We start from the raw sequence: 72089 nt of genomic DNA on the forward strand, positions 1-72089 counted from the left end.
GGTGCCAATAACGGCCTCGCGACTTGCAAGCCCGTTATTAGCACCCTGGTCCCTTAGCGGGACCCGTAAGGGACGTGTGGTCGGACCACATGTTCCTTACGGTCCCTGCCAAGGGACGTGGAATAGGGCATTAAGGGATTACCGGCACCGGTCTCCTTACCGGTGCCCAGTATCCCTTACCGCCCACCTTGTAATGACCCCCAATGTCTTTTTTGCTTGCATCAACATACCTTAAGGGAAGGGCTTGGGCCACCTGTCCCATGTGTTTTAGCAAATCTTACAATTGCGTTACTCAACATTAGTTAAACGTGATTTTTCTGATTGATTACCCCAGGTACAATTACTTCCAAAGCAATACTAAAATAGCCACACAGGGATATTTGTTCTGCTGTCCTACCATCCATAGACAGTGCTAGCTTGGGTTCCCTTTTTCATCTAGGGCGAAACACCATTGACTTTGTCCTATCAGGATTAATCGCTGTGAAGATGTCCTTACAAAAGCCAGGAAATACGTTCAATTGCCTTTTTAGGACGCTTGCTGTCAGTGAAAATAAAGTGGCATTGTCAACAAAGAGAAGAGTAGGTATCTTATATTTGTCTAATGTGGGCACATCAGTTTGTCCTTGAACAACACCGTCTATTAGACGGTTGACAGATAAACATAAGAGTGTAGGGGGTAGGAGGTCCTGGCACAGCCTTTTATACAACCTTGTGCACTGGAAAATAATCAGTTCACCCTGCAAACTCCAATGTATTGCTAACTCATTATTTTTTTACAGAGTCATTAGGGCACTCAGCAGCCAGACTGTAATGCACATATTTCCCAGTATTTCCCATAATATCACCACACTGTTCAACAGAACACAGCCCTCAAATTGACAATGAGGTTGTACAGACAGATGACTCTCAATTTGACATGTTTTTGTGTTAAAATAAATAATTTTAGGCACTAGTGTAGCATGTTCATGCACGTCTGAAAACCACCTCACAGGTGACTTATGTTCTCATGCTTTGTGACCCATTTGTTCAAGTGACCTAGTAGAACCATGGCATAGATTTCTCCTGCCGCATCTAGTAGTGAGAGTCGTTTATACATTGCAATTTCATCTCTCCTACCTTTCTTGTACATCAGCATGATCTACGCTTTAGCCATAGGTTCTGGAGCCACAGAGGGGATTGCACAAAAATTAACAACTGATAGAAAAAATATATACATGTATTAGGCTTATTCTTGTAACCCTCAATAGGAATTGTATCCACTCCAGGAGCCTTACCGATATTCTGTTTTAAATTAGCTATGTGAATTTCCTCCATAGTGAAAGATTGGCAATCTAGAGTGTTTGCTCATCGAACCAAATAATCAAAACAATAAAGGTCTTGATTCTTCATAAAGGTTTTGTACCATCTCCCCTCATTATTGCAACCATGGACCATGGTACAAAAAAAGGTAGCAGGCACCCCTCTCTTGAAAGAACACGGCATGATAACCTGTTCATTGGTTTGTAACCACTTTGAGAGTTTGAAGCCATCTGCTTTTTTCTCACTGTACCTTCCACAGATGGGAAATATCCATTTGCATATATGTTCTAATGTGCCCACAGGAATGAATTTCCAAAAATATGAACTGTTCCCATCTGCTAAGGTGTCCATAATTAATTGACATTTTCCTTCAACATGATTTCACTTTTTCACTAAAATGAGTTCTTCTAAGCAGTGTAATGTTACCTCTATTATTCTAATCCACATTTTTTAGGCCCTTAGGCAATTCTTGTTTTGCACCCTGACACTTCTTGTCAAACCACCCTATTCATTCATTCTTTTCCACCAGTCTACTAGGTTTTGTGACCAGGGGATACATAGCTTTAGTAACGTTGGTACACGCTCTTGCAGTTTTGTGATTTGATAATTGGTGTTACTGAAAACTATGTCAACTATAGGGAGAATTGCAGTATATACTGCAGACACATTTCTCTCCATATCTATATTCTCCCATTTAATAGCTTTTCTCGAGCAGCCTTAAATATTTACAACATTATTTCTCGGCTTATGATACTTTTCTTTGTCTTGGATGCTGACTTGTGAAGTAATTCCTTTGTCAGCGGTCCAGGATCGATCTCATATCACTCAAAAACTGAAAAATGTCTGATTGTATGCCGACAGATTAATTGAATACAATTGCTATGTGATTGTTCACGTCCGGAGACACAAGTAGAAGCACTCGGGCTATCCTCTGTCATTCAAACATTGCCTGCTCTCTTAATTCAAGGGTTGTACATAATTCAAGTTACTTTCCCAGCGTATTTATTAAGGCCTAGTTTTCAGATCTGAAATCTCCCAGACATTGTCTTCATCATCCATGATACTGATTATGCCTGCTATGGGTTTGTATTGGAGATTGAAATCGCCTACTAAAAGGAGATGTCATGAGTGTACATCATGTTCATCCTGGTACCTTATTAGGTCTTTATATACATGTATTAACAGTATTTTCTCTCAATCAATAAGTAACATCTTTCAAATCTCTAGAGCTCCTTTTATTCTCTCTAATACTAACAATGAGCAAGGAGTCTATCTATAACAGGAGGCCTCCATTCAGTCTGCCTGTTGCTCCCTTAGCTGCAGGAATGCAGTTGGATACATAACCCTGTGTACATACAGGATATAATATCTATGTTTCTTGGAAGCAGGTTATACGATACCTCCTAATGAATTGCACCAAATATTATCTGCTAGATTGTTTGCTCATCCAGCAATATTCCAGGAAAGTGAGTAGACCCGAATAGTTGCTTTTTCCATTGGACAACCACATGAGATTGTTAAATCCAGGTTACCTCCATTGGGAGAGTGCCAGAAAACACCTTGTAACCTGTCAGTTCCAACAGGGATCCTTAACCCAGGGTTTATAGCTATGTTTTCCCTTGTGGCAGTCACAATATAATTCATCATACTACTTATAACTGAGGCTGTACCAACTGAATTATCAAACACCATGTCCTTTGCTATTGTGGACACTTCAGTAATTGAAAGTGGGAATCCTTTGCATTCATTTTGGAGACCTGAAGTGGGTAGTCCTACACTTAGTTGCCAGTCAGCCTTGTGCAAGTTAGATATTCCTTGTGTAAGTTAGACTAATATCCTCTAACCTTTAATATCCCCTAACAATATTCAGCAGCAATTCAGTTCATGACTTTTATATAAACTTGGTGCAGATCGATAAACTGAATGTGCAAGGCATTTGGGCTGTGCAAGGTGAGCTTCGAAATGCAATAAATCAAATGTGCAGAATCAAGGCTGCTCTGTGTTTGAATGAAGATGTGACAAGTCAGAATTGTGGAATTTGAAATCTGTTTTGCTCAGAAATAGTTTATTCTTTAAATGACTTTCAGAGCAGGAAAACACACAGAGATGTAGCTATTTAAATCCATTGTTACAGCCGGGATCACGGTCAAAGGTGGCAGGCAGAACACGTGTTTCTTTGGAACTTTCCAAAGGGAGGTGGTTATTGATGAGCACATGATGTCACTATCAGAGGCAGGCTGTGCTTACATTTTCTTTAAGGGAACATTCATTAGGGGGCAGATCTCGGAGGTTAGTTTAAAATTTTGTGCAGTGGGCAGTTTTACATGGCCTGTTCCAGATGCTAGGATTAACTCTCTGTTAATCCTAGCATCTGAAGGGAAGCCACTATTGTACCAAATCCCCAAATCCATGTGAGGGAAGACGCAGCGAACAGCTAGTGTCGTAATAAAAAGACTGGCTTGAGATAATGCGGATGGCTGAATTTGCATATAATAATACAGTGAATTTGTCACGTGGGTACTCTACATTGTATATATGTATGTGTGTATGTATTTTGAGTCATGCAGTGTGGAAACCAAGGCCACAAGGCATCTGGGCACTATTGAAAACAGGAATGCCGAAAGTCCTCAACCACAGATTTAAACAAAAAGGAATGCTTCTTAAAGCCATATGAAAAGAGAGGAGGTACGGCAGCTCCCAAAGCTGGAATGGAAGAGAATTCCATAGTTCCTGGGCCAAAACTGAGAAAGAGCGACCACCAATATGAGCCCTATAAAATCTGGGAACAGTGAACAAAACTTGAGTGCAAAGCTCTTGAGGGAGAGTAAAGTAAGAGTTTGTGTTCCAGAAAGTGTGGGCCAGAGTGTTGGACAGCTTGATGCACAATGCAGAGAATCTTAAATTCAATGTGCTGCTTAACCGCAAGACAGTGAAGCTGATAAGGTAAAGGCAGTGTGTGAGTAAGCTTCCGAGCATCCAGTCCAAGGTGACCTGCAGGATTTTGCAATATCTGGATATAATGTAATAAAAACTCTGGCTGCCCAAGGAAAAATACGATTACAGTAGTCAAGTGACCCAATGATTGAGGCCATAACCACTCATGAACGGCGATGTGAGGAAAAGAAAGGTAGAAACTTTTTTAAAGTTTGAGTTTGAGCAACAATGCATTGCAAACACAAACCATCTGTGCCTCTCTGGAACCAGACGATTGTAGTTTAAAACCCAATCTTTTTACTGCACCACATACTACAGGGTAAGGGCCCAAAGAATCAGGCCAGAAGTCAGAGTTACAGAAGTTGTTATCCGCCTTTGGGTCAATCATCATAATATTTGTCTTTTCTCTTTTTAGCTTCAGCCAGGTTCCCAACATCCAGTCCCCAACAGAAGCCAAGCATGATGTTAGTTTGCTCTGAGGTTCAGATTCAGGGGCGTTCAGTCAGAAAATCAGCTGGGTGTCATCGGCGTAGGTATAAAATTGTACACCATGAGCTGAGATTAAATCAGCAAGACGGCGAGGATAGACATAAAAAAGGAAAGGTTAGATAGAGGACCCCTGGGGGACACCACGTGTAACAAGCATGGGTGCTGACTTAAATGGAAAAAAAGAGATTGCTGGGTGTGAACTGATAGAAGAGAAACAAGAAAGAGGAGATGCAGTGATGCCAGCTATCCCTAACGTTAAAGAGGATTCTCCTGCTTATCAGAATAGAACTCAAGGAAAACACTCTAATAAAAGGAATCTATCCCTCACACGTATACATACATTAAACTCATAAGGGTTGAAGGTGGCAAAACAGAAACAACACATATTCTCAACAAAATCCAGATAACTATACATCCTTGTAGCCTAGGTTGTATCCCCTTCCCTGGGTTCAAAGCAGTATTTGCAATCAAAGTTCAAAAAAATAAAGTTCCTTTTGGATAGCCAAGTTCTATTCATAAAGTTCTTGGCACTTGACAGAGTTCCCACAACATGCAAAGAAAACTCTTTACCTTCAAACTGGGAGTCTATATTTCAATATCACTTCTCCTTCTTAGAAAACAAGCAATTAAACAATTTGGCTTGATTCATAACACTGTTTTTGTCAGGATGTTTTTTTACCATAGTTCATCAAACACAATAGTGGCCTTGCCACTTTCTTTCCTTCACAACCTTCAACCACACTATAGTACTTCATTGTCTTCTTCATGGTCCACTAACCTGCCTGGACTACTACTAACAACCCCTGTCCTGGTGTACTTCCCTGCCAGGACAAACATTCCTAACTCTACTACAAGTACTCTATAGTAAGGTTTGCTTCACACTTTCAGAAAAGTTATTTTACTTTCAACAACATTATGATTCACAACTTCATCTGTGAAGACGCAATACACTTTGGTGATGTTTGTTTCACTGATTTCTTTGCCCATGGCAATGCAGGTTATGTTCCTCTTCTCCTTGATGCATCTTACAAGGAAGATTTTTCTGCTGTCACTCTTTATCTCTCACTTTCACATCAAACAACTGCTGAATATGTCTCTTTATCACAATTGCCTTTCTTTGGCTTAGGCAATGCTTGTTGATGAGTGACTTTACTATGGCCTCTTTCTCACTCTAGGAATAATTATTACAATCTCTCTGCATTATTGTCCTCTGGTTATATTTCCAATGCGGGTTACATGTGTGCCAGAGCGTTGTCCCTTCTTTACTTTGGCAATCGTTTTTTATAGGCTTTCTTCAGTGTTACCCCCTTTGGCAATGCAAGTTGTTATCTTGCTACAATATTGCCCCTTTTCATCTGGGCAATAATAGTTGTAACCTTGCTTTCCTTTAAAGTGAGTATATCGCCCACGTAACTTTCTTACATTAGTTCAATATTCAAAATAGTCACTAGCAGTCGGCATTCGACAATGGAGTGTTCTGGGGTTGCATAATAAAGGCAATTTCACCATTCTCTTCACACGCTTCCGTTCAAACTGCTGCCATTGGTTCTTCTGTGGACTTCTGACCTCCTGACAGCCTCAGTCGCATTCCTGTGGCCCGCATCACATGGGAAAGGAGCATGCCTTTCTCCTCTTGCACTCAGATGTTCGCCAGTCACCGGGATCAGGCACATAAAAATGAGAGCTTCTCTCTCCCATGCGACAATCTGTCAGATTACCACTTCGCACTGTGCGACCTCTTCAGTTCAGGGTTGTCACACTGAAGACTCTCTCAGTACCGGACTCCGCTTCTAAATCAGGAGCGGCTCCGGCATCTTCAGTTTTCTGCCTCTGCTGTTGCAACTGCAACTGCAGCTTCCAACTCCTGTTGCTGCTTCAGCTGAGGATGGGCATTACATTGTAAATAGTCCCGCTCAGATGTGCGTCATCATAACCAGTAGACTGCTTATTGTTGTTTGGTGCCTCTGACACGCTCTTCTTCGTCCCAGTATTTAGGTCATTGTGGGACTTAAATCTCCCTCTCTCTCTCAAGGCGCTGGTAGGTTGAACGCCCTCAGGGAGAATAGAGAGAGTCAAAAGGTGCGTGTGAGCACCGGATATGTGTGCAGCTAGTGTGGCATTTGTGTGATAGCTGCTTCTTAGCGGTAGGTGTGGTGGTAGAGAGATCAAGAGTATGTGTTCATTCAGGCAGGTCGTTATCCAGACCGATTCTGGCTGCGTTAGGCCTGAGGAGAACGCCTAGGCTGGAGGGTGTGTAACCAGGAGTGTTTAGTTAGGGTGTATGAGGCAAATGATGGTATGAGAACAGCTATAACGAATGATGTCATAGTATCGCTGTGTTCTAGTTGAGTGGTGGTGTAAAGAAGAGAGTAAGCGTAGAGATGTGATATGGTGGTTTACCTTAGGTGCTTGAGATCGAGCCCACTCCAATAGCTCCATGTACTCCTTCCGTTCCATGTACTGCAACTGTTCTATGCATTATGACCGTTTCAAGCACTCAAAACCGTTCCTTTCAATGCTCTTTCAAATGCTCCACGCACTCCAAACCATTCCATGTAAGTCACACCATTCTATGCACTCCAATCCATTCCATGCACTCCAATCCGTTCCATGCACTCTAATCCGTTCCATGTACTCCAAGCCATTTATGCACTCCAACCATTTTATGCACTCCAACCATTTTATGCACTGCTCCTTTCATTCGTTCTACCCACGTTATCCTTTCTCCATGCATCATCCATCCACATACGTCATCTTCACACGTTCCATCCACTTCACTGTTTCCACCCATTTCACACGTTCCACTAACTTCACCGGTTCCACCCACTTCACCGGTTCCACCCACTTCACTGGTTCCAAATACATCACCCGTTCATCCACCTACTTCATCCGTTCTACCATTTCACCCATTCCACCCACTTCACCCATTCTACACCCATTCATCCGTTCCATCCACATACTTCAACCGTTCCATCCACATGCTTCACCCGTTCCTTCCACATACTTCACCCGTTCCATCCACATACTTCAGCCATTCCATCCGCATACTTCTCCCGTTCCATTCACATACTTCACGCGTTCCATCCACCTACTTCACCTTTTCCATCTACATACTTCACCCTTTCCGTCCACATATTTCATCCGTTCCACCCAGTTCATCCGTTCCACCCAGTTCATCCGTTCCAACCAGTTCATCCGTTCCACTCACATACTTCACCTGTTCCAACCCCATACTTCCTCTGTTCCAATCACATTTTTCACTTGATCCATCCACTTCACCCATTTCATCCACATACTTCAATCATTCTATTCAATAAATTTGACCCATTTTGTCCACATACTTCACCCGTTCCTTCCTCATACTTTACCCGTCTCGTCCATATACATCACCCGTTCTTCCAGATCCATCCTCCATTCCTACCACCCACTTCACCCGTTTCTTCCCCTTACTACACCTGTTTCTTCCAACTACTTCACCCGTTTCTTCCAACCACTTCACCCGTTCCATCCACATACATCACCCGTTTGCTCCACACTTGACACCCACTACGCACTCTACACCCGCTCCGCACTCTACACCCGCTCCTTGCTCCGCATTCTACACCCGCTCCGCACTCTACACCCGCTCCGCACTCTACACCCGCTCCGCACCCGCACCATACCCTACATCAGCTCAACACACAACATCGGCTCAACACCACCGCACTCTACATCTGCTCAACACCCTAAATCTGCTCAACACCCTACATCTGCTCAACACCATCACGCCCTACATCCACTCAACACCCTAAATCTGCTCAACACCCTACATCTGCTCCACTCTATTATCCACTCACACCCTACATCCGCACCACAACCTACATCCGCACCACACTCTTACCTGCTCCGCGCTCTCATCCGCTCCATGCCCTCATTCATTCTGCGCTCTCATCCGCTCTATGCTCTCATCCGCTATACGCTCTCATCTGCTCTACGCACTCATCGGCTCTACGCACTCATTCGCTCTACACATTCATCCGCTCCACGCACTCATACGCTCAATGCACTCATCCGCTCTACGCGCTTCATCCACTCCACTGACTTCATCCGCTCCACTCACTTCGTTCATTCATCCTGCATTATCGGTTCAGCCCATGTCACTTATTGCACACACTCGATCCGTTCCGTGCTCTCCATCTGTCCCATGCATTACACCGGTCTCATGTACTTGAATCATCTATAGGGAAATTAGAGTGAGAGTCCTACCATTTACCCTGACCTGAGCCCCCCCTCATGTGATCCTCCCGCAGAACACCGCCCTCATGGTCAGGATCAGGAAGCGACTGCCATTCCCTGGCCACATGTGAATTGTCCCAGGCCAGGGTTCTTGGATAATCACACCTGATATCTTATTCCATACGTTCAAGAAGGACGGCATGGTCATTCGTATCGAATACCACAGACTGGTCACGTAAAATAACAACTCCAACCTAACCATGGTACTGAAGCACGGCCATTTCATCAAGGACAGAAATCATCACATATTTGGTTTTTCTAAGAGACCTGTAAACCACCTTCAATGTGTGGGGATGGGAATTTAGCTATAGGAAACGTGAGTGCTGTGGAGTGACAATCAATTCCATTAGCTTGGTCACCATTGGTAGAAGGAAGATACCTAGACAGAACATAGGGGTCAAGATGGGATTTCTTAAGCAAAGCTGTTACTAATGCATGATTTAAAGTTTCTGGGATAAGACCACTTGTGAAAGAGTGGTGCATAGCCTCAGTAAGCAAAGGAATAACATTACACTGAGAAGACTGACAACGATATAGGGGAATGCGATCCAAAGGAGAGGAAGATTTGAGTTTCTTTAAAGCTGAGGCCACTATATCATCTAGGATAGGATCAAATTGAAAACATGTGTTGTCCTCAGACATAATCCCATGACTTAAGTCCAAGGATGGAGTGGGAACAGTTACTCCAGTGGAGGAGATTTGATGTCGTATTTTGCAAATTATGTCTACAGAAAAAATAAATAATGGCATTGTAAGTTGACTTTGAGCACACATGGTCCATATGGGAAGGGGGGTGGGGTGCTGAGAACTCCCTAGAAACCCTAAAAAGCTCACTATTGCCTGTACATCTTCCACCCCAACTATACTGCTCTGGAGTATCCAGCAAAGTCCACTGCTCCATTAGTACAGGACCGTCATGGACATCTTGGGCAAGTCTGGCAGAAAGCCTGGGCCAACTTAATACTTGCAAAAGGAAGATATAAACACTATGCAGACCAAAAAAGGAGTGTAGCCCCAGAATACCAGGTTGGGCATAAATATGTCTTGCCACAAAAAAGCTATGGTAAAAAGGAGACATGAAGTTCCTTCCAGAACCATCAAGGACAACATCGCCTCTCTTGCCCCAGCCTTGGCTGACCTCTGCAACCATTCCTTTGCCACTTGCTCCTTCCCACAGCCCCATAAGCATTATCGTGTACACCCTCTCCTAAAAACACTGTCTGCTGACCCTTCCTGCCCGGCTAAGTATCGTTCTCTCTCTATCACCCCTTTGCTGGGCAAACTCATGGAGAAGCTGATCATCCCCCAATTTACCCTCCACTTTGAAATTTCAGGCTTCCTACAAGACCAACAGTCCAGTTTCAGCGCTTCCAGAGGCATGTAAACTGCTCTCTTGAACACCCGGGAAGACCTACTTTTAAATCTGGACTGAAACACTCCCTCTATTCTGATCCGCCTCAATCTTTCTTCCGCCTTTGACACAGTCAATCACTCCATCCTCATAAATCGTCTCCATGATACCCTTGGCATCACGGGCCGGGCACTGTTGAGGCTGACATCCTTCCTTTAAAACACACCCTCCCAAGTGCAAATGGGTCCTTTTCCCTCCCCCTCCTCACTCTCTACCTGTGGCGTCCGTCAGTGCTATATCCTATATCCTATCACCAAGGCTCTTCAAAAAATACCTAGCCCCTCTGGCCCATTTCATCTCCACCTTCACCCCTCTTTTCCAGTGTTATGCAGACGACACAGAGCTCACCTTTAAGCTGCCATCCTCTTCCTCCTCCCACTCTTCTCTCATACCTGAATGCTATTCAGGCATGGTGATCTGCCAATGATCTCTGCCTTCATCCCAGTAAGACAGAGATCCTTCCCACTGAGATAACTACTCCTTGGCCCCTCCCCCCCAATCTCTTGCCACCCTCCCAGGGCCCTCTCCCCTCACCCACCTTTGAGGCAAAAAACCTTAGGATCATCTTTGAATACTCTTTGTCTTTCTCTACTCACATCACAGACCTTGCCAAGAAGTCTAACTTTCAGCTCCACCTCCTCAGAGGTGTTCCTTTCCTCACCTCATCCAGAAGCTCAATGTCTCCAGAGCCCTGGTTCTCTCCAGGCAGGACTATTGCAACAGCCTATTGCAACAGCCTCTTCTTCAATCTCCCTCTTTCCTCCCTTCACCCACTTCAATAAATACAGAATAGGACTATAAGACTTATCCTTGGCCTTAAGCCCTGAGACCACATCTCTCCAGCCCTAAAATCTATACACTGGCTCCCAGTGGCTGCAAGGTACAAATTCAGGACCCTTTGCATCATCCACAAGGCTGTCTGGGGCCTGTGACCTCTCTACATCCAGCTTTCCCTCCCTAAATAACTCCCTGCTAGAGTCCTTCGGTCCTCTGGCTCCAACGCTCTGCAAGTCAATTGTTTCTCCAAGCATGTGGATGGGTGGTAAATCCCTTTTTTCCTTGGCTGGTTCGTCTCTCTGGAACAGCCTCCCTGCCCCCTCAGACTTGAGCCTGATCTTCTTAAGTTCCAGAAACTCCTCAAGATCCCCCCCCCCTCGTGTGCTAACATTCTCTCTGCCGCTGAGACCTGCCACTGAGACTGGGGCATGGTCCCTTCAGAGTCACACAGGGGCCAGACCACCCCCACACTACATGACCCCCCAGCATACCTTACAGCACTTGCCCGGGGGCACCCTTCCACAGACTACCTCTAACCTGGTCCACCCTGTCACTGCATGTACTCTCCCTCCCCCTCTCCTTCCCCAGGCACTTGCCTTCTTGGCCCCCCCAGCACTTGCTCACCCCTTCCCTTGTACACCCCACTCCTGCACTGCCCCCCCCTGCAAGTACTACCTTGTCTTGCACTAGCACGGTAGGATTGTAACAGGGCCAATATGACCGTTCTGTTGTTCCACTTCTTTCCTATGCCCCTCCCAACTTTTCTTGTGGCACCTGGAAACACTTGTGTATAGGCACCATATAAATATCCAATAAATACATTCCCAAATACCTTGGGCCTTACACCATATTAAATCAAGTGGGTCCTACCGCACTGAAGCTTGCATTACCACCACAGCTTAGGATTCCTCCAGTATTTTACATGTCCCTACTAAAACCTGTACATCAAGATCTCGGGAAGTCTGTGCAATCACCAGGGCCTACCGAGATAGAGGGGGCTTTGGAATATGAAGCCTGTGCAATACTACACTCTAAGATCAGTAGGAGAAAGCTCTATTATCTAGAGGACTAGAAAGTCTACAGGCCGATGAGAGGTTTTGGGAATGCGAAAATGGGGTCCATGCTCCTTGCCTTATACACAAATTCCTCATCCAGCATCCTAACAAGCCTGGTGGTTGGGGAGGTCCATTGGGGGAGCAGGGGGGGTGTGAGGGTACTGTCAGGAGTGGACACTATAGCGGATACCATAGGAGGGATAGATCCCATCAGGTTCTTACTTTACACCCCATATTGCACAGGTGGCATGCTCCCCATAACAGTCATGGGCACAGACATACATACTTGCTAACCCTACCGATTTAGGCGGTAGGATACCGCTTTTTAAGAGTCCTACCGCCTACCGACTTTCGTGGCTGCACTACAGATTTCAGGCCTGTGCCTGAGGCCCCAGAGCACGGGGCGTGACGGCCCATCTCAGATTTTGATTGATGACAGAGGCGTGCGCCTGGCCAGGCGCACGCCTCTGTCATTAATTAAAATCTGAGATGGGATGTCACGTGACTCCGGCTGTGCCCTGCGCACCAAGGCTTGGTAGTGTCTGCCTGCAGGTCAAGTGCCGTGTCCCTTCGGGCAGTGCCGGTGCCTCAGCTAAATTCACTGTCAGTCTGGACCACTCTCTGGTAAGTTCACACTTTTAAACTGTTTGTGTGTCAGCGCCGTCTTCATTGCAAATGCACCAAGAACAGTCCCCGTGGGTAGGGGGGCAGGGACTCATATCTGGGTACGCCCTCTCTCTCTTTAGCAAAGAGGATGGGGAGGAAGGTGCTGTATGAATGGGATTGGCTGAGGTCGCTTGGGATGGCCCAGCCGTTCATGAATGGTCTCCCATCCATTCTTTTTTTGGTCAAATGTCCCCACGCAAGTGCCATGCAGCCATCACACACGATGCTACAGGCAAAACAGTCTTAACACAATAATCAAACAACTTGTATTGTAAATAACGAAAAAAGGTACGCTGGTGTCACGAATATCCCGTTAGCCTGAAGGAAAGTATGAATTACAGATAATGCACCTGATTCATGGAATTGTTTACATGGCGCAGTGTGCGGTGACTTTTCACTTGTGCAAAGTCACTTTGCACTGGACTTTGCACTGGCAACAAAACACCCTGCTTCGTGGAACAGTGTGAATTGTCTTTTTAGCGTGCAAAGTCACTTTGCACAGCAAAACCACACTTTGCACTGTTCCATGAATAAGGCTGGAGCAGTGCAAAGTGTATTTTTTGCAGTGGAAAGTGACTTTGCACGGTAAAAAGACACGTTGCACTTTTCGAGGAATCAGTGTGTTTGTTTGCAGTGAAAAGGCACTTTGCACAAGTTAAAAGTCACATTGCACTGTGCAAAAAATCCCATGAATCAGGACCTAAGGGCACTGTTTGGACACTGACTTGCTCACACACGATGGAACCAGCCATGTCAAACCTTCACTTGTTATGTGCACATGTCCATGTGCTGTGCATGTGCACGCGTGTCTATGTATTGCTCATAGATGAAGCGCAACCGAACGTGTGTGTGTGTGTTTATAGTACATACCGCCCTAAGGGCCTAATCTGCAAAGCATTTTTCAATGGGATTTTCGCATTGAAAAGTGTGTTGTGAATCATATATATGTGTTCCTACATAAATTTACATTTCTTCTTCTTGGTGGGTTTGTAATTTATTAAACCCTTTACAAGTTAATATAAGGGCGTCTGGCAGGGTCCTGATATACCCAGGAGGGTACACATATAAATATCAAATAATCAGGATGAGAGATCCTACAAGAAATTGTGTGGTTCTGAACATATAAATTTATTTCAAGAACACACATTTCTTGCAAGACGAATTCTTAATTATTTTACACAACTTTCGATGAGCACGAAAGCGAATGACAACGGACAGGTGTGATTATATACAGTGGAAATAAAAGGTAAGTATCAACCTCTATGATGTAGAGGTAAACGCTCCACATAGGGGCACAGTCCCATATGACAGTAGGATAGACCTACAGTTGAACAAAGTGCACCCAGGATGGAAAATGGTCCAGGGCGTAGTTAACACAGGATGTACACAACAATATCTACAGAGCATACACAAAGAGGGTTTTTTTTCAGTTGTGTCACGGGAGATCGACACAGGAGTGTTTCGGCCATGGAGGGCTGGATTGAAGCCTGTCTGAGTTTTGGCCTTCATCAGGATTGACACCGGATGTGGTGCTGTCCGTAGTATCTGCTGGTGTAATAGCAGTGGTGATGCTGTGTGTAGACAATCCTTAATTAGTTGCTGGATTGTGGGTGCAAATGCACTCTGAGTAAGCCGCGGGTTCCTGATGGCTGGATTTGTCTCAGGATCCCGGGGGCTGGATGAGTGCCTGGATAGGTCCCATGATCGCGATCAGAGGGGTGCGTGCGTCACCGTGGGATCCACAGCATGGACTAGTTGCTGTCACAGCTGAAAAAACCCCCTCTTAGTGTATGTTCTGTAGATATTGTTGTGTACACCCTGTGTTAACTACACCCTAGACCATTTTCCATCCTGGGTGCACTTTGTTCAACTGTAGGTCCATCCTACTGTCATGTGTGACTGTGCCCCTATGTGGAGCGTTTACCTCTACATCATAGAGGTTGATACTTACCTTGTATTTCCACTGTTTATAATCACACCTGTCCATAGTCATTCGCTTTCGTGCTTATCGAATGTTGTGTAAAATAATTAAGAATTCCTCTTCCAAGAAATGTGTGTTCTTGAAATAAATGTATATGTTCAGAACCACACAGTTGCTTGTAGGATCTCTCATCCTGATTATATGATATTTAAACCCTTTACATACATTTAAAAAAAATCAAATTACTATCACTGGAAAACACAAAAAGTGCACTTCCGCAAGAGTGACTTCTGAGAAAGAGGGCCAGCTTCACAAAGCGTTTTTTCAGTGAGAATTTCATATGCAACTTCTTGCAGCAAGACTGCTCCTAACTCGACATGTGCAAAACCCTCAACGCCCCATCTTTCCCGGCTCTGAACAATCAAGGGGAACAACGAAAATGTGGTAACCCCAATAGAACCCTTGAGAAGCCCCCTGCCCCATTCAGACCCTGAAGAGGCACGCTCGGATCCACGGGTGCTCCGTGGATAGAGCCTGGGCCCGCACGCGGCGCATTTTTCACTGAGTGTTGCTGACTGGACAGGCCTAAAATATGTGCTCCAAAAAGTCTCTTTATTGCACTAAACACTGTAAACGGTATACACCCGCCGCCTGCCACTGTTTGAAATGAATTGCAGTGAATATACACAAGTGGTACACGACACACATACTTGCCAACATTATGTGACCAAAAAATGTAGGATTTTTTTAAGTTTCAAAAATAATAATTCCCATTACAATGACATCACAGGAAAATACAAAACATACATTGGCACCATTGAAGCATTCTAAAGTACAAAACACATCAAGCAGCACAACATGGAAAGATGTTGACATTTTTAAAATGTATAATTCTGAATGGTAACTTACCACCAAATTCAATTACCTAACTTCACAGAAGGTAATGACGCAGAGCTGGTAGGCAACGTTTGCCACTGCTCTGTAGCAGCAGTCCAGGCAGTATATATTTATTGCAAGTTGAACACTGATACCCCCTGAGTGTGATAGGCAGACGCTGTGTGATGGTGTTATACTATTCCACTTGTCTTGACTGATGGTTCACCCAAGGGTTGTCTCGGCAAGAGTGCAAGACAGAGTCAAGTAGCTGTCAGGTCAGTGGATTGGTCTGAGCCTAATCAAAGTAATGACCTACAAGTCCACTGTATAAACAGACTAATTAATGTGATGCATGCTTTGTCCTGGAGCCTGCCTTAGAGTCACACAAATCATTGACATACCTCTGTGCAGGTCTCAATTATACTCTTAAATGGAAAATGTCAGGCATGCGTTAGCTGTCAATCAGCTGTTATGCTCCATGCAGCCTCAGCCAATTGCATCCTTGCACCCGGTATTGCCCGTCCCTGAAGTGCAGCTCATTAAAATTTAAATTTTACGGTCTGTGTTGCGCTTTGCGCTTTCCATGACGTCTTGCCCGTTATAAAATACCAGTCATTTTGGGCTCTCTACGCAAGCGCAGCACAGACTGAAAGTGGACCCCCGCACAGCTTAATTTTATTAAATAGGCCTCCGTGTGTCTGTGAGTGCATGCAGGAACGCAAGCTGCACGTAAAATGCGGTGGCCACAACATCATTATGGTGTCTGTTTGACACCATCACACTAGGTGGCGACATCTGTGTGGCCCACGTCTACGGAAGGAAAAATAATAGAGAGCGTAAGTCCTGCTTTGCTCCACCTGAGGGGAAATCATCACAGGATGTACAGAACATGGCTTCACGGAGGGTGTGGGGGGTGGAACACCCTCTCAATGTTTACTCAGTTGTCACTGTATATTTCTATTGTGTATATTCTTGGCATTTTATGCTGTGCTCTGTATACATGTTTGAGACTATGTTGTCCCTTGACATGTGTGTCTGGCGAAGAACATCATGCCATAAGGCTAGTGTATGGCCACACTTCACCCGGGAAAAAAAAGTCAGCCCTTGCATTCAGACAAAGCAGTAGGGTCTGTGCCATAATAACACTCTGGAAATGTGCGCCCGCCTCCTGGCACCCCAACAAGCCAGCAATGTCTCGTCCAGCAGCAGCCCCTGCAGTGCACTAATCATGGGCCCATCCTCACCTGGACTCACACATCTCATTGCTCGTGGTTCAGTCAGCAAGGGCTTGGTCAGTGCTGTGTACTCACATCATTGCCTTTTCACACTGGTTCCTCCACAGCAGGTCCTTGCTGACATAGTAGGATTTATAGCTGTTAAGTGGATATTTCGTGTTTCAGCTCCCTGCTGGGTGGGCATCTCAACATAATCTTTGTCAATTAACCCTCCACTTTATTTCTTTGTATCCCTTGTAATGTATGCACCTGACAGATGCCTTTAACTGGTTTCCACTCAAAGGGGATACCCAACCATTATGTTGAAGTAGATGCCCACACATCCTCAGCTGGGCCTGGGCAAGGGCTGTGAGTCTTTGTGGCAAACTGAAAGTTGCCTTTGTGTTTGTTTTTTGTGAGAAATAAAAATTCTGGGCAGTTAATAGTCTGGTGTTAACAACATACAAGAATACAATTTAAATAGTTAATATCTAGACATCACATGTGCCATTGGTTGCATTTGAATGCTTCAGCAGCACTTAACCTGAGTGAAAAGTGATACAGAGTGTGTTAGAATACCTAAGGTTGAGGGATAAAGTCAACATATTTTAGACCATGAGACCAGAGAAATCTGAATAAGCCTTAAGCGGCCTTCAAGGGGCACACAGAGACCTGTGTCCCTACAAAGGCCTGCACTCAATTCATGTCTGCTCTTGTGAGAGTACTGAGTATATATAATGTTAAAATATCATTACCTCAATGTCCTTCCTCATCACAGTACTTCTTGAAGGTGGTCTGCCTGACTTATAACAGAACCTTGTCACAAGTTATGTTCACAATTCCCTCTCCCCCTACCTCCTGAGCTGTGAGGAGCTATGACTATAAAAACAAAGTGTGGGTAAGGGTCCTATTGAAAGGCAGATCACTTTCAATAAGTACTCTGACAAGGAAGAGTTGGGCTATGAGTAATGAAGATTAACCATTCCTAATCAGAGCATCAGAGCAGGACTTGCAATAAAAGACCGGGGTGCTAGACATTACAAATAAATTCTGGGCAAACTCTTGCATATCTTGGCATTTGTACTTTGCTAAATGGTTTCAAGATATAGGGCCTCATTACAAGTACTCCGGTCCGGAATTAACACTGCCGGTAAAACCATACCGGCACCGTTTCCATGTCCGCGCAATCATGACCCGCGGCCCCGGTAATAGCACCACCCTAAACCGCCACCGCGGAAATAGGGTTCCCGTTAAGTCCGTCTGCACGGAAACCCCTCCGTTACCGTCAACACGAAACCCCGTGAGCATCACAACTAGCGCGGACACGGAAATACTGGCAAAAAAATGGCGGAAATACCGTGATCACGGTGGCGGAACCGCCGCCACCGCGAACATGGCGTTATACACTGCCTGCTGAACTGAATCAGGGCACAGGTGCACCAAATCAGCCCAGCTGGACCTAGCAGGCCACTGGGAGCCTACAAAAGGGCCACACCCAGCCCAACACAACACAGAACCATGCAGGCAGCAGGTCTAGTAGCACTGGGACTGGGCCTACTCAACCAACAGGCAGCACTGCACATGGTGGCAGTAATGGCGCAGAGGAGGAGGCGTAGGCGGAGGAGGCGCAGGCGGCAACCAGCCAACCCTGCAGCTATGGCAAACCGCATTGCCCAGCCAGCCCGACCCCGCCGCCAGCCACCAATACCACGCATCAGGGCCTCACCCTGGAACCTCCCCCCAGGACAGAGCACACCCTATACCGGCTGGACCGTGCAACAATCCTGCACATCACCGCCATGATTGAGGACAACATCAGCAGCCTAATTGACACCCCCACCGCCATCCCCCCCCTCTTGAAGGTTGTCTCAGTTCTGCATTTCCTTGGCACTGGCACCTATCAACACACGGTTGGTGAGCTGCACGGCATATCACAACCGTGTTTCTCAAAAATCCTGGTACAGGTACTGGATGCCCTGTTGCGCCATGTGTCGGAACACATAGCCCTACCCCGCACACTCCCCGAGGTCATTGCCACCAAGTTGGCCTCCCATGCCATAGCAGGCATGCCAAATTGCATAGGCGCAGTTGACTGCACCCACGTCGAGCTGACAGTTCCACATGCAATTGAGGCAGTGTTCCGCAATAGGAAACAGTATCACTCTTTGAATGTCCAGATGGTTTGTGATGCCATGCAACTGATTACACACTGCTGCGCACGTTTCCCAGGCTCATCACATGACTCAATGGTACTGCGGAATTCCACGTTGCCACGGTACATGGAACGCTATGCCGGACAAAGCACATGGCTATTGGGTGAGTACAGCTGACGATGCTACAACCCTGTCGGAGTGGTGTGTGTGTGTCCAGGCCAATGAGCATTGTGAGTGTGCCTCTGTGACCGCACATGCATCACCCCCCTTCCATCTACCAAATACACAGCGGATGCCAAACATCATGATTGGAAGACATGACAGGGCACCACAATGTGCCCGTGCACACGCTGCCACAGCCAATCCCGTCACTGTCCCATGAACCCTGTGCCACTGCAGACACCCACCCTCAATTGAAACACTGCCCAAAAAGCATGAGAGGCGTGTAAATGAGACGACGTGTAATTACTACTTCCGTACAGTGGAGTCACTCTGCCATGTGTGGACAGCACTGCACCATGACATGCACACAATCAAATGTCACCCGCAGGGCACAGTAAACATGCAAGTTAATGTGTAGGCCCATATGCAGTCAGCGACATACCTCGTGATGCCCAAGACATACCTCCATACACTGCATGGTACATATGCATGAATGAATGATGATACACGAATGCACAGCAGCAGATGAGGACATGATGCCGCAAACACTGACATGTTCCCCCATCTACATCCCATGTAGGTGATGCGGGATATGCACTCACGCCATGGATGATGACACCTGTACGGAGACCAAGGAACAGGCATGAAGAGGCATACAATAGGGCACATATCCGCACACGTGGAATGATTGAGAGGACATTTGGACTGCTGAAGGCCCGTTTCCGCTGTCTGAGCAGATCTGGCGGATCACTGCTGTACAGCCCAGTGAAGACGGGCAAAATCAGGCTCGTATGTGCCATGCTGCACAATATATGCCTGCGCAGGAACATCCCAATGCCACCAGACGCAGATGCGGAAGATGGGGATGGGGATGGGGATGGAGATGGGGATGGGGATGGGGATGGGGATGGAGATGGGGATGGGGATGGAGATGGGGATGGGATGGCACCGCCTCCTCCTGGGGGTCCACATGATGGCCAGAGAGCACGGGATGCCCTGATTCGCATTTACTTTTGAGTCACAGCACATTCACAGAAATGCACAAACATGGTGACGACAATGAATTAATAGTTGCACTGCAAAATAAATGATCAATGTCCACACATGTATGTCTTGATTTGAAATGGTGATGTATTGATGTAATAACAACAGGGAAGAAGGTGCATTGGTTAGGGAAGCTGTTCACCCGGGGCCACCCACCACCCAAATGTGCCCACCCCCACCCAGAGCCCATTGTCCAAACCCCCAAAACTACCTACCCACCACCCAAACGTGCCCACCCCTCTCACACCCTTGTAGTCCACATGTGTCCTGCACTGCCCCACACACATGCCATCACTTCCGTGTGCGCTTCTGTGCCTGTGCAACCTTGCCCGAAGGACCCGTTAGCCTACTCGAGCGCCTCCTTGGACTGGCAGTAGTGGAGCTGGATGGGGTGGTAGTGTTTGATGGGCCAGAATCTGGGATTGAGGGCATCCGTGCCAGATTTGCCTGTTGGCCAACCAACATGGCCTCTACAAGCCTGGAGGTGCGGTCGTTGCCTTCCCGCACCTGGCGTGCAAGGGTCACTATGGTGCTCGCAAAGCGTCCAATGGACCTCGACAGGTGACGCACTGAGGCGCTGTAGCTCTCCCTCTGCAGCCTGGATTCCTCTAGCTGCCTCTCCACCAGCTGGGTGAGGGTAGCCTGCTGGTCCTCCATCCGCTGCATGCGGGCATTCAGTTCGGCCATGGATGGGGTGGGCGACCTCATGGGACTCCCCAGTGAAGTGGGGCTGAACCCCAGCTCATGGAAGGAGCCCAGGTCTTCCAATGTGGGCATCTCCCCCTGTGGCCCTGTTTCCGAGTGCTCTTGCGGGGCACTGTTATCACTGCAGGCCGCCCCCTCTGCAGTGCTGCTGCCTTCGGTGTTGTGTTGGGTGGCCATGATGGGTTCCCGTGGCACCTGACTAGACTCAGCCAGTGTGGAGACGGTGGGGATGTCGGTGGTGGTGTTGTGACGCACATCTGTAGTGGCTGGTAATGTGGCCAGAGGTGCAGAACTGCCGGCAGCATCCTCCTGTGTGGTGGCGGTGGCTAGTGTACTTGCCGATGCTGATTGGCTGGCCTGTTGTGCAGTATCACTGTCACTTGAAACGGCTGTGGGGACACAAAGGGCATGCAATTAGTGTTGTTGTGGTGGCAGATGGGTGCATCACATGCGTCATTTAGATTGTACATTGAATAGTGTTAGTCACATGCATCTGATTGCTGGTGTCTGCATTCAGTGATATTGGTTGCCATACGGATCATGATGGGTCCTTTGGCCCACACATGCACTGCCTGGGGGGGGTTGTTAATGGGTCCTTTGGCCCACACATGCACTGCCTGGGGGGGGGGGTTGTTAATGGGCCCTTCGGCCCACACATGCACTGCCTGGTGGGGGGGGGGGTTGTTCATGGGTCCTTTGGCCCAGTACTCACAACTGCATATTTACATGTGGCATTCATGTTTGGGCACTTACCGGCATCTGCAGGTGGGCTCACTCCTGCCTCAGCCTGCCCGATCCCATGGATGCTGCAACGCTCCTCCCATGCTTGCAGCCTCAGTGGGGAAGGGAGTCCTCCGCCTGTCCCACTGCTGCGTTGGCGGTGCGTGGAAATGAGGTTGCGTACCCTCAGCCTCAGGTCGTCCCAACGCTTGTGGCAGTCCTTCACACTCCTCACTGCCACGCCCACGGCGGTGCACTTGCGTGCAGCTTCGGCCCACACCTCCTTCCTCCGCTGCTGTGTGGCACGCCGTTGGTCGGCGCTGAACAGCATCTCAGCATTGTCCACAATGTGCTCCACCAAGACGGTTAGCTCCGCCTCGCTGAAGCGCTGTTTGCACTGCCTCTGAGCAGGAGTCCTGGCAGACATGCTGGTGGTCCCTTTTGGCTTCTCAGAGTTAGGATTGTGCTTGTGCTGGCTCTGGATGGCAATGGATTGTGCTTTTATATGATGGCCGCCTCTCTGTTTCCTGTTTTGGCGATCATGGTATTTCCGGTTCCGTGTCCGTGGTGGCGGAGGCGGAAACGGGTTTTGCGCCACTTGTGGCTTCGTTATTTCCATTTCCGTGGGGTTTTCCGTGACGGCGGTAACAACGTTTCCGAGTCCGTGTGGTGCGCGCGACCGACAGCGTGTAATCGGACGGTTTTTCCGCAACCTTGCGGACACGGAAACGTTTTTACCGCCGTCACGGATTTTGCACGGTCCCAGACTGGCAGGTTGTAATGAGGCCCATATTCTTTTAACCCAGCTTACCCAGGCCTGTCAAAGGTCTTTATGCGACAACAGTCAAGACCTTTCACAGGCCCCGGTAGTGTATCTGTATCGTGTGATATCTGACTGACTGTCTAAGAAACTGAGTGATATATTATGTTAGACTCTAATGCACCTTTCACAGGGCGGTCCCAGTGCTAAATTGTCAGTGTGCGATGCCTCTACTTTCCTGCTGTTTTTGCTGCGTAAGCTTACCACATCTCTTTAGCCCGTGTGTTTTTTTGGTTCCATGTAATAATGTTGCCACAAAAATCTCGCCATGCAAAAATATCGCCGAAAAATTGCTGTTTTTTGTGGCGACATTATTGCATGGAACATGCGGGGGACACCCCCGCAACCCCCAAACTTTTTTTTTAAAAACAAAAAAAAAAATGTTTTTTGACCCTGTCCCCATATATATGGTCACCCATATAATATCGCCGCAACCTTTTCCCGGCGATATTATTTACGGCGACCATATATATGGGGATAATATTACCTGATACCGTTTTTTCCAGTTTAAGGCACAGTGGGTTATTTCATGGTTTCGCTGTCTCGCTAACTTGTGAGATGTAAATGTAAAATCTTCTGTCTTGCACATTATTTTGCATCATAATAGAAGCTTTCATGATGTTGCACCTCTTGAGATCATTTGTCTTCGTACCCAATATTATAAAGTATTATTGTAACTTTTATATCCCTCAGAAACATGAAAGCAGATTGTGACAGAGGGAGAAACCAGGCAAGATAGTTCAGAAATTATTTTTGACCATGTCAAAGCCAGCTTGGTGGGACAATGTACACAAGACATCATGGGAAGAGACATATCCATTTCTAAAGCCTTCAAGACTGGGCACAAAGGAGGCTCTCTGCACAATATGTAGGTGTGATTTCTCCATAAGACACAGTGGCATGGCAGATTTGAAGAAACATATTGCCACTTCAAAACACAAGTCACGTGCCTCTGCAGTTAGTGGAACAATTACTACAATAGCTTCTATGCAAACATCATCACAACTCTCTCACAAAGTCATAAAAGCAGACTTTTTTTTTCAAGGGCTAATTGTCAAGCGTAATTTGCCAATTAGTGTAAATGATGAATTTTCCAAGATGGCTGCTGTCATGTTTCCAGATAGCAAAATTGCGCAGTCATACTTATGTGGCCGAACCAAAGGAAGCCATATCATCAATGCAATTGCTGCTGATGCTGTGCAGGATTTAAAGGGGTTCCTTGCTGTTAATAAAAAGTGGTATTCTCTTGCAACCGATGGAAGTTCAGATAATGAGGATAGGTTTTTTCCAGTGGTTATAAGGCATGAAGACAAAACATCTGGGCTAGTTGTACATTCTTTTCTGGACATTCCAGCTGTTAATGAAGCGACAGGTGAAAATATTTACATTGCTGTAAAAAGATCATTGGAAGAGAAAAATCTTAGTCTTGCACAGTGTGCCTCATTGTCTTGTGACAATGCTTCTGTTATGACTGGGAAAGGCAAGGGAGTTCTTGGGCATCTTAAAAAAGATAGGGCAGCTATGTATATGATGGGTTGCCCATGCCACCTTTCTCATCTTGCTGCAAAAAATGGAGCGAAGGCTCTCATTCGCTTCAATCCAGAAGAATTTGCTATTGACTTATTTTACCACTTTCAAAAAAGTGCAAAAAGAAAATCTAAATTGAGGGAATCCCTACTTTTTTGTGATCAGGAAATTCGTAAGGTGCTCAAACATGTAAGTACAAGGTGGCTGAGCCTCAGTAAATGTCTTGAAAGAGCTCTAAAATTGTGGGATTGTTTGAAATCTTACTTTCTTACAAACTACGAGGATGATGAGCCAAGTGAGGAGCCAGCAAGAAAACGGCAAAAAAATCTAAAAGGTGGAGACAGAGAACGACGACTAGTGAAAGTTTTCAAACACCCTATACTGAAGTGCTATGTTCTGTTTCTCCATGCTATCATGCCCAATTTTGATAAGTTTAATGTCCTACTCCAGACAGAGGCTGCTATGATACACGCGCTGCACCAGTCACAGATCAAACTATATGAGTCAATTCTGTCATGCCTGGTAAAGCCAGAGATCATTGAGTAGCATAAGGATGACATTTTAGAAGTTGCTTTTAATGACCGGTGCAATCATCAAAGTGATTCTGATTTGTTCATTGGCTATGGGGCACGACAGGCAATAAGGCATTCGGATATCGACGGTACACCTACAGTTGGAGCATTTAGGAAACAAGTGAGAGAATTTTATATTAAGGGGCTAACATACATCAAAACTAAGTTTCCCCTCTATGATCCAGTGGTAAGGAATGCCACATTTTTGTCTCCAAACATGCAGATGACCTCGTCATTTACAAGTATTGAAGAGTTGCGTAATGTTTTCCCTGATGTTGTTCCTGAAGAAGATATGCAGCAACTTTCTCGAGAAATTTTACACTATCAGTCTACTACACCTCTGCCAACCTGGCAAGATGGAATTACATGAATTGATCAGTTCTGGGAAGATCTTTCCAAATTGAGGGATCCTGGAGATAACTCTCTTCGCTTCAAGGTGCTGTGTGTTCTGTCAAAGTACATTTTGTTAATACCTCACAGCAATGCATTCTGTGAAACTCTGTTTAATATTGTACGGAAAGTGACAACCGATATGAGGAGTCAGCTGGGACGGAGTCAAGAAGGCCATGCTTCTGACAGTATGTATGCAGCCCATACAGGTATTAGAAATACACTCTGCAGCATTGTATCAGCAAAGGTCAATGTGTTCAGCAATACTGACCCTCACAAGTGGAAACCATCTGACAAGTTAATCAAGAAAGCAAAATCGTCTACATACCAAACATTATTGGCTAGGAGGGAGAGCAGTGGCCCTACAGCAAGCACAAGTTCACGACCATCCATCTAATTGTTAGAGAGACATTCAAGAAAAGAGTCCGAAAAGGAGAAGAAATATGTGACACATTATAAAAAAAGTAAATAGTGTACTAAATATGCTAGAACAAACAGGTTTCAACATGTTTACAATTCCCACTTTGTACAGTCGGTATGTGCTCTGCTCTAATACACAATAAATATTATATGTTGTTTTATCCTATTTTGGCCTAATTTTCTGGTGCTTATTTATTTTACTATAAAGTTAGGTTTTCTAACACCACTTCTACTCATCTTTTGTTAAAAATGTCGGCTTTGTTGGGCCTCTTCAAAAGATAATCTCATTGAACCCATGGCACAGTTTGTTGTTTATTAAGTTATTAAATTTAGCTACTGACTGAGAATATTATCACTTTATTTATTTTGCTTGTTTTTACTTAACAGAGATGTTGTTCGTGTTAAGAAAAACTATTAAAATGGTTTGTTCCTAAAGAAGTAGTACACGTCCTAATCTAATAAAGTGTTAACCAGGTTTCATTAACTTCTAAAAATCCCAAATTAATGGAGAATGTATACATCATTGTTATGGGTATGTTTGAAGGGGAAAACTTGTGTTAATGAGGAAGAAGTTGGTCACAGTGTGCACAGCTCACTTATTTGATACTTTTTTTTCTAATGATGGGTCAGAGGATCTGGATAGGCCACACCAGGCAGTCGTTTCCTGTGATCTCTTCAAAGCCATGTCACTTGAGTCAGTTTCTGTGTGGTCACAAGGTCAAAGTTTACGTCACATTTCCTGTGATGTCATGTCCTATCATTTCATTGGGTCAAATTGATGTGACATCATTTCCTGTCATGTCATCATTATGCTAATTACTATTTTTGAACCTTTAAGATTCCTACATATTTTTGGTCACATAATGTTGGCATGTATGGAAATAGGCAGAGGCACATCTATAAGGTTTGAAGGCTTACCTATACCTCTGGCATTTCTAGCATTCACACACACCCAGCAGTAGGGCACAAGGGGGTACTAACCTTTCCATAAAACAAGTGGCTGTAGTCCAAAAGCAAGGAGAAAATGACATTACCCAAGATGCCCACAATGGGCCATCTTAGAGTACAGCCTATAAAAGCCACAACCATTCCATTAACCATGCTCAGTGTTCAACCTATAACTGAGTAACGTCTTACCATATGTGTCATGAGCACTACTCGCGAGGAGCCAGGACTGGCCCAGCGCCCCCGGAAGCAGACCCCTACAGGGGCCCTTTGGACCGTGTCCTGGCGCCTTTGGCACCAGGCTCATAAAGGACTTCAGTCCCGGCGCCGCTCATATTGATAAACTGTGTAATAATGCTTGGGTGGACTTATCTGAGGCAGACCATGCTGCATACTTACCCAGAACAATCCAGTCTGGCTGAAATCCCCAGCCATCAGGGCTGGGAGGAACTATTTCCTCTATTCAGGAACTCTTTTCTTACCTGGGTGGGGCCGGTGGAAGAACACACACCTGAAGCACTTCTCTGCTATTTAAACCACGCCCGATGGAATACACGTGCTTCGCGTTATTCTGCATCAGCAGCAGGACGCTCACCGAGTCGGCTCCTGCATCCTGGCTCCTGACACGCCCGCCAGCACCCGGAACACCTGCAAACAGACAAGAAAAGAGAAGGCGAGCATTAGAAATTATACTTACCGGAATCCGGCCTCAGCAATCCTACCTCCGACGATCCTGCAAAGGAAAGGTACAAGATTAGCAGCGCTCTCAAACGCTCGCAGCCGCACCGCCTTGCCTTACCCATCCGTGGCCTCGCCGAACTCCACCGCGGCCACGACGCCGGCAGCATCTCGGCACATGAAAAAAAGAAAAAGACCGTCATTAGAGGTGCCCGCTCTAAAGCGGCCACATTTCTTCCACTTACTTACGTGCTTCATCACGCGCGACAGCGGCTGTGTCGCCGGCAGCATCTCGGCACCTGTAAGCAGAAAAAGACAAATCATTAGAAGTAAGCAGTCGCTTTTCTTTCGCTTACCTTCCTCCACCGCGGCCACGACGCCAGCTACATCCCAGCACCTGCATAAGAGGAATACATGGTGAGCACTAACTAAGCACGGAGAACAAATACTCACCAAGAGACTTACCTGCTTTAGGTTTCTGGGCCCCGGCTCCTGTGGAGAAAAGACACTCAAACTTACGGCTACCGCAGGAGAGACGAAAGGACACGGTGTCCGCAACTATTTCCTATCCAGTGACGTAACTGGATCCTACGCACCCCTGAACCTGAAGCAGGATGGAGAGCTCATCTTTACAATACCTAAGGTGAGAGCTCACAGAAACCAAGCTGGGGGTCAAGAAGAGTGAGAAAAGGGAGATTGGTGGGAACACATATCCACCCCAGCTGGTAATCAATCCCTTTTCTTCCACCTGCAGAAAACTTACTCTACAAGCCAGGCAATCCAAATTCGGAGGCCCCGTCCAGAACATCTTCCGGGCCCTGCGCCTCACGATAGAAGAAACGGTAGCAGTCCAGTTCAGGTCAGCGTCTCTGTGGGAATCAGGTGAGTGTTACAATATGCTCTTGTCATGGCTGCTCCTTTCCTGGACATTTGTCACTTTTACCATGCCCATGTTTGGCTTCCGGGTTAATCTCATCACTTCCGTTGCTGAAAAAAGGGACATCAATGTTTCATGCAGCATGAAGGAGAGTCGCACTACGACTTCACCTGGACCTAGAAGAAGACAACATACAACAGATAAGTGACGGTGCTCGGCTGCTGCATGCAAACCAATCTTAAGCGCTGCCTGTTTACAACTGATAAAAACCTCTGCTAATAATATCTGAGGAGTACAACTGTTGCTAACTCCATATTTACCCATGCTTGACCATTTTAACAAAGCATGCAGAACGCTTTGCTCCTTTTGTGTATGTGAAGTGGTTGGGACTCCAAACAGCTGCTTACCTGCACATGGATCAGTGGAGGGTGCATGTCAATGGTCTGAATAATGATAACCACTAACCTATTGGACTGACTAAACCACCTTAGAGTAATTAATTACCAGCTTTAGGCTATTTGTGTACATTACAGTGGAGTTCATTGTGAAGAAAAAGTGGGCTAAGACTGAAATAACTGTGCAACATTGAGGATATAATGGGAGTGGTTCTTACACCATGGCCGGCCGCTGCCACTCCCAAATGTCAGCCTCACTACAAGAGTGATGCTGCAGCTCCCTTTCAGAGACATAGCAGGTACATGTAGGTTTAGAGGGAACAACGCAGATCAATGTAAGGTGGTTTTCTCCAACACCGTCACAAAGAACCTCAGCAGTGTCACAAAAATAACTTTTACCCCTTGGCCATCTGGGTGGGCACTGTTCTTCTTCAGTGCTGTCATTCGGGCTCACTAGGGAGAAAGGGTGTTCACGTCCGGTGTCTTCTTCATTCCCTGGGAGCGACCAGTGCTGGCACACAAGACTTCAGGTAAGGCACTACAACAACTTCCAATCTTGCTTTCAACCAGAATACAACACTGAGACAACTATATGTCACATCCTTCATGACCTCCACAGCATTACAAATACAGGGCACCACACTTCTCATACTAGTCAACCTCTCTGCAGCCATCAATACCTTTGACCACGCCATTCAACTGAACAACCTATCACAAAGGATGACACTTTCAGGCACCGTCCTTGACTGATTTACCTCCTTCCTTACAAACAGGTACACTTTACCTCTATGCCCCCTTTTTGATATAACCCTACCCTGGTCAAGTATGGAGTCCCGCAAGGCTGCTGCCTGTCTCCACTCCTGTACAACACATATGCTTGGACAGACCCTTAGCAAACACAATGTCCATTTCCACCAATGCACTGATGACACACAACTATACTTCCAAACATCATCCCTCCACATCCTCAAAACCTGTCTCTCCATCATTACCACATGGAAGGCCACCCATTTCCTCAATCTCGACCCTTCCAAAACAAAATACCTCCTTATCTGCCCACTCAGACACAAATACAAACTCACATCATGGATCAAAGAACATTTTATGGATAACTCACACATTTCACTCTCCACACCTGTCAAATCCCTTGGCTTTATCATCGATGACGACCTGCCACCAAAACATGTAATCTAGAACTATACCTCCTGTGTAAGATCAGTCCTCTAACCCTCCTCCCCAATTGGCACTTGCCCTTTGGGACTCCATCCCCATTCCCTAGCCAGGTTGAGCCTGCACCCCCTTAGCACTTCCAGCTCATTCCTCGCACTTAGCATGTGGGCCTTTGTGCCCCGCAGTCTCTTCTCCCTGTGCTCTGTCCATGTGGCCTCCCTGGGCACTGGCTTAACCCACCAGCACTTCCCACAGCCCCTCTCCCCTGCACTTCTATTACTGCAATTAAATGATCTGAATGTCACAAGGCCTAGTCGGACTGTTTCTGTTCTTGTCATCACTCTACCCCCCCTTGTCTTGTTGTGCCTTGAAACACATTGATATGATATGGCATTTATAACACGCCTATACACAAGTTTTTAAAGGCATGACGAGGCAAGGAAGGAGAAACAGAGGGAAGACAGAGACAGCAATCCTACTAGGCCATTGAATTTGCACAAGTGTAGGGGCGGGGGAAGGAGTAACGTCCAATTGTGTAAAGGGGCATTGTAAAAAACCCAATATATAAAATAAATAAAAATAAATCTACCACAAAACCCCATCTTACCTTCACAATATACTGAAACCCATCAACCACACAACCACACATATACCAGATAGCAAGCCAGGATCTGCTACACATTTCACTACAGCAAACTAACATGCACACACAAGCAAGCATTTACACAATCATCACACAGGGCATGGAACACCCTGGCCCTCATTAGGACCCAGGCGTTAAGGGGTTAACGGCACCGTAAACGGCGCTGACCCTTAACGCCTGATTCCAAGGTCCCTTTGCAGGATGGTGATTTTAACGCCTGCTTTTTGCAGGCGTTAAAACCCATGCTGCAAAGGGACCTTGGTGCTAATTACGCCACCGTAATTTACGGTGGCGTAATTAGCGCCTTTCCCCATTCTCATTATGCCCTATAGGGCAAAAATGGGAATGGGGAAGGGTAAAATGGGAAATGGGGATTTACTGCCCCACTCACCCTGGAATGGGGCGGTAAATCCGCCAACCACCATGGCGTAAACGTAGTTTACGCCATGGTGGTAAGGGTACGACCCAGGCGGTAACTTACCGCCTGGATCGTAATGAGGGCCCCTGTCTCTTCATATCTGCACTGCACTCTCCATACCCCTTTCTAGACTGAGCCTCAACACATACGTGTTCCCAACACATAGCGCTGCCCCTCCATATCCCGTTACCACTTGCCTATCCTAATCTTTCTATACTATCCTGAAAACATGTAGTACATTCTGTTTTACCTCCCACCTTTTCAACCTTTGAACCTGGTAAGGTGCTCTATGAACCACTGGCTAGGGTAAGTGCTGGACAAAAAGTGAAATAAATAAATATATCAATAGGTATGAAAAATATGCTTTGATATGATAACACATCAAATGCACTGCAAAACATGTGTACACCTTCTATATGTGTTTAGGTAACAACCCTTAAGTAAAGGAATAATTGAAAGAACTCTAATGGCACAGGCATAAATCGCCCGTCAAAAGGCGTAAACACTTTGACAGGGAAGGTGGTGGTAGGCACCATTACCCTACTGTTATTGGAATATAAGTGCTTGCGCCCTTATTGGAAGAAGTGTGTCATGCCTTTTAATGAAGAAGTCTGCTTATTTTAATCAGTGACAACAGACAGCGATCAATAGCCTTGTCCCTATCCTGTAAGAACAAACATAGAAAAAGAAACACAGGGCCAAAACATTCCGAATCGACTAAATCATTTGTAAGTCTGTATCATCAATAAAACAAAGAAGGTGATACTGTGACAATGCAAAGAACTACTGAGCACTTTTTAATAATGAACTCGATTCATTACTTTTCATTGTTATTTTGTAGTTCTCTATCAAATAAAAACGAAAATGTTAAGAATTGATGTCCAGACCAGGATGGCACTTAGATACTTTATTAAGTATCTCTCTGTGACAGCAGGCACTGCCTCCAGCAACCTGCACCAACTGACTCCAAACAGAATACCTCAAAGCACAACAATCTGAAAGGAATGCATTACCTCACAATGGCATACATAAGTAATGAAGCAGAGCACAACTACTGATGGCATGAACACATGTGACATTTGAATCTAAATCTGAATAAAGTAATACAAGTAACGTTTAAGTAAAGTAATAAAAGCAATATCCCAACACATCTCCTCCCTTACAATGTTGAACTCAATTAAGATAATAATCTCTTAAACAGGTAGGTTTACTCCTCACTCTCTCCAAATTCACATTTACATTGCTATCCTTTAATGCATTATTGTTCACACTCATGTTTGCATTTGAACTCGATAGCATATTATCCTCATTGTCATTCTCAGTGCATTCATAATCTTCAACTGGCCCATTGTTGTTACATTTCACCAACCTTGACATGGACCAGCATTCACCTCCCTCCATGATGGCTACATTTCCTCTCACTACGGAAATTCTTTTGGGCCCAATGAATTTACTCTCAATGCACTTAGGAGACATTCTCGGATTTTTATGTAAACCATGTCTCCTTTTTTCCAAGCTATTGTTTTGGACTTCCTTTCAGCATTCGCCCTCTCTACATACTCATCCTGAGCCTCTCTTATAAGTGACATAACTCTGGTCCTGTCCACATAAGTACTCTTTGCCAAATCTAACCATCCCGGACACAATTTGGTCCCTGGTTGCCTACCTTTGAGGGACATAAATGGAGAAACTCTGGTAACCGAATGTGGGGTGGTGCAGTAATTCCACACCATCTCCCGTAACACAATTTGCCAATTTAGACCTGACACCATAGCTAACTGTAGCCCTCCTTTTATAAATCGGTTTGCTCTCTCTACCAAACCATTTGCCCTAGGCTGATAGAGGGCGGTTCTGTAATGTTTGATTCCAAACTTTTTAAAGAACTCCACCATTCTGTCAGAGCAGAACTGAACGCCATTGTCCGATACAATCTCTGTTGGAAATCCCTCTCTATAAAATACCTCTTCAAAAAATGTTATCATTTGAGTAGTGTTAGCCTCTCTTATCGCCTTCCACTCCACCCATTTAGAATGGTAATCCACAAGGACAATCAAGTATTTAAAATCATTTCCTAAATCTTGTAAAGGCCCCATCAAATCTACCGCAACCTTTTTCCATGGCTCACTTGGAACACTTACGGGTCTTATGGGAGTCTCCCTAATAACCTTACTCTTATCACTCTTTTCACATTCTCTACAACCTCTCACGCATTTCTCGACCTCACTATCAATTCCTGGCCACCAGAAAGATTGCCTGATATGTCTTTTGGTGCCCCCCAAGCCTAAATGACCTTGGTGCGCAATGTTAACTAACTTGGACCGAATATTACAAGGGGGAACTACCCTTAGTCCTTTCCTGAGCTGAAAACCATCCTCTGATAAATTCAATTCTTCTTTTATGCCATAGTACCCTTCATATTTCTTTTCAATGAGATCTTTCCTGGGCCAACCTATTTTTGTCCATATTTTCACTTGTTTTATTATCTCATCCATACCGTCAGCATCCTTCCACTCATCTCTCCCTATGGCTTCATATTCTACTTCATAAATGCTCAGACCATGCTCCACACTTACTTCCCTAGAGTCGTTGTCTTGTACAGGCAACCTTGACAAACAGTCTGCCACTATGTTGTCTTTTCCAGGTATATACACAACTTTAAAGTCATAAGCCAGTAAATCTACCATCCATCTGGATATTCTAGGGGAACCCTTTGCCCATTCTACACTTCCTAGCAATTGTACCAATGGCTTATGATCCGTCCTCACAGTGAAAGGTTGACCCCAGAGATAAAATTTGAAATGTTCAACAGCCCACGAAACTGCTAGAGCCTCCCTTTCTACAACAGAATAATTTTCCTCAGCACCCCTCAAAGGACGTGAAGCAAAAGCAATAATGTGTTCCACTTTGCCATCATCAAACTGGGAGAGAGCAGCACCTAAGCCCAAGGTACTCGCATCCACTGCTAGTACAGTTTTCCTATTGGCAACAAACCCTCCCAAGGAGGGAGCACCCACAATACAATCCTTGATCCTCCTGAAAGCACTCTGACATTCATTAGTCCATATGTACTTAGCATTTTTCTTTAACAAATCCCTCAGAGGCGAGGACATGGTGGCAAAGCCGTCGACAAACTTGTGGTAGTACTCCGCCAAGCCCATGAAAGAGCGTAACTGCTCCTTGTCTTGTGGTTGGGGAGCATACTTGATGCTGTCCACCAGGGATTTCTTGGGTGAAATTCCGTCACCTGAGATCCTGTGGCCCAAATAATCCACCTCTCTTACGGCAATTTTACATTTTTCTCTCTGCACAGTCAAACCAGCTTCTCTGAGCCTAACTAACACTGCTCTCAATATTTCATTATGTTCAAGCTCATTCTCTGCAAAAATAAGAATGTCATCTTGAAAGACTGTGACCTTCCTCAAACCCCTGAGTACCTCTTCCATAACTCTCTGAAAAACAGAGGCTGCAGAGGCCAATCCAAAAGGCATGCGGTTATACTTAAACACACCCTCGGGTGTGATGAAGGAAGTGAGATGTTGGCATTCCTTGGATAATGGAACTTGATGGTATGCTGACGAAAGGTCAATGACAGAAAACCACTTTGGCTCACCCAAGGTTGACAAAGTCTCAGAAATGTTAGGGAGTGGATGTCTCTCAACTATGATGTTCTGGTTCAAGCTGCGAAGATCAACACACAACCTTAGTTTCCCATTTGCTTTGGCCACCAAGACAATGGGCGACAACCATTCCGTGGCCGTAACTGGCTCAATGACACCCTTGTGAATCAAATTTTTGAGCTCTTCCTTGAGTTGCAATCTCACTTTCAATGGCACTTGCCGCACCTTGTGTACTACAGGCTGTGCATTGTTTTTGAGCTTTATATGGTGTTCTAACTTTCTTAGTTTGCCTAACTTTTCTGAAAATACTTCTGGGAAGTCCTTGGTCCAAATATCTTCTATTTCTGCTATGGTCACAGGATTGGGAGCACTGGCTTGAATTCGCACTCCCAAGCTCCTCTGCTCCTCCCAACCCAGCAACAAGGTACCTTTCTTCACTACTAGTACCATAGCTTGACAACTTCTTTCTTTATAGTGTATCTTAGCTGGAAATTCCCCCAGAATGTCTATAGGCGATTCTGCGTAACCGCAAGCTCTGACACTGGTGGGTCGAATTATGTCTTCACCTTTTCTTAAGACACTGACAAGGGTGTCTCGGTATATGATGGTCCAGGGCGAGCATGTGTCTACCTTCATGACTAGCTCGCACCCATCAACAAGAAATGCGTCTACTGGGCCCTTCGTTTCCCCAGACAAAGCTGATATCTCAAAAACATGCTTGTTGATTGATTCTCTCACATCCGCCACTTCCTGTATATCATATCCTCTTCTAATGTTTTCTTCTTTGTTGTCTTCTGCTCTGTGTTCTACATAACTGACAGCAGCAAACTTGCAGACATTTGCAAAATGTCCCTTGCCCCTGCATTTGAAACATTCACCAAACTTAGCAGGACACGATGGAAAGTTTGCGCCGTGTCTGGGACTCCCACAGCGAGAACAAGAACTTCTCATATTCCAGTTCCCTTTTTTTCCACTGAACGTATTTGATTTCTTTCTTTGATCCAGGGTGCACACAGCCATTGATGGTGTGATCGATTTGTCCACCCTGAGCTCCTTGACATACTGTGAAGTTTGTTCAATGCCCCTGGCCAACTCCACCGCCTCATCCAGACTCATGTCCTTGGCTAGGAGTTTTTCTTGAACTCTGACATTGTTGGTGCACCTTATCAATTGGTCTCTGATTAACGAGTCACTCAATTGTCCGAATTCACAGGAGTAGCTCAGGGACCTCAAGCATGCAATGTACGATTCTACAGGTTCTGATTTTTCTTGTGTCCTCTGGAAGAATTTGTGCCTTTCAAAACTGACATTCTTCTTTGGTTCAAAATGGTCTCGCAGGCAACCCAGAGCCAATTCATACTCATCCATATCACCAGATCCTGACACTTGGTTTCCAGTAAGGCCATCAAAAATTCTTCGTCCTTCTACTCCCAAATTATGTATTAGAAGAGCCTTTTTGCGCGCAGGAGAAAATCTGTCCCCCCCCATGGCCACTAAATAGTTCTCAAAGGCATCCTTCCATTTATCCCACCTGACTGCAGGCCGGCCTGGTTCATTCAGAAAAGAGAGAGGGGGTGGGATGGAAGCAGCCATGGTGACCAGAGACACTGTAGTTGCAACCTTGGCCTTTCACTCTTGAGTCACAATTAATGTATTTCAGGATGCTGCATATAACGTATTGTAGGATGTTCCAGCAAAGATAAATATCACCATAAAAGACAGATTTATTATTTTTTTTTTTCTTTCAGTAATGCACCGTTGCAAGGCCAAAGGGGGGCGGGGCCACCGTTGCGGGGGCGGAGTCTGCACTCAACGCCGTTCGGGGCTTTAAGGCTGCAGCGCCTGCCCAGCCGCTCTCTCCCCGTGTACGGCTCGAATCACAAGGTTGAGCCTGTGCTCGCGCTCCACTCGCGCTTCACGGCTCGGTGAGCGAGAGCTATGAGTCTGAGCTGGCATTCGCTCTGAGTGCTCGCGCTGTGCTCGCGCTCCAGCTGGCGTCCGCTCTGGCGTGCTCGCGCTGTGCTCGCGCTCCAGCTCACCTTCCCAATGCGTTGGGGAATCCCTCAGTATCTGCGCGCGCTCGAGAAAAGGGGGTCCCTTCAACCCAGGCTTGCAGCGCAGCGCACTCTTGACTTGCCTTAGCTGGAAATCTCCCTTAATGTCCACTCGCGGCTCTACCTCTTCTGCCTGCTGTCACGGCCGCCGGGAGATAAGGGATCTGCACAGCCACAAAGACGGTTGCGCCAGGACTGTCGCACAAAGGGGTTCAATCCCATCCTCGTCGCCAATGTTAAGAATCGATGTCCAGACCAGGATGGCACTTAGATACTTTATTAAGTATCTCTCTGTGACAGCAGGCACTGCCTCCAGCAACCTGCACCAACTGACTCCAAACAGAATACCTCAAAGCACAACAATCTGAAAGGAATGCATTACCTCACAATGGCATACATAAGTAATGAAGCAGAGCACAACTACTGATGGCATGAACACATGTGACATTTGAATCTAAATCTGAATAAAGTAATACAAGTAACGTTTAAGTAAAGTAATAAAAGCAATATCCCAACAGAAAACAATCCTAATTCCGACAAGGCATTGTAGAGGTGTTGTTTGAAGCCTGCTCTCTCAAATGCCCAGTCAATTTTTCCATCCAATGTTGTGCGAATTAGGCCCGCAGAAGCGGGATGGGCAATAACACATCGCTCATACGTCACAAAGCACACAGCTGAGGAAAATCCTAACCATGATCAGTAAGGTTTCTATACAGCAGAATACCTTGGAGAGAGTGGTGAGGTGCAGTTTCTTACACCTTAGGGATATCTGGGATAGGAATAAAGAAATCACTGAAGCAGAGGTCACTCGACGATACCATGGGTCTTGTATCTGGGCAAAGAACACATCATGTGTCAGACAACATTGCAGCTTGTGGGGGCAGGCACTGTAAGTACACACAAGAATGACAAATCAGTACAGCAAACATGTGGAGATGTAACAACAACAAATAGATTGGGTAAACAGGCAACGGAAAAAAGAAAACTTTGGTTGTTTTGTTTTTTGGGGGGAAAGCAAAATGGACACAATTTTTGTTTTCGTTTTTTACTTAACAAGGTGGATTCTGCCAACACAATATACAAACACTAAAGAGATAAAGGAGTAAAAAAAAAAATCCAACAGAGATAGAATAACACATCTCCAGACACCACCAAGCATTGCAAAGTACACAAAAAACAATCCCTAAAGTTGTCAAAATCTTTTAAAATGCTCCTGATTTACTCTAATTGTGAGTCTTTTCATTGTTACTCCTTTGCTCAAAGACTAACAAAACACATATGAGTCTAATGATTGAGTTGAGCCTTTTATAGAGCCTAGAGCTTCCTTTAGGAGGTCTGAGTCTTTGTACCGGATATACAAACTCCACAAGCCCACCAAAGATCTGAATTGAGATAGCAGATTCGACCTGCAATTTGAGATTCAACCTGGGAGCTAAACTTGCAGATTGGATAAAACTACTCCTAAGTATTTGAGGGTTTTACCACTATAGTATGTTTATCCAGGCCTACTTATAACATGAAATAATAATAAAAAATACTTGTGAGGGAAAGGTAATATGCAGAGGTTTATGGGTGGGTACATGCTACAAGAACTCAATTTCCATGGTATGTACAGATATTTATCCCAAAAAGAGGCTAACTGCATTGAAATGTCACTGATCATGATTGTGGGTAATTAATTAATGCATATCAATATTCTACATTCCTAAACAACTCCCACTATACACTCCACATGGAACCTGGAACCACCCATTTCAGAAGAACAGTGACCAATCCTATCCTTTAATTTGTCTCCCATGGACCTAATTCAAACCTCATCCCCTATCTCCTCCTCTGTATCTCTGTGTCTTGCTTTCCCTCCTATAGGACTTCATTTCAGTCCAGCAGTAGTATAAACACAGGTTGTATTTCAAAATAATACTTCCTTTGCTACTTCACAACATTATAGATATAATTACCAAAACTCTTAAAATGAACCTGCATGTATGTGCAGGTAATTACTACACTCAAAAACAGGTATATACGTGGTGTCACCCATGCAGTCAAATTTCCCCAAAGGAGTCAAATGGGACTCCAAAATGAAGAATAACTAAAGTATCTGCTTGACACTGAATCGTGCAGACCATTCTCCATACCACATGTTTACTACATGCATCAACGTCCGGTTGGAAATATTGCCAAACTCATAGGTCCCACAGTTTTCTAGTACAGCCTTCCTTACATGGGAGTGATACAAAAAATGCATAAATATAACATAATAACTAGCAGTACCGCCCGACATTGCCCAGGTATGCATGGGGGGGGTCTGCTATAGCCTTGTGTATGTGTTATTGTGTGATAACTTCCTATTCTTGAAAAATCGCTAAATTGGCAATTTCCCAAAATCGTCTCTACTGGTAGCATTTGGCTGGACCCCGTTCCACCCATGTGCATGGCGAATGGGTGGGGATGGCAAATTTTACTATCACCAGCACACCCCAGACTGGTATGCTGATCCCGGGCCAACATTTAAGCCCACCAACTGTTGTGGGGCTGGAGTCAATAATTGCACAATCGACAATATACCGACACCGCCTAAAATGATAGCACAGGACAAGACTGCACCCTGCTCAGGGTGAATGAGTGGGGTTGATCAAATTTCACTATCGTCAGTACACCCCAGACTGGTATAACGACCTTGGACCAAAGGTTCACCCCACCAGCTGTTATGGGCTGGAGCCAACCCTGAACATCACTTTCGCAAATATATAAAGATTAAGAAAATGTATTGCTCACTATGGTATCTCTAATTTTATATTTTATTTGTGAAAACTGAAACTCATAAAATGTTCCTAATATGTCACTTCTGTGTGGGTGTGGTTAGGGTGTGTGCAGAATAGACTGAATGGAGTGGTTTGAATGGAGAGAAATATCAGTTCGTTGTGCTTGTTTAGAGCAAACGATGGGATCTTCTTTTCTATGTAAGGCGTATGCATGAACTATTACCATTTCACAAACCCTTGAAATCTTGCTTCTTTTATTGAATTATCTTTTCGAAAGGCTTCCCTTGTGCTGATTTCCGTGGCATTCAAACCACCTTGAAGCTCAGACAAAAGGTTCATTATTTGCATGTTCTTTCGATTTGAATGTATTATATTCTTTTCCTATTTTATTTTTCCGATACACATTCAACGACGTATTCCACGTGCCAGATGTTTAGTTCTAATGTCCTGGCGATTTTTGAAAACTACATGCATCTACACCTATGTAGCAGTATGGATGATGCATTGAGCAGTACATTTCTTTTGCACTATTACCTTTCTTTTATATGTGTAGGAGTATTTTTTATGATCGATGGACCGTTTTGCGATTGGTGTATGGAATAGGGTGCATCAGGCCACTACTGCATGAGTAGTCCACCGCCCAGACGCCTGTGGCCTACCCTGCCTAGGCCTACCACCTTCCTGCCCACTGCCTCCCACAGCCAAACTCTCTGTGCCTACCAGCACGTTGCTACCAACCATAGAAGCTAAGCTTCCCGCGCCTACCAGCACATTGCTGCCAAGCCAGGAGACAAACTCTCTGCCCCTACCAGCACATTGCTACCACCACAGGAGCCAAACTCCCCATGCCCACCAGCCCACTTCTATCAAGCCCAGAAGCCAGATCGCTTCAGCACATCTATAGCCCAGGCCCACCCCACCCCCTAACAAAATTGCCAAACCATGCACTGGCCCACCCAGGCTATGGTGGCTACATTCTCGCATCACCTCCTCTAGCTCTATGCCGTGCCCTGTCAAACTGAGGAAACAACACCTACATACCCGTTCCGCCATCCCTTCTGCCAACCACCCTACAAGACTACCTACAAGTCCCCAACTGGATTTAGAGCCCATTCCTGCTACCACCCCTCCACCAAACCCCATACTGAAGCCATTCCCCTGAGCCAATGCAACAGATGTACATGACTTCCTATTGGAGAAAGATCGGGACTTGCTCACCATCACTGAAACATGGCTGCCGCCTGATGCTGCTGGCCCAGCCCTATCCCTAGTCATCCCATCTGGGTACACCATCCTGAGATTGCACAGACCTGCCAAGCCAGGTGGTGGTGTCACCATCTTGTTATGTTGTGTTGACGGATATTTATACAGCGCACTATCACCACCGGAGTAGTCCCATGGCACTCTGGCAGATCTGAAAAGCAAGAGGGTAGGGGTAAATAGAAGTACTGAGCAGTAAAAGCGCAAGAGAACAGTGATGTGATATTGGCAGCTTCAATTCGGTTTACACCGTTTGCTGAGCTTAGGTGTGCTTTTCGGTTGGTAGCCATCATGTGTTGTTGTGTGGGGCTATGTGTGGTTTGTTTTGTTTTTGCAGTCTAGATGTGATGCATGCTAATCTTCACAATTCTATCTAGATCTGATGCATGGCTATCTTCACAAGGCTGTCTAGATGTGACACATACTAATATTCACAATTGTACCCCTTCCATACCTGCCCAAATGCAATTGGCTTGTTGCAAACTATGGTTACCTTACAAATTGATGCTAGTTTTAAAAGGCTACCTTGTATAGGTGCAGCCAAGGCTGACTTTTGCTGACAGGCATAGGTAGGCTGAGTGCCTGGGGCAGTAGGATATTAGGTAATGAGGCAGGTGGGGGAGGTTAATGGGGTTATCCAGATATAGATAACTAACACAATGGCATAAGTGCCAGGCATAACTATCACATAAGCGTGGGCTATGTGCATTCGACTAAAACTATTTTTAGTAAGATGTGGGAAGTGGCTCATGAACACAGTTGGGATAGATGCAACATGTTGCTAACTAACACATTTCACCTAGATGAGAGAGATGGCTAAGCAACACATTTTATCTAGGTGTGGGAGACTACAACAAATGATTTATAAGCAAGCTTTGGGCGGTAGTGCACTAAAAGTAATTAGAGAGGAGGTGCTGTTTAGTTGGTTGCAGTGATTGCTGAGTCCCCTGTCTGCACCACACTTACCTTGACGGCCACTGCTGCTTGGTGGCTGCAGGCTTCCTGCTTCCCCCGGTGATCGCCAGCAATCAAGATCTGAAGCTGTTTCAGTTGGAGCTGCCCTTTGCCTTGGGGCCCTTAGCCTAGGGCTTTCCAGTCAAGGTTGCCCTAGCTCTGTCTGTGAAGAGGTACTCTTGGGTGGTAGGTGGCCAATGATATGATATGATATGATATGGCCTTTATAACGCACCTATACACAAGTGTTTCAAGGCATGGTGAGGCAAGGGAGAGGGAACTGAGGGAAGACAGACAACTATCCTACTAGGCCAGGTGTCATTCAGATCACGCAAGTGCATGGGAAGGGGGAAGGGGAGAGTGTGGGGGGAGGTGGGCAGGGGACAGTGCAGTACACGGGGTAACAGAATAAATAAACAATAAGTAAAAGTACGGCCAGCAGGTGGCAAGTGCAAATAGAGAGAAAGGTTTTGAGGTGCTTCAGGAACCGGAGATGATTCTCCTCAATTTTCAGGCAGCCAGGGAGGCTGTTCCAGAGGGAGGCCCCAGCCGAAGAAAGAGATCTACCACCAACTCATTGCTTGGAGAAGTGACTGACCCTGGGGGAGTTGGAGGCAGATGAGCGAAGAGCTCAAAAAGGAAGATATTTAGGAAGAGAGAGTTGAAGGTATTGAGGCCCCAGAAGGCCTTATGGACAATGCAGATGGTTTTGGGTTTTGAACTTAATTTTGCAGCCACTGGGAGCCAGTGCAGGGACGTCAGTCCTGGAGAGATATGATCCCTGGTCTTTAGGCCAAGGACAAGTCTTGCAGTCCTGTTCTGGATGAGTTGCAGAGGGCAGAAAGTAGAAGCAGGCTGATTTAGAAAGAGGCTTTTGCAACAGTACAACCTAGAGAGAACCAGAGCTCTGGAGACAGTGAGCATGTGGGGGAAGGAGAGGAAAGAAAGAATACCTCTGCGGAGGTGTAGCTGGTTGTGTGACTTCTTAGAGACATCAGAGATATGAGGAGAGAAGGAAAGTGTGGAGTCGAAGATGACTCCAAGCTTTTTAGCCTCACAGGTGGGAGCAGGAAGAGGGCCAAGAGAGGCCGGCCAGAGAGTGACAGGAAAGGAGGGAGCGGGTGTGCCAATGAGGAGAATCTCAGTCTTACTGGCATTACGGCAGAGATCATTGGTGGCACATCACTCCTGGATGGCGGACAGGCAGTCAGAGATGAGAGAGGGAGAAGAGGTGACTGAGGGTAGCCTGAAAATGAGCTGAGGGTCACCTGCATCGCCCTTGAATTTGGGGCAGAGCACAGAAATGCGGTTGGCAAGATGTGCCAGGTATTGGTTGAACAGTCAGGGAGAGAGGTTAGACCCCTGAGGAACACCACAGGTAGAGACAGAGATTAGAGGAGAGGAAGGACCCAAGTTGAACCTGGGAGGGTCGATCAGAGAGGAAAGATGTCAGCCACGCCAGGGCCTGACCGGTGATCCCCAGGTTATCACGTAGACGGTTGAGCAGGATGGCATGGTTGACTTTGTCAAAGGCAGAACAGAGATCAAGTAAGATGAGGACTCAGGGGGTGTTGGAATCAAGATTGGAGAGCAGGTCTTCACAGGTGTTCAGGAAAGCAGTTTCCATGCTTCTGGCAGCTCTTAAGCCAGACTGATGATCATGGAGACAGCCAACAGATTCAGCGTGGAGATTGAGCTGGGAGATGGCCAGCTTTTCCGAGAGTTTGTCCACGAAAGGCGTGATGGAGATTGGGTGATAGTTAGCCGGACAATCAGAACGTGTGGTGGGAGGGGAATGGCCAGATCATGGAGGGAAGTCAAAGGAGGCAAGGAAGGCATGTGGCAATGGCCGCAGAGGGGCAAAAATGCAATAAAATGGAATGTCTTAAGGGGAGAAAGGGGTCGCTATACCTTACCTGCAGATGGAAAGTGCCCAACTAGATCCTCATGTTAAATGGCCGAATTTTGAGGTTGTGCTGCATGTTAATGAATTTCCCGACTATGGGGGCAAGGGAGTCGATCAGAACAGGATCAGAACAGGTGTTGGGAGGGGAATGGGAGGATCATGGAGGGAAGTTGAGGGAGGCAAGGGGGGCATGCAGCAACAGCTGCAGAGGGGCACAAATGAAATAAAACAGAATGCCTTAAGGGCAGTTAGGTAGTCGCTGCACCTTACCTGTGGATAGAAAGTGCCCAACTGGATCTATCACAAAAGTGTCAATACCAATCAGAAACATTTCCCTCCCCCATGCAAGGATACAAACTCCTGCTTGCAAAACTTGAACCCAACCCCCAAACCAACATCAACATCCTCCTCCTCTACCGCCACCCTAGCCCCCTCAACTCCTCAACACTGACATGCCCCTCTTTCTGGCTCTGCTAATCAAACCCAATACCAAACTCACCCTTTGCAGTCATTTTTACTTCAGCTATAACAACAACTCTGACTCCCAGAGCACCACCCTTATTGCCACACTGCAAGACATCAACCTCATCCAAACTGTCACCAACACTACACATGTCAAAGGGCCTATTCTTGATTGGATCTTGAATGTAAACACACCCGTCACAGTTACCACTATCGACCTACTCCCCTGGACAGACTACGCCCTCATCCAATTTCTCTTACCACAAGAGTCCATGACCATGTGCAAAAATGGCAGCCGTCTCCCTATAACCTTGAGACGCACCACAAACTCAACGCAGAGCCTGCCTCACCTTACTGCCAACCATGACACCATTCACTCGTCTATAATGACACACTTCTACACACTCTTGGCCTGCACGCTCCCCTGAAGACCACTCTTCAGAAGAAGCCCTCAATTCACAATTGGTTCAGAGAAGAAATACTCACCCTCTGTTGACACGAATGGGCCCAAGAACACCTCTGGAGGAAGAATCCCTCCACCGCACACAAAGAAGCCTTTCCCACCACTGCCAAGAGGTATAAAGCTACCATCATCACAACCAAATCCAGTATCTTTAACACTAGAATCAGTGAAGCAAAGCTCCAACATCAGGGAATTCTTCAAAATCTTCAAAGAATTGGAATCTCTGCTCTGACTAACAAAATCCACAAACTCAGAGAAAGAAAAATCCTCAAAATGTCAGTGCTCCTTGCTAATGATGTACCCCCCTTAGCCAGTGAGATTCTCCCACCAACATCCCGCCGTCCTTCAACTTCACCCCTGTCTCATCTTCTGACATCCAAACTATTAACCAGTGACTTAAACCCTCCAACTACAAGGGAGACATCTGCCTTTCTAACATCATCAAAATGTGTGCTACCTCTCTTGCCCCTATCATCTCCAAATGCATTAACTCCTCCTTCTCATTGAGCTCTGTCCCAAGCGCCATCAAACAAACCTGGGTCACACACCCACTGATAAAACTCTCCCTGGATCCTATTCTCCCAACACACTACCACCCAATAACAACAGTACCTTACCTCCTCACAATTCTGCATCGCACTGCCTACACCCAAGTACGAGCCCACCTTGCAGAACACAAACTTCTGGGCTCATGCCAATTAGGCTTTAGAGCTTTGCACAGCACAGATGCCGCCCTCCTAGACCTAAATATCTAGTTTGATGAAATACATGATGCTGGAGAGCTCGCCACCTTCCTCCTTCTTGACCTCTCCACAGTCTTTGATCTTGGTGTCTACAACATCCTCTGCCAGCACCTCGACACCAAGTTCAACTTCACCAGTGAAGCCACCATACGATTAAATACTTTCTCTTTGAACTCTTGTCCAGGGTCTTTGCAGGTTGATAAGCAGCTGATCTCATCCCAGAACACTTTGCTGTCCCTCAGGGCTCATGCTTATCCCCCACTCTCTATAAAATGTATACCAAACCTCTGTTTGACCACCTCAACAACCTTGAAACTCCATACTCAAACTTGGCTGATGACACCCATATTCTGATGAAACTCTCCGGGAACCACACCATTGACTTTGACAACATCAATCAAGTCTACCGCATCATTCAGGCCTGGATGGCGGAACACCACCTCTGCCGGAATGATGATAAAACAGAACTGCTTATTGTAGGCTCCTCTCACCATCTAAAACAACTGGACCCCGCTTTCGCCCCCTTCTCCATCGACAGGAACAGAAGCATTGCGAAAATCCTGGATGTTTGCCTGGATTCAGAACGTTCTATGCACAAACATGTTAAGGCACTTGCCTTGTCAGCAGCCTACTCCACCAAACTCATTAACCATAGCCAAAAGGTCCTATCAGCCGACAACAGTCTCACACTAGCCAGAGCAATTATTGGCAGCACATTGGATTACTGTAACACAATACTCTCAGGTACCTCAGTGAAAAACCTAATTAAACCTTCAACTGATCAAAAACAATGCCCTACAGGTAGCCTTGGGCATGAAGAGAACTGATCACATCTCTGAAACAAGGTGAGAGTCTCACTGGCTACCCATCAAAGCCTGCATTGAGTTTAAAACCCTTTCAATAACCCATCGATGCATTAATAACACTGCAAGCACACTTTGAGAAAAACACATCAGCATTGCTTATACTCCTCTGTTGTCCTGGAACTAACTATACCTAGGTGCACAAGGAAGAGAGGGGGAGGAGCCAGCTTCCCGGTTACAGCACCATCTTTGTGGAACGCCCTATGGCCTCTCCTCCAAGATGTACCCTCATACCTAATCTTTAGAAAACAGCTCAAAACCATGTTGTTTAACATGTATGCATAAAGCATCGCCCTACCGCATAATTCTTACTGTCTGTTACCTAACATGTACCAATGCGGGTATATCTCCGGGTCAGGGCACTGTCAACAAATGAAATAAATAAATAAAGAAATAAATGCCATACTAGGGGGGCTTTACCATGTGATAGTGACCTACTGCCGTATGCTAATGCCCCAGGTGAAACAAGAGCATTATTAGGGGCAAAAGGTAATTACTAAACAGTATAGCCTACCAAATCCTAGTCTCCGGCAAAATGATTCTCCTTCCCCAACCTATTCCCTGACCTCAATACCTAGGCCACCTACAGGAAACCTACATCTCAGTAAAAACATTGGATGCACAAAGACACAGATTTATCCCTCTTACAACACATCAACTCTATATCCAGAACCTGTTTCTTCCAATTACACATCCTCAGGCGTATCTTCCCATACCTCAACTATACTCACTGTTTCCCTGCCACCATTTCCATCATCCTCTCCCACTTAGACCATACAAACTGCCTTTGCCTTTCCCGCACCTGTGTTTCAGAAAAGGAAACTGCAAAGAATCCAATAGGCTGTGGCCCGCCCGCTCATTAACCTACCTCACAGAGAACACATCAGCACTACACTAAGGCCCTCATTACAACACTGGCGCTGAACCATGGCGCTATTAGCACCATGGTTGGTGCCGGGTTTGTAACAGGTCCGCCATGGTTCAATGGGGAATTACCACCCCATTCCAAGGTTGGCGGGCGGTAATTCCCCATTGAACCATGGCCCTTCCCCATTCCCATTTTCGCCCCATAGGGCTCTATGAGAATGGGGAAGGTGCTAAGTACGGTACCGCAAATTGCGGTACCGTACTTAGCACCAAGGTCCCTTTGCAGGTCCCTACTTTAATGGCTGGTGTAGACCAGCCGTTAAGGTCGGGTCCCGCAAAGGGACCTCGTAGTAAGGCGCTGAGTGTTTAATGGCGCTGCAGCCTTTTACGGAGCCGTTAAACACTTAGCGCCAGGGTCGTAATGAGGCCCTAAGAGTTGTTCATTGACTTCCTATTGGTGGACACACTACCTTTAAAGCCATGTGCATCACTCACCAGGCCATCCACAACATCAGCCCGGAATTCCTCCATGACAAAGTCACTCACTACCACCTCTCAAGGACACTCAGATCTGGCACAGCATCTATCCTAGTTGTCCCACATTATGACTCCACCAGACTAGGCGGATCATGCTACTCTGTCCAAGCGCCGATCATCTGGAACTCTCTAGCCCTGCACATCCTCAACATTGATATTCACATGGCATTCAGAAAGGCCGTCAAAAACTGGCTCTTCCCTTCCTCCTCTTAAAACCCTTTCACACTCTATACTGTCGATATGCGCACAGAAACACTGACCCAAACACAACAACATTCCTATCCACGAATACCCACACGGATGTCGGCAGGGTTCGCAGCAGCTCAATGTGACAAATTTCTCATCCTCTATCCCCCACCTCTTCACTGACAGATGATCGTACATCACTCCCTGTCCCTGCAGGCCCTTCTCCCACTGCTCAGACTTTCGATCTAGGTAGTCCACTTCTAGCAAGACGAGACAATCACATTGGACCAAGAAAAACAACATCAAAGACAAGCCCCATCCAAGTTTACGTAATGTACATGTTGCACCACATCTGTGGACACAGGCCACAGGCATGTCACCCATTCATACACACTAGAACGTAGCTACAACTATGCTATTCCAGTCTAGCAGCTCATATAGCCATTCACACTGATACCTCTGATGCACCTCGTTACCTCTGCCATTAGTACACACTGACAACCTATGAAAAATGTGAGTCTAGCTGGGCACACATCGAATCTCCTGCACTAGAACACTATAATAAACCACCAATAGCACCTGCCCACGTGCCTGACCTCTGTACGGCTTACTGGAACCTAGCCAGCCCACCTAAGTCTTAACCTGGCAAAATTCACACACACATCTTTAATTTAACTCTTAGAACCTCTCACACATAGACTGCGGTCACCAAGGGTGTTCCAACCACAAAGCACATTGAGGCCATACAAATTGGGAAAGGGAGCTATATCAATGACAAATACAATACGATACAGTAAGGACAATTTCACCATTAGCAATCATCATGGTTGCTTAATGGGTGACACAAAGGTGATAATTGGCAATATAATGAAGATGATTAGGGCGTAAGCCATGTATTGAGAACTGCTGCTGTGATGAATATGTGATGTTGAGTGGCAGCTGGATGAACAGGGTGGTCCTACATTGGGATAGGTAAAAAGGCAGGCCAGAAGCCCGGGTGAGGGAAATGTTTCACGAGGCTTGAGATTGGATCTGTGCGATTGAGGATGTAATGTACGATGATGGAAATGCCTAATGGAGGGACAGGCCCCCCTGTCACTGTCCTACAACTTCTGTGTGTGTGTTTTCTCTATGTGTTTGGCCATTGAGGTCCCACCTGTGATACCTTTATGGCACCCAGGGGTGGGTGTACACCTTTATACCCTTTATTTGTGTTTTGGCCACATGTGTGTTGCCCACAGAACAGGGTATGGGCTGGTGGCAGCTACATGCTAACTTGACAGTGACTCTGAGTCTCCTCCATTTTTGGGACACCCAGGCACTGCCAGAAGGAATCAATGGATTCCTGTAAGGAGGCAAGATGGCCCCTGTGGCATCTTGGTTTATTTTGCTTTTTACCTTGTTTTCCAATGTCCTGGGAAGCCCTGACTCTGTCTCTTCCTCCTGAATGGCTGTTGGTTGGAAACACCATTTACGTGTCTGTTGTTCCCTTTCCAGCCTGACTGGCTGTAGGATGGAAATATCATATATGGTTCTGGGACTGCCTCCTGTCAGACTGACTGGAGCCTTCCCAGGTGTTGTGTATTATGGGTACACCTTAGGGGTGGGACCTGTGTGAATGCAGTCTGAAGTGAACTCACATTCTCTGTTGTGGGTGTCTGGTTCTGTGTGTGTGACACAATGAATGAGACAGCCTTGCCTGAAACTGATATGAATACAGTCCAGTGTGCTGAAAGGCTGGGTACTTTCCCCAATCCACATTGGGGTGAAGTGAATGTCCTGCATGGCTGTGAGCCTGATTGGCTGCCTGCCAGAATGAATGCCCAGCTGTGTGATTGCCTGACTGAGTCTGGATCAGGCAGAGTGAATGAGGGACAGATATGTATATATGGGGACTTTTCACTTACCAATGTGTTCAGTGTCATCCGAAGAAGGGCTCTTTGAAGTACTGAGGATGAGAGCCAGACATCCCGAGCCAGAGAAATCCATTGGTGTTGCCCAGGGTCCATAGTTGTTTTTCGTGACCTCTGGAAGACATTGCTGTCTATTGCTCAGAGGAGGGGGTACTGTGGCATAATGCTGCTGGACACCCAGAGCTGCAAATGTTCACAACTGCCTAAGAACATTTGAAAGCACATCCTTGCAGTCACCATTGACCACTTTCTCCCTCCACAGAGAGCCCAGAGGTGCTGGGTGTCATGGAAGGTCCACTGGTAGGTTTCCCACCACCAGATCAAAGTTGTCCAGTGGTCGAGTCCAGGTCACCAAAAGCCTTCCAGAGGTCGGAGTTTACAGCAAGTTTCTTCTTCCCAGGATTTCTACAGTCAGAGAAATCGTCAACCAAAGGAGAGCATTGCGAAGAGCCAAACTGCTGCCATTCAGAAAGACTTTGCTTCCTTTTTATTCTTAGACTCTGCATCCCAGTGGCTCCATCTTCTAAAGGGGGTCCATCCTCAGAAGGAATCATTGAGTAAAGCCAAGAAACTCTGCCACATTTCCTGCCAAGGCACCAAAGGTACTATGAGGAGGAAGAGCATCTTCTAGCCTTAAGAGTCATCCAGGGGTCCCTGATTCTTCTTGGATCCTGTTCTCCTGTGGCCTGTTAGGTACTTTGGGGTGGTAGAACCTTTTAAAAGAAAGCACACAGTTATTGAACAATATTGGACAGGGCTGTACAAGACCACATAAGTTACTCCCTAACATTTTTATTACAGTTTTCCCAGGTTTGGGGATCCTCACTCAGAATTACTTGTCTAGTCCAAAGAAAACATTATGCCTCTGTTCATAACTAACTGGCCCTTCTTTCCTATTCTATTTTGGTGATACCTTATTTAAGAATTCACCTGCCATTTAGAACTGCCTGCAGTTAGTGTAGTTCTTACTGAATTTAAGTAGTGTGTGGTACCACCTAGCTTGTATATATTTACCATTCTCTAAATAAGTATTCCATGTACAAAGTGTTATTATCTATATGTATATTATGTTGGTAATACTTGTATTGACCCAGAATGGGAGTAAAAGTGGAAGCTCACTGCAGCACCAGTTCCACTTGTCCATTGTGTGATAAGACTGGAGGCTGTGTCATTTCCCTACTGCAGCATTTGCCAGTGGTTGGCACACCATTTGAGAGAGTGGGAACTGACATTGACCCTCCCACATCAGGTGGACACAGGTTCATCCTGGTACTGGTAGATCATGCCACCAGGTACCCTGAGGCTATACCCCTTCGGATCATAACAGCCAATGTGTTGCCAGGGCTGTCCTTGGCATTTTTTACTATAGTTGAAGTTCCTAAAGAGGTGATCTCTGATAGAGGAACCAACTTCATGTCTAGTTACATGCAAGCTAGGAAAAGGAATGTGGTGTAACATATACATTCTCCACCTTCTACCATCTTCAGACCAATGGTCTGGCTGAGAGATTTAATACAACTCTTAAGGTCATGCTAGGTGCTTTGGAAGAGCCCCTAAGGAGGCAATGGGATCTCCTTCTACCATGCTGGTGGTTTGCTTCCAGAGAGGAACCGCAAGAGGGTGTTGGTTCCAGCCTTGGTTTCAGCCCCTTTGAGCTTGTCTTTGGACATCCGGTGAGGGGGCCCCTTTCATTAGTACGAGAATGTTTCGAAGCCATCCCTCCAGGACCTGCCAGGCAAGTGGGTGACTATGTTTTAGGCCTCAGGTGGACGATGGCAGAGATGATGGGCCAAGCATCAGCAAATCTTCAGGCCAGCCAGGAACTGAACAAGTACTGGCATGACCTTAAAGCCTAACAAGTGGATTGGACTCCTGGTCAGGAGATCCTTGTGATGGAGCCTACCAACCGTCAGGCTTTGGCAGATACATGGACTGGACCCTTCAGGATAATCTCCAAGATGGTCGAAGTCAATTATCTGGTGGACATGGGTATCCCTAGGGTAGCACCTCAAGTTTCCCATGTCAACAGGTTCAAGCCTTTCCACAGGAGAGGAGAAGTCTCATGCCTCTTGCTAGCTTCAGAGCAAGAAGAGGATGAGAGTGAGCCCCTTCATGATTTGCTGTATAGCAACCCTCAGGATGGCTCAGTGTAAGGAATTCAACTGTCTCCTGATCTGACACCAGAGCAGCAGACGACCTGTAGGTTTTTGCTCCAGCAGTATGCCATTCTGTTCTCACTGACACCAGGCCTCACCCCATGGTAAAGTCATGATATTGACACTGGTGACAGTGTACCTGTCAAAAGCAAATGCTACTGTATGTCAGACACTGCAAAGAACCACATCCAGGCAGAGGTCGCCAAGATGTTGTAAAGGGGTGTCATTGGGCCCTCAACCAGCCCCTGGTCCACCCCGATGGTCCTTTTCCCCAAAGCAAGTTCCCAGGCAGTTCACAAGGTTTGGAGGTTCTGTGTGGACTACAGAGTAGTGAATGCAGTCACTAAGACTGATGCACACCCATTGCCCAGTGCTGATGAGCTTGTTGACAAAATAGGTGCTGACAAGTTATGTGAGCACTTTTGACCTCACATCAAGCTATTGGCAAATAGCTCTAACTGGCCAGGCCAACGAGAAAACGGCTTTCTGAACACCATAACGGATCTACCAATTTAGGGTTATTTATTTTATTTATTTATTTGTGTTAAAATTGAATTAACAATGTCTTTGCAAAGTTAGTGATTTGGTATAGACAGAGCAAATCAAAGAAAAAACATTTCCATACTCAACAAAATTAATTATTTAACAATTTGAAAAAGAATAAAAAGAATAAGTATAAGAACAAATGAGTGAAAAAACAAATATGTCCGTGCAGAAGATTCAAGAAAATGTTACGTTTCCAATCTGTGGAAGAACTTCGATCAGAAATTTGACTACTGCCATTATGTACCAGGGTTTGTTGCCTGTTGTTAAAGCCTCCCACCAGCCATCAATATCAGAAAGCTTGAAGTCAGAGAATAGCAGTCTTAAATGTTTATGAAGGTTTATTGCCAATGCTGGGCAAGACGTCACTATGTGGGTCAAAGATTCAGTTTTAGTCACATCAATACAGTGCCAACAGTTTTTGACCATTGATTGGCCTCGAATAGCACAAATCTCATTGGTCGGGTGTAGATTTAGACATGTTCTCAAGAATTGGTTTCCAACCTTTTTGTCAGGAAATTGTTTTAGGTACTCACGCAGTGAATTTAATTTCCAGCTTGCTGAGGGCTAGTGAGCTACAGAGTGGTAAGTACTTGCCGTCTCTTGTGTTGAGATCCAGTCACAATCCTGCAGTTTTTGTTATACATTAGTCGGTTCGGTGGAGCTGCCAATCACTTCCAACATATTTATCATAGAGATACACCATACGGACAATGAGGAGTTGCCATTGGACCACAGTTCTCTGTGAATCATCCCCAGCATCACAGGCCGTGCAGGATTGATACATTTTGCAAACAGGGCGAGCTTATTCCAGTTTACCAAACCCTTCAGAGACGTTAGACCAAGTTCTCTTCAAAGGATGGTAATAGGTGTTGAAAAAGGATTCCCCAGCACTCTTTTCCAAAATATACCTTCAAGGCGACTCCAAAAAGTGTCTAGGATGTTAAATAAGGCGTCTGCTCCATAAATCACTGCTGGAGCTACTGTGGCTCTGTAGAATTTTACAACAGGTAAAATGGAGAAACAACCAAAACTCCTATTCAATGCATGGGCTTGGTTAACAGATGTTTTCATTTTTTACAAAAGGTACGTTGTCATTGGGGCTTCGGGTTTGGAATTGCTCAACCAAACACCCAAATATTTAAAAGATGGTACCTGTTCGATCTTCTCTCCATCTACGAATAAGGAGTAATGATGTTTCCCCTGAATACAGTTGCCAAATGACATGGTCTTGGTTTTCCCCTTGTTAATCTCAAGGTTGCTGTTGTTGATGTACTGCTGTAAGGCATCCAGTTTCCTTTGACGGCTGACGAAAGTCTGGTCAATTAATACCACATTGTCTGCATACAAAGGTTGGGGCAACTGGAAACCTCTGACCTTGGGGAGAAATGATCTGACAGACACAAAGGCCTCAGCGATATCCTCCATTAAGAAGTTGAAGAGGTCTAGGGCCATTGGGCACCCCTTCTTTACTCCTATAGCAGTTGTAATTTCAATGGATAAGGTCCCTGCCTGGCTTAGTCTAACCCTTAAAGAGGTGTCGAAAATGCATTGCCATAATTGGCTTGAGGAGTCTGTTTGGGCACTCTTTCTTTAATAATTTTAATCAAAGTTGAGATATGTTAATGTTGTCGAAAGATTCAACCAAGTCCACAAAAACCATGCATGTTTTAGGTTGGTTCTTCACAGAGTTGCCTTTAAGAACGTCGAGGTGAGCAATAGGGCAGTCGTTTTTTTTTCGGATTTTCTCCGTCACCTTTTTTGTGGATAGGGACCACTATTGCTCTCCTACATGAACTGGGCAACTGATGGCAAGTTGAAATTTTGTTGAATAGAATGGTGATGAATAGCCCATTCATCTGGAAACTCCTTACGCGTGCAGTATGACAGTCCATCGGGTCCAGGTGCTCTGGAGCCTTTCAGCCTCCTTATTCATCTTAGAAGGTCATGCTCGTAAGTAGGGGAGAGCCATGGGCCAAGACACATGGCAGAATCAGTATTTTCATTTATGCCACAATTCGGTGAATAAAGTGTGCTAAAATGGTTAGTCCAGGTTACCTAACTAGTAGGATGTGATTGTTCTGGATTGATAACTGCCTCTCCGGCTTCAATAGTGACCAGAATTTTCCAGGGTCCTTTCCAGCCAATGTTCTTAGCATGGACTCTGATGTGTTCTGGTACCGCTGGTGTTTAGAGGCTAAATGCCAATTTTTGTACCTTGATTTGGCGACAGGGGCTATACACTAATCATTGGCTAGACCAGAATTTGTCACTTTGTGTAACAGGTTTCTCACTTCTTTTCTTCAGACCACCACTTCAGTATCAAATGTGTGCTGATTGTTTCAGGCAGGGATACCTTTCTAAGGGCGATAGCAAAATTGTTCTAGAAGTGGTGGATATTCCATGGAAGAGCCTGTATGTCTCAAATCAGCCGTTAAGGTTGTTATTCTTGTGGTAGATGGTTTCAGGCGAAATCCGCCATTGCAGTTGTCGAGTGGTATGGAAATCTGATCCCTGAGTGGTGGATGTGGTGATGACCATTCTAACAGCAAGAGATGATGGTTGCTATTTGTTGTCTTTATAACTTGGAACTGTTCGACCAAAGGCTGAAAATGATTGGAAACGTAGATGTAGTCTAAGACCTAGGTCGAGCCTCTTTGCTCCCACATCGCTTGAGATCGAATATCACCCTTACAGTTTCTATTAAGCAGATGCAGATTTCTAGAAGCCATTAGGAGAGACCATACGTTTTGCTTGGTGTACTTGGGGTCGTCAGCATTCCATGTGGCACCCAGGTATTTGTTGTTAACTAAGTCCGAAATGTTAAAGTCCCCACAGATAATTATGTACGTAGACTGATGGTTGGTAAATGCGTCATCCAGTAGGTCTGTGACTTGGTTGATGAACGATTTAATCAAAGCCGGGTTCCAGTACACATTTATAATTATGATTTTACTTGTGGCTTCTGTCATTGAAGGTACTGCCTCCCTTTTCCACCCAACAACTGTTTCTTGCACCAGAGAGTTTGTTGATGTGGATGTTAAGAGGAATAGATGACTCCCCAATTTCACTACATTCAGGAGACCGACAAATCAAATCAAACTCTCCCAATTTGATTTCATTTGGTTTTATGAGATGGCCAAACCCCCTGGTGTTCCAAAAAGCGAGCTTTAAAGTTGATGTAGATAAATAGGGATGTGTAGGTGGTTCCTTTGGAATTAAAGAATTCCAGGACTGATTGGTGGTTAAGAGTAGTCATCTTGTGACAGTCCAGGACTTTCTCTAATCTAAGAGTATGGGTACGGAAGGAGTTATAACTTGGTCTTTCCATAGCCCAACTGTTGTTGCGTACTCCAAACTCATTCAATTTTGAATCTTTCCACCTTCTTGAATGTCCTTCACGGGAATCTACACCTTTTTGGTGCAAGGCAGGTTGTTCACTAAGTTTGAGACCCTGAATGAAACTGAACGTTTGTTGGTTGTGACTCTCTTTCTTTTCTCAGCCAAAGTCAAAAAAAGAGGACAGGCTGGCAAAGGGTCCTTATCTCCCCCTTATCGACGCTAACCTTTGGTTCCCCAAAGGGAGTTACTGCTGTCCTGACTGGGGGCTGGGAAGTTGTGGAAGTGACAAGTCCAGTAGCGTTGTTGAGGTTGGACTCAAGAGATTTGTGATGGGCTGACTTACTACATATTCATCACTGGCTCCTGTTAATGGTCCAAAATGGTCTGTTCCGCCTCTATGGCATGGTTTTGAGGCTGTTTGTCGGGGAGCTGGGGAGCTGGTTTAGGTGCCACTGTCGCCAAACCCTGTTTCCTTTTTGAACAATGTAGCTGTTCATCGTTGGTAGATTGACTGCTGTTAGCTCTTTTGCAGAGTCCTGCTGGCTTTTGCCGATTACAAATTGAGAAAGCCATGTTACCAGAGGCTTCTAGCCTTCATCAACCACCAAAATGTTGTTTAGGGTCTGGTTGTTGCAAGTGTTCGGGCCTTTCTCCCGTGTTTTAAGTAAAATGTTTTCCCTATGCGGGTTCTTGATGATTTCTGACAAAGTGGGAAGTTCTTTTGTCAGGTCCACTGGCGGCAACTGGTTGTTTGTCTGGACCTACTTCATGCAGGTCGTCTTTTCGTCACAACAGAATGAACCATCAGTAAGTGTATGAGCATTCTTCCCTGACGTCAAGCTATCTTGTGCCGAAACCTGGTTTCAGTTGCTGGCCCAGTATTCAAGGTTTGGCCCATAGGCTCCTGTGGTCATGGGGCCAGGGGTATCTGGATATTTGAGCTGGCTCTGTTATTACACGGAATCCTGGCCTCACTTTGTTTGCTTAGATTTGACATCAGAGCAGAGGGCAATGATTGTTGAAGTCTGAGATTAGATGCCATGAAATTATACGGGATAATGTAGTTTGAGGTTGCTTCATGAGCTTCGGAAGGATTCTGTTGGTCTCTGTCAGGCCATCTCCACTGTTCTATACCCTCCAAATGTTCTGCATCAGAAGGGTCACCAGGACTGGGTTCGAAAATAGATGTAGTCAATTTCTTCAAAAACATCGATGGCACTTTAAGGCTTAAAACAGTGCCACGTTTTACCAGTTTATGAAAGACTCGATCTTTGTGAGTCTCTTTCAAGGATGACTTGTCCAGTTTCTTTTTTCCTGTCATGCATCCCACCACGGTGTCACTTGTGGGTATCTTGGGGATGCTTGGTCGCAACTCCTTGACCAAACTATTAGTAGCTGAGCCCACGTTGGTCAAGGGAAGATGTGCGTCTTCGGGGATTGGTCCGCCAAGATCATCACATACCTGGGCAGCCGGCCCCGAATCACAATCAGGCAAGCCATTCCGATAGCCTAAATCTAAGCACTGTTATTAGAGCTTTTAATTAGGGGTAAAACAATCAGCGGTTCAGAGTCTGGTGCGTATTTTGCAAGCACCTTAAAATGGGACAATGTAGTTGAGGGTAAATGACCCCTGACTCATGAATTGTCATGGACCTGGGCCTGGATCTCCTTTTGATTGATCATTGTGGGGGGCCTCACCAAGGTGTCTCCTTCCAGAATGCCTCTAGGCAAGTCAATAGTGTTGAGTTCCCCATAGTCGGCACATGATTGAGGTGTCCGAAAATGATCTTTTTCATAATCCGGCTCCACGGGGTGCAACTGGAGATGATGGACATCACTGGGTGAAGGGGAAGACAAGGATAAAGATTCACAGACAGTCAAAGAGCCTTGCTGCTGCAGAGCCAGAATAACAACAGCGTTGGATATTGAGTTCAAAGGCACAGGACTCGCAGCAGTCTGTAGGGCAGGCATGGGAGACAGTTACATTCAGGGTGGTAATCTTGGAAGTACTCACCACGTGACCCTTTGAAGTAAAATCTTTTCGATCCTTTGAAGACATTGAACGCTGGAAGCGCTCAGGCGAAGTGTTCCGTTGTTTGTAACTTCTTAGTTGCATGGCCTCATACATCGGCCACCGGACACCCTTTTGGGTTGAAGAATGCTCCTGCCACTTTCCAAACGTTAGTCAATCATGCTCTCAGTGGGCTGGAGGCCTTTTGTGTGGCCTACCTAAATGACTGTGCTGTTTACAGTGGCACCTGGGAAGAGCATTTGACACATTTGGATAAAGTGCTGCAGTCAATGAACAGGGCCAATCTCACTATTACCTACCTTGGTCATGAGGTAGGAGGGGGTCAAATCTATCCTCTCCCTGGTAAAGTACAAGCTGTACAGGACTGGGAGACTGCCTTTACTCAAACCCAGGTGAGAGCTTTGTTGGGCCTCACCGGGTACTCTTTAAAATTCATGGCAGACTCTGGCCTCATAGCTGCACCTCTGACATCACCCAAACAGCCTAGGAAGGTCTAACGGAGTGAAGACTGTCAAGGGGCCTTTGATGGGTTGAAGGAAAGTCTGTGCAGGGCAACTGTCTTGTGCGCCCCTGACCACAGCAAACTCTTTATTGTGCAAACTGATGCCTGTGACACTGGAATTGGAGTTGTCTTGTCACAGTTAGACGGAAAAGGGAGAGAAACCCCAATCATGTTCAGAAATAGGCAGTTTAAGAGTAGGGAACTTAGGTGGGCCACAGTTGAAAGTACGTGTTTTCGCATAAGTTGGGTACTTAGGCATTTTAGACATTACCTTACAGGGTCTGCCTTTAAGGTCCAAACCGACCATACGCCCTTAAAATGGCTTATGCAGATGAAGGGTGAAAGCCCCAAACTGCCAGGCGGTCCATTAGCCTGCAAGGGCAATACTTCACCACTGAGCATAGGCTAGGGGAGAGTCATGATAATGCAGATGGCCTTTCCAGAAGGTATGTTGACTATCTGGATGAGGATAACAATCTAGTGGGAGATCAGTTGCCCTAACCTCAGTTTGTAGAGGGGGTGAATAAGATGCTAGAAATGCCTTATAGAGTGACAGGGCCTCCTGTCCCGGTCATACCACTTCTCTGTGTGTGTTCTCTATGTTTTCTGCCACTGATTTCCCACCTGTAGATCTGGCAGTGTAGCTCTTAATTCTTATGTTTTCATGAACATCACCCAGGGGATACCCTTATAGAACCCATTGGTGTGGGTACATCCCTGAAGCCCTCGCTGTGTGTTGCCCACAGAGCAGGGTATGGGCTGGTGGCAGCTACGTGCTGACTTGTCAGTGGCTCTGAGTGTCCTCATTTCTTGAGACACCCCAACTCTGCCAAAGGAATCAATAGATTCTATTGCCTTTTAACTTGTTTCCCTTAGGTCCTGGGAAGTCCTGGCTCTGTCCCTTGCTCCTGAATGACTGTTGGGTGGAAACACCATATATGTCTCTGTTGTTCCCTTTCCCCTGACTAGCTGTTGGGTGGAAATACTATATATTGCTCTGGGGCTGCCTCCTGTCAGACTGACTGGAGCCTTCCCAAGTTTTGTGTGTTGTGGGTACATCATAGGGGTGGGACCTATGTGAATGAAGTCTGAAGTGAACTCACATTCTCTGTTGTGGCTGTCTAGTTTTGGTGTGTGTGTGACACAATGAAACTGACATGAATGCAATGTAGTGTGATGAAAGGCTGGGTGCCTGCCCCGATCCACCTTTCTTTGTTTTGGGTGTCTGGGTGGAGTGATCGGCATGAATGCTTGTGAGCCTGATTGGTTGCTGCATGCATGAATGCTCTAATGAGTGATTGGCTGACTAAGCATGGCTCAGACAGAGTGAATGAGGGACAGATGTGTATATCTGATTACCTCTCACTAACCAATTTGTTCAGTAGCTGAAGTTGAAGCTTAGCAAAAAGAAGCTGTACCTTGAAGCCCAGCAGGAAGAGAGGTCTGTTGCTGTATTCCTTCAACAATCCGAAAGCTGCTGTGTCTCCCAAAGGATGATCCAGAGAGGACCTGCAAAGTAGACCTCTCCCCGGGCTATGAGGGACCATCATGCAAAACTGATACTCTTTATGAAAGTATCCTGCAAGCCAATCCTGTGGGTCTTCAAGTGCCATACATCTCGAGCCAGAGAAGTCCATTGTTGTCACCCAGGGTCCAGAGGTGTGTTTCGTGACTGCTGGAAGCCGTTGCTGTCTACCCCCCAGAAAGGGGGGTACACTGGCAAAGTTCTGCTGCACAACTGCAGCGGTGAAAGTTCAAAACTGCCTACGAACATTTGAAAGAACATCCTTGCAGTCACCAGTGACCACTTTTTCCTGCCAGAGAGAGCCCAGCGATGTTGGGTGCCATGGTAGGTCTGCCTGTGGGTTTCCCACCACCAGAAGCTATTGAAGTCATCCAGAGGGTCCAGACTTGGTGAGAGTCTGAGGTCCACTCAATGGTTGCATCTAGGTCACCAGAGGCCATCCTGAGGTCCGTGCTGCGGCTGCACCACCGAAGCACCGAAATTCAGAAAACTGCGATATTCATAACCCGACAAGAAAAGTGACCTATGCACCCATCACTTCCAGAAGTCATTGAAGGTTTCCTAAGGGTCTATCTTCATCCACCAGGCCTTTAAGGAAACCATAGCAAGTTTCTTCTTCATAGGTCTTCTACAGTCAAAGAAATCATTGACCAGTGGAGAGCACTGCGAAGAGCCAAACCACTGCCATTCCGAAAGAATCTGGGTCTTTTTTATTTTTGGACTCAGCATCCCAGTGGCCCCTTCTTCCAAATGGGGTCCATCCTCTGAGGGAATCGTTGAGTAAAGCCGAGAAATTCTGCCACTTGGCCTGCCAAGGCACCAAAGGTACTGTGACTAGGAAGAGCATCTTCTAGTTTCAGGAGTCATCCAGGGGTGCCAGATTCATCTTAGATCCTTTTCTCCTGTGGCCTCTCACGTACTTTGAGGTGGTAGAACCTTTTAAACAAAGTTATTGAACCATATTGGACTCGGCTGTAAAAGACCACATATGTTACTCCCTATTACAGGTTGCCCAGGTGGGGGGATCCTCACTCAGACTTACTTGTCTAGTCTAAAGAAAGCATTCTGCCACTGGTCATAACTAACCTGCCCTTTCTTCCTATTCTATGCTGGTTACACCTTATTTAAGAATTCATCTGTCATTTAAAACTGTCTGCCGTTAGTGCAGCTCTTACTGAATGTAAGTAATGTGTGGTACCACCTAGAGTGTATATATTTATCATTCTCTGAACATGTATTCCATGTACAAAGTGTAATCATTTATATGTATAATCAGTGGAAAAAACTTTGTTAAAGGGATGTTATGGTTACAAGGGAAAGGCAAAGTAAAGTAAGCAAAAAAAAACAGCAGCATTACCAGAAAGTGTTCATAACCTAGCTACTTAAGTTCATGTACAGACATAATTGATGTTTCTTAAAGAAGCTTCTTCCCTCATGTATATGTATTGGATAATGTGGTATATTCTAAGGAAAGTAGTGTAAGTACATATGAGAAGAGTAAGGTCTACAAACATAGTACCTTTTCCATTTTTACTTCCTGTCAGTGAAGAAAACCACCTGGCCTAGATATGTTAGTGGATAAAAAAGAAGGGTTAGCCAGACATGTGAGGTCATCAGTGATGTCATGAATGACATTTGTGATGTCATCTTTGATGTCATGGGTATTAGTCTTAGCAGTGCATGTTGGTGGCACGAGTTATGGTTGCTTACCTTATCATAACTGCTGAATTTCAGGGGGTTTTCCGTTTTACTTGCAACCATAACGTCCATTTAACAACGTTTTTTTACTGAATTTGATAGGTTTTTATTAGTGCAACTTATCCATAACATCCCTTTAGCAAAGTTCTTTCACTGAACTTGATAGGTTTTTAGTAGCGCAACTTAACCATAACGTCCCTTAAACAAAATGTGTTCACTAAATATAGATAAAGATATCATGAATTTCATAGGTCTTTACCAGGATACCCTTAGTTTATATAGATATACCATACAACATACTGAACCCCCTGGTCCATGCTAATTGCTGCAATGTCTGCGGACTGGGCGAATGTCCGCGGACTCAGCCAACATCAACACTGTCCAAAAGATCACGGGGTATCTTACATTGTTGTATCATACAACAAACACACTGAAAATGTTCAGAGAGCAGCATATAAATGAATTACATTAAAAAATAAAAAAGAAGTACAAACTGTATACGTAAGACACCAACAGTGCAATCACATAGGATATGAAACATAATGGAACACACCAAAAAAAAATAACATATGCCTCCAGCAGAATTACCTCACTGATGCTTTATACAGAAACTGCAAACCGACTATCAAGAACACACCTACAAAGCAGTAACAGCAAAACTGAAACACAAATTGGTAAGTACACTACATTAATTTCTATAGTTATAAACTTTCTTTAGTAGGATACATTAAAAAATAATGTATCATTTTTTTACACAGAAATGGCTAGCGCTCTGGGGTGGCTTGAAGACAATGTTCCCCAGGATGAAATGAGTGAAGACAATGATACTACTGGTACGCACTGCAGTTTTCAAAGTACGCCAAGTAATACACATTATTTCACATGTACCTAACAATAATTTTTTTCTTTAACAGTACATACAGAAAACAAGAATTATACTCCAAAAACAGTACATCATGTCGTAATGGAACAACAAACAGACACTGTGGAAAATCATCTAGTGCACTTAGAAGAAAAATGGATCAAGTATTGACTAATTTCATTATTTTGCGGGACTTTGTAGAAAACCATATCATGGAAAAAATTAAATATCACTGTTCCACATGCACCCCTTCTTCATGTCCCAGTCAACCTTCCCAGAAAATTCCCCATCACCAAATACGTTATGATGAGACCTCAATTCCCCTGTATATGTCTCAATTTCTGCTTTCCCCTCTCTTTCATTATTTCTATATGTGTGTGTATTAATAAAGTGATATGTATACTGTTCCTGTATGTGCCTGTGTTTAAAAAAGAAAAAAAGGGCGTTTGGGAGTCTGCGGACAGCGCGACTGTCCAGAATGTCCGCAATTAACCATAATGGGGGTGTCCTAAGGACACTTTGCATGTTCGTACTGTCTGTAATCAAAATGGAGGTGTCCGTAGAACACATAACCTGTCCTCATGTCAGCAAAGTTGTGACCCATCTTTAATTTGTTCAAGGAACCTAACCCTGTCCGGCGGACACTTATCCACCATGGGAGTCCTACGAACATCGCGCCTGTCAGTAACTGTCTGCCTTACATGTCTCGCACTTTTAATTAGTTCCGGGACCCAAACCCTGTCTGTAGAACACCTGTACGCAAGCGTACAACCGATCCCGTGCAATAGGTGTTCTACAGACAGACATCCCATTTGCAAACGTGTCCGCGACGTCATCATGTGACCACACCCACGCTCAGTGTACGCCTATGACCGCGGATGGGGTCCAGCCCCCAGACAACAAAAAGCACTTTTTTGAGCAATCCAAGATGTTTTCCAATGAAACTGCACCCTTGTAGAGGTCCCAGACTATGCCCCTACCGATCTCAATACTTTTTTAAGACCATTTTGGTGTCAAATTGTCTGCGGACAGCACAGCTGTATGGGAAGTCCTCCCCAGCACCCCCTATAAAAGGCCACACCCTAGAGCTGCTCCTCATTTTGTTTTTGGCTTCCACAGAGAGCATTGCTCAACATTGCTGGTATCCTACATTGGATTTGCTACTGAGCTCTGCCTGCTGTGCTGTGCTACATTTGAAGAAGAACATTGCTGGTGTCCTACATTAAATTTGCTGCTGTGTACTGCCTGCTGTGCTGTGGTACATTTGAAGAACTATCCCAGATGGCAACCATGGCTTCTTCTACTGAAGCTGCCTCGGCTTCAGCACCACCCCCACCTCCTCCACCACCACCACCTTCTCAAGGGTCTGGAGAGGGGAACAGGCATAAAGAGGCATGAAGAGGATGATGAGAATGAGGTAGTGGAAGTCACTACTACTGCCAGCCAATGTGATTCTTGGGTGTGGAGGCTGTTTACTACTGTTGGAAGGGTACCCAAGGCATGTGCATACAAGGTGCAGAGAACTAAGTGTGACATTGTTCTCAGTGGTGGCAAACCAGGTCTGTACAGCTACGGGACCACTTGCATTTTATTTATTTATTTATTTTAAATGTTTAATGCGCTTACACGGTCTGCAGGCATTGAGGTGCTGTTACAGAATTTGTTTGTTTTTTAGTTGCGTAATTGGTTTTTTTGTGTCTTAGTTGCGTATTTATAACGCGCTTCAACACCCATAGGTTTCTAAGCGTGGACCCAGGGATCGAACCTGTGTTGCTTCGTGTGGTCTTGCTTCCAAGGCGCACACATTGCCGCTGAGCTATCCTCCTTGCGGCGACACCCAAGGTCATTCCACAAGGCGGCAGTTCGGAGGGTCTTCCCCCTCGATCAAAGTAGTAGGTTGAGTTCCTCTACAACATCCTCCGTATCTGCTCCTGCCACCACAAGAAACACTCCTGTTGGCAGCGTATCCCTGAACCAGCCTTGCGGGCCATATGCGATGCAGTAAACCCTTACCTTTCAAGGGTCACTGTATTGTGTATGTACTGCGATGTAGAACTCTGCGTGGGGGAGACACTTCGAAGTGCTTTCGAGGCTACGTTCCGGGAGTATGAGAAAGTCTGCCACCTACTTAAGTGAGGCCCACCCAACTTCTTTCTCTCTGCACCTGCCCTTTCTTATCCCTGTGGTTGGTGCCCCTTCCTTACCCTCCCTTCCCTTCCTTTCCTTGAGTGTCTTTAAAAAACACCAACAAAAATATAAAACAACAAAAAACAAAAATAGGCTATTTTCAGAGCCACCTTTCACAGTTTAAAAATAGAAGTGGCAATGAAATGCTGCATGGCCCTGCGCATTTCTAGAAGTCAGCGGACAGTCCGCAGACATTAACATTTCTGGGGTGTTGCGCTATTAAAACCATTGCATTCTGCTCCGGGAGGAAGTGGTGGCTCTGAAAAGAGCCTTTTTGTGGTGTTTTTTTGTTTCGAAAATTTCAAGTGGTCAACACCTACAGGAAAATGGATTGCTATACCTCCAAAAAGGGTCGCAATGCATTTTGTATATTTTGCAGAAACATCTGATTCCGAGCATCAGTAAGATGGACTACATCTCTGCGAAAAATGTTTGTACTACGAAACACAATATTTTCATTTCTAAAAGAAGAAATGCCAACATCTCTCAAAAAAGTGCAAACAGCCTTGTTGACATTGCACCTCACTTTCTCCATTTTTGGACCAAATGAAGAAGAACACAGCCACATTTGTCTCTGCGCAATATGAGAAAAAATTACTCTGGACTTTGGAAACATGTACATGACTTTCCCAAGTCCTTCTTTCATTGCAAACTGCAAGGAGATTCCAGAAACATGTCCTAAACTGTTCCCTCCACAATGAATAATAATAATGTCTGGATGCCGGTGTGTCATCAAAGTGGCACAAAGAGGAACCAAATTCAGGCACTTCATTCAGCGCACTCCATGCCAGTGCACATGCACATGAGGGAAACTAAGATGTGCAGCAACTCCACACCGCTCTGCATACACATCCAACAAATGTATCCATGAGTCGCCCAATATCCAGACACTCTGCTTTCTGAAAGACACAGCCATAGCTATCTGCTCTCCTCTCAGGAAACAGACTTTCTGCCAAAGTCTCTCTTACACATCACACCCAGTGAACCTTATTGACCAATCCCTTGGCCTGCACAGTCTCATTTGAATGCATGCCAGCCTCAAAATCTCTCTATGTAACACACGTAATCCGTGGACAGCCGCGGTGTCCGCGGACAAATCGTGAAATCTGTGCGAGTGGTCAATGAAAATTTAAGCAGTGTACTCCATTTCCCCATTGATGGTGGCTCTGAAAAGATGGTGGCCTTTTTTTCAGGACAGTGATGCCAATGCTTTGCAATTTATTCAGAAATATGTCATAAACTACACATAGTGACCTACATGCACAAATGTTACAATTTCAAAGACACAAGTGTGGCAAGTAATGTTGGTGCTAACATACTTTAGCTAGACATAGGGGGCCTTAGGCCATGCATCCAAGACTCTAGTCCCTGGCCACAACCACTGCAGCATAACACACCCATACAACAAATACCTGCCCACTAACCACACTCCAAATACATAACACAACCACCTCAAGACCTATCCACTTTAATTAACATCCTGAAACAATAATTACAGCCAATGCACAAACTCTTCAATACATACCCTCTTCACCCAATACTCTACTAACTACCAAAAACCAATACATCAAGCATAGTAAAATACCCAGTAGTGTGGCCAGTGTTTAGTATGTCTGCGGACAACCACATTGACCGCAGACAACCTCGACCACATCACAGCCTTCTTCCACCTAAACATAGACAGCAATTGACCCATCTTTCACTTCCCCACCCTCTCCAGCCACTCTTCCACACCAACACACTCCTCAAAATTACATTTTTGCTCTGTTCCACTCTGCTGTCTGCGAATATCCATGGATCCAACATGGTGGGCGCATCGGGAAAATGTGACGCACCTCACGCTTCATTCCAACCAATCATCAAACACATTGATTGTCCGTGGACATGATGTAGCCCCACTAGCCAATCAGTGTCCCGTCAGCGGAGCAAACAGGGAAGTGTGTCCACGGAGCGGCCCCAGATATTACTAATTGTCTTGGACCTAATTTTTGGTTGTTTTAAAAAATAACTACTGGACGGATTTCCACCAAATTTACAAAAGCATACCTTTGAGTCCAAGCCGTCACTCTTGCCACAAATTTGGTGAAAATCCGTCCAGCAGTTTTGGCTGCAGGCGTGAGCAAAGGTTTTCTCCATTCAGTCTATGGGGAAAAAAAAGTTTTGAGACCCCCCTATTACTTTGCCCCCCACCATTGACGAAACCTCACCAAACCTTGCAGAAAAATAAAATTCAGAGTGAGCCTTTTACTTTTTCTGCAAAGTTTTGTGAGGATTGGTCCAGGTGGAGTGAAGTTGTAAGCCGCCCAAAAAATGTGCTTCGTATGGGTTTAGCAACATAACCATAACTACACGGCTTCTACTGCGGTCCGTGTAATACTGTTGGTATAAGTAGCAAACCTTATTTTATATAAAGAAGCTGTGTTATCACCTCACATAGGGTGTGGCTATTCCTTTGTGGGGGCTTTAGGGAAACACTGTTCTTAAGAACATGCCTGAATCACCTTCTGAAAGCTTAAGCCTGGCTGCTCGTCCGTAGCTATGCAATTGACAGCTTTGCTGTGGTTGTTCCGTGCCTTTATCCTATCGTATATGGGGCAGAAGTACAGACATCCCCCTCCAGTCTTTACACAATGGAAGGCCAGATGGGAAGGAGGCAAAAGCAGAAGGGAGCTGGCTTGGCGGAGGCAGCAATAGCAAAAGCACACAAAGCGTTAGGCTCCAAATGTGGGCCTGATGGAAGCAAATACAATTTCTTTGTATTGTTTATTTTATTGTTCATTTATAACCCGCTTAATAGTAGCGAGTGGTTTCTAAGCCTGGGATCAGGACTCAAACCTGTGTTTCCCCGAATTGCTCTGTTTCCAGGACAAGCATATTGCCCCTAAGCTATCCTTCCTCCCCAAGACAGTCTGCATTACTAACAAGCTTTTTTGCTCCACTATAGTCCCATGGTGCTAACATATTTGAACGGTATAAATCTGTATGAAACATGTCTTTATGGGACCTTTTGAAAAAAATTGTTGCTTACATATTCATGAAACAAAAACCTGAAGGTTTTCTTACGCCTGCTGCTTGCACAGAAAGTACACACCAACAAAAAGTTTTTTTTAATGAACCTGTTGAATTTGAGTACGTGGCTTAAAGTGTTCAAAACCCTGTTGCTTACAGAGAAAGTACATTCCAACTCAGAATGGTGTTCTGTATGGCATATTGAACTTAGCTGAAAGCACATGAGTGATTGTGTTCTGTGGTGGGTCAGAATCATGAGACGGACCAGCGTTCACCATGTTCAACTTGATTTTATTCAAAATAATGGAAAAAGGTCTACCTTTGCCTAATCTAAGGAATGACCCTACCTAACTCAACTAAACTACGCTGCTCGTCGTCAGTGAAAATGTCCAAATGAATGTCTGTCCTAATTCGCATATCGAGCCTGTCCTAACCCTGCCACTAATACTAAACAACTAAAGACCAGGAGAATGACTCCCTTCCCCTGGGCATAAAGATGTCTTTCCAATGAATGTTCAGATTCACTAGGTAATCCTTAAATAGCAGTTTGCTATATTCTTCACGAGTTCGTTCAGTTCTGATATAGGACTTTTCCACATCAGGTTTAGTGTTATTATTGGTCTCCTTAAAGTCTCTTCCTCAGGGGTACTGTCCTCCTCAGTACTTTTTTATAGTCAATGAATACTGTTTTTTGCTCTGACATTGTTGGTTTCTCAACCATGAGACACGTTCTTGTGTCTCTCCGTTTCTTCTCTTTCTCCCTGAGATATGTATCTTGCACTAAGGGTTTATTTTCACTCTTTTTATGATCATCGACACTACTAGGATGAGTAGGAGTAGTCTGCTAGTAAACCTTTCTCTTCTAATGGCTTTCAGTGTTACTGGGGCGAGTAGGATTAGCTCTGTGGTAAGGCTCACTCTTCTTACTGTTTTCAGTAATGCTGGGACGAGTATGTTTGGACCCATAGTAAGGCTTGTTCTTCTTAATGCTTTTAGTAATAGTGGGACAAGTATGATGAGTCCTGTAGTAAGGCCTGTTCTTCTTAATGCTTTCGGTACTGCTGGGACAAGTATGATTAATCCCATAGTAAGGAACTCTCTTTTTAATGAATCGCCAGGTAGGGTATTGCCAGTCATACACTCCTCTCCCCTGTTCTCCAGCTCCACCCATTACATTCTTGGTTTAGGGTATGTTTCACCTGGTTGAATTGTCTCCGCTTCTGATCTACTTTGTTTGGTCTTTGCAATTTGGCTTCAGTACGTTTGGGCTTCTCTTCCAATACATCTCGGCATACCTCCTGGATTGTTCTACCAGTTCAGTGAGGGCTTCCCTCTCCCTCCTTCTCCTGGTAATTGTACTTCCAGTATGTTTCCCTTCGCAGGCTGAATTCTTTCTCTGGTACCTTTGGGGATACCCCTTCCTTCAAGGCACAAGCATGAAGAGTCTCCTTCTATCCTTCCGTGATCTGGCCGCCTCCTTTCATCCGCAAGTCCCTCCTGCTATACTCATTTAGCGCAGAGCCTCTCCTTTTGCTCCCTTAACATAGGTGATTGTTGTGCACCTGTTCCTCCTTCTGACCCGTTTGAAACTTTGTGTCTCTCTCCTTTTATCACTGGGACAAGAGGAATGGTCCTGATTGTTATAATCGTCTTGATTCCTTATACCCATAAAATGATGCCACTTGTAACTTGTATTTCTCTTACTGAGATGAGGAAGAGTGGCCCAATCATCATTTTCAGTTCTTCCTCTTAACTGAAGGCTTTCCGACGTCCTGTCTCTGCTGGTGCCCCCTGTCATTGGGTCCTTCCTGGCACCAATATTAATTCCACAAGCTCTCTCTAGCCTGTGCAGAGAAAATGTGCAACATCACCACCAGTTCCCTGCTGCTCCTTGTGTGCTTAGCCTGCGACGTTTCCCCTCTGCAGCTGGTTAGGAACTCTCTCACTGTTTCGTCAGTTTCCCCTGCCACTTTTATTACACTCTTCCTGGGCTTCCTTGGTGTCTGTCAGAAGTTCTTTCTTGGTGTGTTCATTAAACTCTTCATGACTCTACTAAGTTTCCTCATCTCAGTACCCAACACGGAATGATCCTCTATGGGTCCACAGATCTTCTTCTCAGCATCCAACTGATATTGTTTTTGTTTTGATAGAGCACAATGTTTGTAGCTTTTTCTCCTCTTTCAATAGGACAGGTTTCATGAGTTTGGAAAGGAAATTCCTCACCGGAAAGGGAGTCTGTATCCCCAAGATAGGAGTCTCTTCCTGTGATCTACCGTGTTCCAGTACCCCTCAGGGGAGAAGTGACCAAATTTCGCGATTCGTCACAGTACCTAGTTGTCAGACTGCTTCTTACAGATACTGACCCCCCTCTGCATGCAGAAATTATGAATCAGGAAGTCACTGCATGCCAGGATAAAATGTGCAGGAAATTGAGATCCACAGGATTTTCCATGTCTTGTAATGCAGTGTGCAGTGAATCTGAGGTGATGTCCACTCTACATGCATGTACAGATTGACTGCCCTGAGACATAAAGGGATCTCATTGCTTCATTGATTCCAATGGCTGTTTTTCCTTTTTCCTGACATAGGAATAGCAGACACCAGCTGCTGGAATGATAATGGTATATGGAAAGCAGACCTCTGAATCCTTTTAACCAAAATGAGGAGTTTGTTCACTGTGTGAGAACTCCCTGGAAGGCTGGTGCATTTTCCACATGCCATTTTCACACGACAAGCCAACTCCTCAGCAAGATCCTCTGAATGCCTTGGGTGCAACAAAAGCCTGCCCATCCTCTTCTTTTTTTTCTTCACAATGCCCCATTCACAATAAGCAGGTATGTTTGTCTGCTAGAAACATACACGACTAAGTTTAGGGTAGTCTGCATTTGTAAATGATCACTGAGCAAGAGCCCATGAGGCTGGCATGCTGCTCATTCACCTGCTGCAAGAGGACATCAGCTGCTACTTAAGATATCATAACTGTTGGAATCCCTAGACACTATAGGAGCTTCCCTCCCCTACTGGAACACATTTTTTATAATTATAATTGGTTATTTATTTATTTATAACGTGCTTAATTTCTAAGTGCAGACCTGGGATTCAAACCTGTGCTGCTCTATGTCGACTTGCTTCCAAGACAATCGCATTGCCACTGAGCTATACTACACATGCCGAATGTCAGCAATGGCTTGTCATTCTAACATTCCATGTGCACTTTAGGTACTCTAAAACTGATCTCAATACAATCAGAGATTGACACTCCCCCTTTTGGTGATGGGTTCTGAAAAAACATGGGCAGAATATGTCCTGGGATTTATGATATTTAGAGATTACCTTTGGAAGAAGTGGTGGCTCCCACCTAACACCTAGTGCATCGGGCAGAATAGAGAAGAAAAGAGGCTTATATAAAAGGGCCCCTATCTCCCCAAGCCTCCAAGCAGATGTAATCACAATCAGAAATACTGTCATGAGGGTCAGATTCTGTATATGCATTTCATCCAAATCTTCAAACATAGCCACTTGAACATACTTGAGTGTTAATGGGAGATCACAAAGAGGTACTCATGTGAGCTCCATATGCTTGTCTGCGGACAAACTCTTAACACTCCCATTTACTAATTGCTTCCCTTTTTCTGGATCCTTCCAATGTTTGCTGAACACCCTTATAGACTCTCATTTTGCCTTTTGCAGAAGACAGTGCCAGCCCCATCTGGAATCCTTTGTGCATAAACTTTACGACCTAAGACATGTCAAACACTAGAGCTGAAATTCTTCTCTACATCCACCAATCCACAAAGTGGGTCCATTGATATGATCTGATAGTTTATTTATAAAGTGCCTACACACAATGTGTTTCAAAGTGCTTCAAGGTAAGGGAGGGAACAAGGGAAAATACAATGACATTCTTACAGGCCATGAACAGTAAGGATGTGAAATTAACTATCGTACTTGGCCTGACGACAATTCAGATAGAGCTAAGACATAGATAAGGAAGGGAGGGGGGAGAGTGGGAAGGAAATGGAAACAGACATGCGACTACTGTACTAGGCCTGACAACAATTTTGGTAGAGCCGGAGAAAACAAAAGGTGTGGGAGTGGGGTGCGGAAAGGGTGGGGAGGAACAAAACAAGCAGCTATCATACTAGGCCTGACGACATTTCAGATAGTGCTTGGGGGGCATTTAAGGGAAGGGGGGAGGAGACAGACAAGGTTGCTATCATACTGGGTCCAGGGACAATTCGGATAGAGTAAGTGCATAGAAGAAAGTAAGGGGAGGACTGGAGGAGATAGGAAAAGGGAGAAAGGGAGAGGAGGAGAGAACAGAGAGTAAGCAGACAAAAAGAGTGGGGAAGCAAGAGGGGAGAGCAAATACAATTGCAGAAGTCAGTAGTAACAGTAGTAACACATAATCTTGCAAGCCTGGATACACGATTGTTCTTCATAGGATGTAAGGGTTGCTAATGTCTGGTTCTTAAGAAGGTAGAAACTGGCCTGCTACCCTAACTCCATTTACTGCCTCCTTTCAATTTCGAAACAGCCCATTCAATGTGTTTTACCCTATCTCGCCAACTCACTCCCCAAAGAACTACAACCGACAGAAAAACACCTAAAATTACTTACAACCTGTCTCTGTAACTTGCTAAACATGAAGCACTATCTAAGAGAAACACCCAACCTTGGTACCACCATAACCAACTCAACCAAACTAAGCAGGCCCAACAAAAAGAAAGCATAATATTGGCAACCACCATGTAAGTAATTTCAGTCTAAACAAAACAATGTAGTTAACATGGACACAGTGACCTTACTCAACAATAACCCCACCAAAATGCTCGATTTTCCTACAAGCGCACTGCCCAACCACCAAATTCAGTAAAAACATATCTCTAACTCAGCTCCAACTTGAAATCTCACAGCAAACTTCTCAGACCACCCACAATCTCCAACATTACACCAGACACACAAAACAATCCAACACAGACCAACACACCAAAACAGCACCAGACCCATGTCATCTAGAAGCAAACCCAACACACAGTGACTGCTTTTTCTGAAATATAGCTACCAAAAGCACAGCAAAAGCTCTCTTG

The sequence above is a fragment of the Ambystoma mexicanum genome, chromosome 11 (assembly GCF_040938575.1).
Source record: "Ambystoma mexicanum isolate Mex_15411 chromosome 11, UKY_AmexF1_1, whole genome shotgun sequence".
In the NCBI taxonomy this organism is placed as follows: Eukaryota; Metazoa; Chordata; class Amphibia; order Caudata; family Ambystomatidae; genus Ambystoma; species Ambystoma mexicanum.